The 69,015-nt window shown below is 54.6% G+C and overlaps 3 protein-coding genes and 1 long non-coding RNA gene across 8 annotated transcripts in view; 1 reads left to right on the forward strand and 3 right to left on the reverse strand.

Annotated features, from left to right (window-relative positions):
* IL11RA (interleukin 11 receptor, alpha) overlaps window positions 1-3,880 on the forward strand; it is a 25,412-nt gene extending 21,532 nt beyond the window's left edge. For all 5 annotated transcript variants that reach the window (XM_014952468.1, XM_014952472.1, XM_014952470.1 and 2 more), the window contains exons 6-13: window positions 530-562; window positions 969-1,132; window positions 1,247-1,410; window positions 1,522-1,663; window positions 2,105-2,200; window positions 2,390-2,489; window positions 3,169-3,251; window positions 3,360-3,880. In XM_014952468.1, the coding sequence (XP_014807954.1) occupies window positions 530-562; window positions 969-1,132; window positions 1,247-1,410; window positions 1,522-1,663; window positions 2,105-2,200; window positions 2,390-2,489; window positions 3,169-3,251; window positions 3,360-3,376 (799 nt within the window). In that variant the 3' untranslated portion in view covers window positions 3,377-3,880. The remainder of the gene's footprint in view (window positions 1-529; window positions 563-968; window positions 1,133-1,246; window positions 1,411-1,521; window positions 1,664-2,104; window positions 2,201-2,389; window positions 2,490-3,168; window positions 3,252-3,359) is intronic.
* Window positions 3,881-27,397: 23,517 nt separating this feature from the next.
* CCL19 (chemokine (C-C motif) ligand 19) lies at window positions 27,398-30,200 on the reverse strand. Its single transcript, XM_014952482.1, has 4 exons — window positions 30,068-30,200; window positions 28,977-29,100; window positions 28,533-28,629; window positions 27,398-28,248 (listed from the first exon to the last, which is right to left on the reverse strand). The coding sequence occupies exons 1-4, from the start codon at window positions 30,123-30,125 to the stop codon at window positions 28,228-28,230; spliced, it is 300 nt and encodes a 99-aa protein (XP_014807968.1). The 5' UTR covers window positions 30,126-30,200; the 3' UTR covers window positions 27,398-28,227.
* A 7,859-nt stretch (window positions 30,201-38,059) lies between these two features.
* On the reverse strand, window positions 38,060-39,809 carry CCL21 (chemokine (C-C motif) ligand 21). The gene is made up of 4 exons (XM_014952483.1): window positions 39,662-39,809; window positions 38,940-39,060; window positions 38,633-38,819; window positions 38,060-38,414 (listed from the first exon to the last, which is right to left on the reverse strand). Exons 1-3 carry the CDS (start codon window positions 39,726-39,728, stop codon window positions 38,648-38,650), a joined length of 360 nt encoding a protein of 119 aa, XP_014807969.1. The 5' UTR covers window positions 39,729-39,809; the 3' UTR covers window positions 38,060-38,414; window positions 38,633-38,647.
* Window positions 39,810-48,153: 8,344 nt separating this feature from the next.
* The window catches only part of LOC106894052, a 24,488-nt gene continuing 3,626 nt past the window's right edge, over window positions 48,154-69,015 (reverse strand). The window contains exons 2-3 of the long non-coding RNA XR_001413212.1: window positions 63,227-63,388; window positions 48,154-49,994 (exon numbers count right to left, since the gene is read on the reverse strand). This is a non-coding gene — a long non-coding RNA (uncharacterized LOC106894052). The remainder of the gene's footprint in view (window positions 49,995-63,226; window positions 63,389-69,015) is intronic.

Consider the following 69,015-nt stretch of genomic DNA (forward strand, 5'->3'; position numbering starts at 1 on the left):
TGCAAGCTGCTGAGCGTTTTGACATGCTTCGGGATGAAAGGAGCCCCGGCAGCACCGCTGCTTTTAATTATCGCGGCAGGCCAAATTAGCGGGCTGCTTTGAAGTCAGCCGGAGCTCATAAAGCGCAGCCCTGCTGAAAGCTGCAGGAGCAGGGGGCTGGGGGCTTGGCAGGGAGGGGAGGGGGCTGGGGGAAGCAGGGAGCTTTGGGGGCTGTAGGGTGAATATGAAGCCAGCTGCTGGGGAGCCTTTATCAACATCCCTGCGCCTTTGCTGCTGCTTCAGAGTGTGCAAGGGGGTCTTCTGGTGGAGGCCCTCCTGTGCAGCCTGTCTCGTTTCCCTGAGATCCCCATCTTTGCTGCCACGCTGCTCACCAGTGGGGCTGAGTATGGCATTAACTCCATCCCCTGTGCCACATCACTCCTCTGCGTCCGTGTGGAAGACCCCTGTCCCTCCTCTGGGTCACGGTGGGGTTGGCTTCACATTGTCCCCTCGTTCTCACTGACTGCTTTTCCATCTCTCTCCACGGCAGGAAGAAATCACTGACGGGTGAAGAGAAGCGGAGGTAGGACTGGCTCCCACCCTGGCCCCACTCCCTGGGGACTGGCCACCATCTCAAAGGCTCTGCCACTGTCCTCAGCAGGGTGCCCAAAGCGAAAGCTGGGTGTTGCCATAGGAGAACCAGCTCTCTATGCCGGGGACCCTGGGAGAAGGGATTGCCCCAGGAGAGGGCCCTTCCCAGGAGGAATGTGAGGATGGGATGTGGGTCACCAGTCATTCCCAGAGGGACATACCGGGCTCTGGAGGGGTGAGGGCAGCTGCCAGACCCTGTCTGAGCTGTAATGGGTGCTGCCCCCTCCACCAGACTCTTGGCAGGGGGGTCTCCCCACGTGCCAGCACCTTGGTAGCACCGGGAAACTGTGCATTGTGGGTGTGGGGGACATGTCACCACCCTGCCTCCTTGTCTGCAGGAACAAGAATGGGCACGTGGGGCTGTGCCTGCAGGATCCGTCCCACCCAGGCACCTGCACCGTCCATGGGTCAGAGTTCTGGAGCTCCTACCGCCTGAACATCACCGAGGTGAACCCCCTGGGCTCCAGCTTCCGCCTCCTCGATGTCACCATGCAGGCCATCAGTGAGTCCCTATCTGTCTGTCTGTCCATCCATCCCCTGGACATCCAGCCCTGGGTGGCAGTGGGGAGCCCAACACCCCTGGTGTGACAAGGGCTCCCTGTCCTCTCCCACACAGTTAAGCCAGACCCCCCAGAGGGCTTGGTGGTGGAGCCCGTCCCCTTGGCCCCACGGCGGCTCCACGTGAGCTGGAAGTACCCTTCCTCCTGGCCCAAGGAACCCCACTTCCAGCTCAGGTTTCGGCTCCAGTATCGTCCTGTCATCCACCGCTCCTGGTCGGTGGTAAGTGGTGGGTGAGGGAAGGCGAAGCCCAGAGTGGGGTGGGCACAGGGCCAGGGAGGGCAGTGAGGGCTCACCCCTGCCAGCCCCACAGCTCCTCTCTGCCCGGTGCAGGTGGAGACGGTGAACCTGTCTGAGGTGATCACGGATGCCTTCGCCGGGCTGGAGCACGTGGTCCAAGTCAGCGCCAAGGATTTCCTGGATGCGGGGAACTGGAGCGAGTGGAGCGCCGAGGCCCGGGCGACACCAGTCAGAGGTGTGATGGGGACGGGCTGCAGCCCCCAGCAGCCCTACGGGGTTGCACCATCCCTCCCCAAAGCCCCTCCAGCACCCTGGGCTGACCCTCTGCAGCCCCTTCCCCACAGTACCCATTCCCCTAAACATCACCCAGAGTCAGTCCCAGCTCTTTGGATCCCTTAAAGCTGACCCTGGTCCTGTGCACCATCCAAAAACTGGGCCCATGGTGGGAGGCAGAGCTGCAAGGGGGCAGGGCATCTCCCAGCTCCATGGCAGGCTGCAGCCCTGCTGCTGGGATTGGCCCCCATAGCCTTGGGGTGCAACAGGCCTCCCAGAGCACCATTGGCACCCCAGGGTCATCCTTGGGCTTATGGGACCCCATGGGCAGAAGAGGCTCCTCTCTGTGGAGGTGCTGCCTGTGCTTTTGGGTGAGTGTTTCCTATCCCCTCTGTCCTTCCAGACCTGGCCACCACAACGAGTGAAGAAACCACTACCGATGCCAGCCTGGAGAGCCTGGCTGAGGAGCCCTCCCAGGCTCCCAACCCTGAGCCCATCAGTGAGTAGAGCTGAGGGTGGTGGACAGGAGTGGGGACTGCCTGCAGGGCACACATGTGGCTGAGAGTAATGGGAATGGGCCTCTTCCCCCATGCCCCTGTGTGGCTGGGGTATCCAGGAGCTTGCAATGGGGTCCCCTGGGTGCCTGGGCCCGTGGCATCCCTCGGCCGTGACAGTCTCTCTGTCCCAGACCGCAGTGACCCCCTGGAGAAGATGGCCGTCCTGGTGTCCCTCGGGATCTTTGCCTTCTTCGTCCTGGCTGCTGTTCTTGTCATCACCATCCTCATCTGGTAGGTTGGGTTTTGAGAGGGAGGGGTCTATGTGATTGCTGTCCCCATCCCATTCTGGCCCCTGAACTCTCAGCGTGGGGTGCCCTGTGTCCCCACAGCCCTGCCCTGGGGTCCCTGCCCAAACAGACTTGATGCCAGACCCAGAAGGTGGTCTATGCTCCCGTTGCCCCTCTGCCACGGGAGTGCCTTTTCCCAGCACACCCCACCAGCTGAGAGACTGCCCAGCCTGCCTGGGGTCTTCCTGATAAGCCCACATCTATGGGACCTTTCTCTGTATCCCCCAAAGATGATGCTGCTACTAACATGCCCCCAGAGTCTCCCGCCTTGCTGGGGACTCTCATGCTCCAGTCAGTGCAGCCACCGCTCCATGTACCTTTGTCCCCTGAGTGTCCTGCTCCTGGCAGTGCCTGCTGGTCCTGTCCCTAGGTCCCCTCTCATCCTGGGCTCTCCCTGCCATGCTGTGGCTCTGCTGTCGGTCCCTGTCCCCATCCCAGCCCTGCGCTATCTCAACGGGTTCCTGCTGTAGCCTTGGAGCTGACCCTCTGGAGCAGCCGGGTTCAGCTGGGCACAGCTGGGCACAGCTGGATGAGGATTCAGAGCAGGATCACCTGGGATGAGGGCAGTCCCACTGCCCAAGGGGGCTGCTGGGGGTCCTTAGCTGCTGCTGCTCTCTCCCCAGGCTCCGGGTGAGGAAACACGGCAAGGAGAAGACCAAACCCCACAACTTCTTGGTTGCTGCCACCCACTTGAAGGCACTGCCGAGTGAGTTGGGGTGCAGGAGAGGGTGTTGGGGGGAACGAAGGGGAGGGAGTGGGGTGGCAGGGGACAGGTCAGTGTCTCGCCCTGACCCTCTTCCCTCTCTTTCGACAGAGGCCCAGATCCTGTAGTGGCCGATCCCAGCTCCCTGCACCTGCTTGTCCACACGTGGGACTTGATGCCACTGTTTGGCACCCAAGGACCCCACGCCTCCCGGGTCACCCCACAGCCGTGGACATTGCCGGAGCTCCCAGCACTCTGGGGGTGCAGGATGGACCCTAAGAAGAGAGACTCTGCTCCCAGGAGCTTTGGGCTGCCCGTGCCTGCCAGGAGCCAACTGGAGGCACCTCCGACTCGGCGACGGGCCAGCCCCACCGCCGAGAGCTGCTGAACACATTTGGGGATAAGACACTGAGCCAGACCCACTTCACTGCCTAGTGTTGAGGGGGACCATGGGTGCAGGCTCCCAGGGGTGCCGGGCATCAATGAGCAGTGGATGCTGAGCCCTGCCCGTCACCCCTCACCAGCAGGCAGAAGGGAACCCCCTGTCCCTCTGCCTCTCTCCACCATGCTGTGGCTGGATGGAGCAGTGATGCCAATAAAGGGGGTAGCGTTGGCACTGCCCAGGCAAAACACCCCCTCTTTGCAGATGGTGCTGGGCCAGGGAAGAGGTGACTGGCACCATGTGAGGTGCCAGCTTGGAGACGGTGCTTGCAAGAGGTGGACAGGCAGCAGGGCTGGACCCCAAACAGGTCAGCCCCCTCCCCAGGCACCTAGAGGGGCTGAGAGAGACCCTCGCCCAGGCCAACCCTTGCCGAGTGCCAGAAGAGGACACAAGCAGCTGCCTGGGACATCTCCTCTGCCCTCGCCAGCCCAGCAGCAGGGACAGGACCCTCTGCACAGCCCCACTCGCTCGGCATGTGGCCCCCCCTTCCCCGCGCCTCAACCTGGCCCCTCTAATGGCTTCCATCTGTTGGCACCTCCCGACCCTGGTGTTCAGCGCCAGAACCCGATGAGATCCAGATGGGGCTGGGTGGAAAGTCAGGCAGCAGCAGCGCAGGGAGCAGAGCCAGGATGGGGTGGGCCCCTGCGCCCACCCCCACTGGGGAGATGTGTCACCCCTGGCTGAGCACCGGGGCTGCCCTTGAACCCGGGATGCAGAGGGTGCCTGGAGGATGGGGACAACCTGAAAGGCTCCTCGTGGGGACTGTGTTGGAGGGGACCAGGGCATGAGTGTGCCTTTTCCAATGGCTTGTGTGCCCATGGAGCCCTGTGCCCTTGCTGAGTGCCCCTGCACGCCCACCCTGGGGAGCTGCCCATGCCAGTGCTTGGCTTTGTGGGGTCTCCCAGCCCCTCGCTGCCCCTGCTGAGCATGCTCACCCTGGATGGGGGACATGGGGCTCAGCTCTCCATCTGCGATGTGCTACTGGGTTTGCATCCTCCTTGGACAGGAGCAGGGCTCTCCAATGGAGCAAGCAAGGCAGGTCACCAAAGCTGGGGAGGTGTAAGGGGCCAGATCCTGGCTGGGCTTCTGGGCCCAACAGCCACATCCCCTCTCCCAGGTGCATCCCAGAACTTGGCAGCTACAGCTGTGCCACACTGCCATCACCTGCTGGACTCTAGTCCCCAGCATCTGACCCAGCCAGCACTCTGATTTGTCATGGTCACCCTTGTCTCCCCTCAGTCCCCAGCATGGCATGGGCAGTGCTTTCCACTTGGAAACCCGCTCTTACCACCACCAGATCCCAATCCCCTGCCACCATGGAGGGGATCAGGGCTGTGGTTGTCCACAGGAGGCTGTTGAACACGGGTGATGGCCACCCCGTAGCTGTAGCTCTGGCATTTGCAAATTGAGCTCAGTGGTTTCCCGGCACCTGGTGCTGGTTAGAGGCTGACGCCAGCTCAAGACGCAGGAGCACAAAGGCCAAAAAATGGGAGAGAGTGTGAGACGGCAGCTCTGGCCCCCATATCCTGCCTGCTTATAAACTCCAGGCATACTCCAAATTAGAAGGGGGTTGCTTCTGGCTGGAGGGTGCAGAGGCCACTGGAGCCTCGTACATCCACAAGGGAATGTGTGGCTGCATTGTGGGGACTAGCTTAGGTGGACAAACGAGAAATGGCAGGCAGAGGGGACCCATAGCTGTGCTGTCTCCATGTGCCAAGCCCTGTGTCCCCTTCCTTAGCTGGGGCTTGCCTGACCAGGGTGTGGGGACACCCGGTTCTGGTGACCAGGGCAGCTTGAGGGCAGGTCCTCATCTGGTACCTCATCACGGCATCCTGCTGCCCTTGGATCTGGAGGGTGACTCCTTTCCTCTCTGATGGAATCTTAAGAGATAGGATCTGCCCCCAGTTTGGCAGCTGGAGGTACTAAATGCAGGCGGGACGTATGCACGCCACCACAGAGTCCTGCCTGCCTGCACTGCAGCCCCATGGCTCAGCTCCCTGCCCCAGCAGCCTGTAAACGTGACAAAAGGGGACCCCAAGGAAGCAGTGTGTGGGGAGGTAAAGATGCTTGGTGCTGGGTGCTGCCCTCCCAGCTGCCCAGGGAGAGGATGCCTTGGTGCTGGAAATGGGCAAACAAGGCTTTCCACTGGACCGGTGGAGATGCAAAGGGAGGGCTGGGGTGAGCAGCAATCTGGGATAAAGGACAGGGCTCCAGATGCCAAAGTCAACTTTGCCTTCAAGCCGTGAAGAAGAAAAACAGGAAGGGACCATGAGAGCAGTCCCAGTGCCGGCACCTCCCTGTCCCACCGCGGGGCCAGGGCACTTCCTCCAGGGCTCGGGCTCTTCTCGGGCTCTTTGGTAGCTGGCGCAGCCACTGAGTGAGCAGGAGGCTGCCTGCTGCAGGTTGGAGCCCTGCCTTGACCCACCCTGCCCGGATAGGCAGAAGCATTTCCAAACTTGCCTTGCTGCTGTATCCCACCCTCCCCGGGGCGGATGCTGTGCCAAGATGGCTGGGGAGCTGGTACGGGCCAGGCCTGGGGATGCTGAGGCTGGGCCAGGTCAAAGCAGCCTGTGGGCTGCATCTGCAAGGAGCAGGGATGGGTCCAGCTCCGTGGCGTGAGAAAAGGACCAGCCCAAGCCCAGCAGGACAAAAGTGCAAGAGAACATGGCCAGGGTCCTGCTGGAAGCCCAAAAATTTCTAGCAGGCAATGCTACACGTCCCCAGCACGAAGGTGCAGAAATGTCCATCTCTGTCTCCAGCCAATGCAGGGTGGCCCCATCCAGAGCACCTCTCGGGCAGGGGCTGGGGTCTACCAGCCATCCAGCAGTGCTATTTCTCCTTTGGGAAAGCAATAGCCTGGGCAAAAGCCTCTGCAGGCAGGGCAGTGGCTGTGGATGGTTGCGCAGCGGTGGCTGGGCTGCTTGGCTGCCACCGTCCCTGCCAAAGATCTGGGCTGGCCCTCAGGCCAGCTAGCCTCCTCCTCTCCCTGCCTCTCTGCCAGCATCAGCCCGCGTTCCACAGGGGAGGAGGCGGGTTGCACAGGACTCTGAAGAAAAACAGTCTCAACTTACCTCTCATGGCTGCTCCTGCTTCCTTCTCCGCCTCGTCCTGAGCCAAGAAAAGAAGTTAAAGCAACTCCAGCAGACCATGGTAGCCACAGGGGCGAGAAACATATATGTCATCAGGTGAGGGAGAAAGGAAGGGGTATATATGCAGTGAATGGTTCAACAGGGAGAGAAGGATGGATGGATTGAAGGAAGGAGCTGTGCAGACATATGGATGGATGCCTGGATCAGTTGGCAGAGGGAGAAAGGGATGGATATATGGGTACATGCATGGATGGGTAGGCAGTTTGGACACCCAAATACAGGGTTTGTATGCAGGGGCTGACTTGTGAAGATGTCTGGGAGCCCAAGTGTGTAAGGCTGGTAAAGGGAGACCCATGGGGAGAGCAAGGGCAGTGTTTGGGAAGGTCCCAGGTGTGACCCATGCACCCAGCCCCATGAAAATGGCATCACAGCTGACATGAGGAGACAGAGCCCAAATTGTTATGAGTGCAGGTCCCGAGAGTGTCAGGGGAGCATGTGGGGCATATCCAGAGGAATTGCTTCGTCCTCAGTAGCAGCTTCCACTTCATGCTGTCTGGGCACTGGGAATGGAGGAGCAGCACAGCCCCAGGGACACAGTGAATCCAAACCCAAATACTTTAAAAATTCAGTGCTGACCATTCACTTCGGCCACAACTTTCATCTCACCTGCACATGGGATACCTCTGCCTGAGGTTTTGCTAGAGGGTCCAAGTGCGCAGCCCGCTGGAGACCCTGTGATCATCTGTCCCCCTTCTTCTTCATCTGCCTCCCTTTATAGCTGCAAGCTCACTCCTGATCATCCACTCTCTCCTGAAAAATAGAAAGGGCAACATAACCTGCCAAGACAGATGTGCTGGCACCCAAACAGAGGTGGAGAGGGTAGAGGCCTGAGACATCTGTTCTTGCTGCCCCACTGTAGGCTTCTCCCTGCAGGAATGGGTTGTTTCTGTCTTTGCTTGCTGGGGCTGGCCCCTTCCCTGCCTCCAGGATGCTGTTGGTCTTTCACAGCCAGGAAACACCGAGCACCTGGCCACAGAGGTGCTGGGAGGGTCAAGCCAGCAGCTTCGCTGTACCAAAACACTGCTGCTCTTGATGCTCTCACGACACGGCTGCTCCCTCCTCAGAGCAACAGCAGCTCTCCGAATGAGCTCCTACCAGCTTCTTTTGCACTGAAAACAGTCCTGTTGTCCGAGCAAGAGCTCCCAATGTTTTGTTGCCTGCCATGAAGTGTGGTGACACTGGGGGACGTGCAGCTTTTCACAGCAGGGCCCACTGCCTGTGCACTGTCCCTGTGCACACACCTCCTCTGCTGTGCAGTGTGAGGACCACATCTTCTTGAAGCTGCCATGTTACTTGCTCAGACGAGTTGATGGCAGAAACTCCATCTTCTCCTCCAGCTGCCTCCAGAGCTGCAGGGTCTGAAACAGAGCAGGACACACTTTGGGAGCTGCCCTGGGGAGGGACAGGGAGCCTCCATGACTTCTCTTGCCACTGGCTGCGCCTCGGGGTCCCCTGCTTCCACTGCCACATCAGCTGCTTTGTGTTCAGGGGCAGACCAAGCAAGGAGAGGCTGTGAACAGCATGTCCCAGCCCTTTGCAGGAGGTCCTCAACCAGCTGGGGGACTCCAGTGCTCCCTGGGTTGTGAGGGTTGCACGGAGCAGGTGCTGGTCAGACAGACATCCCTGTACAGCTGGACCTTTCTCTGCATCCTGAAAGTCATGGGCCAGAGTTAAATGTGACTCTGGGAGTCTCACGTGGCTTTGCAGGGTTACAACACATGGGGCCCTCCCAGCACACAAACAGCCCTCAGCCTTTGCTCCACGCTGGGAGATCTGCCCGATGTGGCAGCAGCTGAGCTCCACGTACATACTCGGCGCCGGCACAGTCACCTCTGTACTGATGGATGTGGAGATGGTGAGGTGCTGAAAGTGCCAGGTCTGTGTCTACACCTGAGATTTCCTGGAGGATGCTGACTGATCCCCAGGAGGATCTTCTGACCTGGAAGGCACCAATCCCTAGGGGAATGCTGACCTGGAAATCACCACCACTCGGGAAGAGGCTGACTGGAAGGCACTGATGCTGAGGAGGATGCTGACGTGGAAGGGTGCTGATTGCCAGGAGAATGCCAGGGATGCCAATCTAGAAGGCACTGATCCCCAAGAGGATGGTGATCTGGAATACAGAAATTCCCAGGAGGATGCCAGCCTGAGGGCCACGAGTCCCCAGGGACATTCTGACCTGGAAGATGCTATTTGCTCAGGGCATCGTGCTTTCTCTCCTACTCCAGAGCACTTCTTTCAACTCCCCACATATGGTGGGCAGCAGCTCAGCCAGGGACCACTCCAAGGGCTTGGGCTGGATCCACACTCAGATAGGCATCCCCAGCTGGCTGCAAAGAGCCCAGTGAGGTGCCTGCAGGAAGATGAGCCAGCACCACCTCTCCCAGTTTCCCTCCTCCTCAGAGCTCCCTGCTGCGGCTGGGAGCTACTGCCCACCTATGGGCTGGGAAGAACATGGCCCCCAGCTCCTGCCTAAACATCTTCAAGCCCCATCCTTTGCAGGCAAGAGGGGTGCCCAGACCCTGTTTTCCCACTAGATGGCAAACATTGCCTTCAAAACAGCCTTTCGGGGAATCACTTGTCTTCCCTGTGAGAGGAGGCTAAGAAAACCCTCAGCACAAAACCCTGGAGGCAAAGGCCTAACACTGCCTAGGAAGGGGGCTGGAGGAGGCAGGGACCCCTGGTGTAGTCCTCATCTTATTTTCTATGACATTTCTTAAATTGTTTTCCTTTCTTACCTGCCTGGTTTCTCCCTGGTCCTGGAAGACCCATCCCTCACCCTATGCTGGTAGGGTTGAGCACCCCGGGCATGCAGGAGAGATACCCATACTTGCTATGGGTATCACCTTGAACTTCCACAGCCACAAAGTGAAACCCAGAAGCTTTTGCTGGGAATTAATTAACGCTGTGGTTTGCAAGCCAAATGTGTGCTCATGCCTCCTTGCAAGCCCCCAGGTCCACAGGCAAGCCATTACACTGGATATAAATAAAGGAGGCAGGGATGAAGGCTTGTGCAGGTGGATGCGCACACTTGTCTAAGATCTTCTGCCAGCTCAGATGCATTCCCAGGCTTGTGCACATTTGTTTGAATCCAGGCCCAGATTTTCTCATGGTCTCTGTGTTAACCTTGTGCAGAAGTTTTCTTCTTGCTGCTGGCTCTGGCACTGCGGCAATATCACTGTGTGGTTAAACACGATGTGTCATAGCTGATGAAGGAGCTAACTGTGGATGGTAAATGTTTAATATGGACAAATCAAGCCAATTAGCCAATGCCGAGAGAAAAGTGTGTCATCTCAGCTGTGTCCTGTGTGGAGGAGAGGGTCTGTGGAAGGGTACAGCCTCAGCATCCACAGGATCAGCAGATCCGAGCACCAGTGAAGGGTAAGAACGCTGAATGCAGGTCTTCCTGCAGACCACACATACCACCATGTAGGTACCTTCACCGGAGGGAAGCAGAGGGTGTCTTAAGAGGCAGGTTTTGTTTCTAAAGCAAAGACCTCTGGGTGGCCAGAGGGGATGGCAGCCATCTCCAGTGCAAAGCTGCAGAATAAGAAGTAGTAATGTATGAGTGATGTGCTCTAGACAATCCTGCTTTAGCAGGGGGGTTGGACTAGATGATCTCTAGAGGTCCTTTCCAGCTCTGTCTAACCCGGGAATCCATGAATCCCGCTAAAAGCACTCCCTGGAGTCCCTGACCAGGAATCATGGTCATTCGACAGCATGACACCTTCTTTGGAGGCACACCTGGGTCTCCAGAGCTCAGCAGTGCTTGGACAGGAGCAGCAGGGAACCCCAAAGGCCAGGTTCTTGGTGGCAGACCCCATAAGCTAGCAGCAGCAGCTCTATTTCCTCCCCAAGGTGCTTGGGAGCCCTGTTCCTGGCAGCTTCCTCTGCCCTCGCTGCCTCCATTGTTTCCTGCCTGGGGACTTTGTTTAGTTTCATTTACTCTTGGGTGACAAGGGTCCTTCAGGCATCCTGGCTGCTTCCTTCAGGAAGAGATTATTGCCTCTTCCTCCCTGAGGGCTGGGAAGTCCCTCTCAGGGATCTTTGTAATCAAAGAGAAAGATGTGAAAAATGAAAGGAAGAGGGTGACCGGGGAACAGAAACTGAAGGAGCTGTTGGTTGGAGCTGGGTCTGCAGCATGTGGCTCAGGGCAGCAAGCCACTGACCCATCATGACAACCACTGAACCACGAGGAGAGCAGGTATAAAGCCCTTCTGGCTCCCTCCAGCATAGCTGGGCTCCCTGCCAGCCCTTGTTTTGGCGTGTGCTGATGATGCCTGGGGATGTGGGATCAGGGCAGAAGCAGTGACAACATGGGTGGTGTGGGCTCTGGTGTGTCCCTGTGGCTTGAGGCTTCCCCATCCCATTGCCAAACTCATAGTCTCCGAAAGCAGCAGAGCAGCAGTTCAGCACAGACATGGCTGCATCGCTCTTGAAGGTGGGATGTACAGAACCAGGAGGGTTTTACCCTCACTCCTGACCTGAGGACACCAAGGAATGGACAAATCCCCTTGTCTGATGTCACAGGGGGTGTCACATCTTTGCCTTGATGTGTGCCTGATGCCAGCTTTCCAGTCCAGGTCCTGGGAACACTTCTGGCCCTTCCCTGTAGGCTCAAGTTCCTGGATTTTTCATCCTGGGTGGTTGTCACCAAGCAAATGCTTCCCTCCTCTGCATGGCATCTCTAAACAGTGACAGGCTGCCATGGCAGGCACCCCCTCATTCCCCATCCTTGCTTTTCCCCTATCTCAGACCTCTGGAGACTGGACCCTCCTTTCATGTTGGTGTCACATGGTCCCAAGCTAACCAGCAAGCCAGGGGCTCTGGAGCAAACTGGGAGCCATGTCCCCTCCTGCTTGCACGACACCATCCATGTCCCTCACCTGGTGCTGCCAGGTGAGAATGTCCTTTAAATATGAAGCAGCCAATGCTTCAGAAATTCTGGTGGAGCTGCAAGGACCTACCCTGGGTAAAGACCTGCACCTCCCTCTCTGTGGCCTTTCAGAGCATCTTGGCCATGTGAGTGGTGTGGGGCAGTGGTGGCAGAGGAAAAGGGGCTGTGCTGAGGTCTGTGGGGGCTGTGCATCCCCTTTGTGCTGGTTCAGATCCCTCAGCAGGTGATGGGCAAAAGTCATTAGCCAGCAAGGTGGCTGAGGGGGCTGAGAAAACACATTTCCTGTGTGCAGAGCTGAGGGATGAGCCTTCCCAGATTCAGCTGACCTTGCTCTCCAGAGGGGTGAAGGCAATAGCCCACCATGACACGCAGGGAGCCCCAGCAGAAGCATCAAGCAGAAACCAACACTGCACAGAGAAGAGCAGGGGCCCTCCAGCTACATCTGGGCCAGGAAATCAGCTCTGCTGGGGACTGCTTTCCAGCTATGGGCCAACGAGCAGGTGACAACCAGCCTCCATCCTATTAAATTCTCTTCACCCTCCTTTGCTGCTCCCAAATAGCGTGTTGGGAATGATGCCCACCCTTGGGGTCAACTGTCCAGGCTAGTTAACCTGGAACAAAACCTGCCAGGAGTGATGCCCAGGATGTTCCAGCACAAGGGGACATTTGCTTCAGTTGCTGTCATCCATGCAGCCCTGATGCCCTGCAGTGGGCACCACTATGTCTTCAGGGGGCACTGGGAGAGTTGAGAAGTTCAGATTCCTGCCTGTAGGATGTCTAAAGGTAACTCTGAGTTCAGGGACCCGTTTGGAGAGCAAATGGAAGATAACGCAGTACAATCTGTGCGCCACCATCACCAGGATGGCAGCCTGCTGTGGCCCCACAAGAGGGGAAGAAGCCGAAGCCTCATACTGGAGGGAAGATGAAGAATGGTGGCTCAGACCCTGCGGTGGGTTAGCGGGCTCTGTTTCCTGCAGGATTTTAGCTGTCTGCTTATTCCTCTTTCATAAGTACATTGGCTCCGCTCCAGGGCCAAGTTCTGCAGTCGGTAACCTCTTTCTCTACCCTTTCGCATCATGAGCCCTTAAATGCAGCGGTTCCTCAGCTGTGGCCTGAGGACCCATGCTGAAGACCTGGCAGGTGAGTTGCAGACCTGCTTCACCTCTGTAGAGCTCCCTGCTCTGCAGGGCTGGAAACCCATAAGAAATTTAAGAGCTGGTCAGGGTCTGGAGCCCAGAGGAAGGGTACCGGTGTCTCAAGGGTCATGCTTTCATTTCCTCTTGAAGACAGCCACTTTGAAGAAAATAAAAAAAGAAATAAAAAACAAAAGAAAAAAAAAAAAAAAAAGAAAAAAAAAAAAAAAAAGAAAAAAAAAAAAAAAAAGAAAAAAAAAAAAAAAAAGAAAAAAAAAAAAAAAAAGAAAAAAAAAAAAAAAAAGAAAAAAAAAAAAAAAAAGAAAAAAAAAAAAAAAAAGAAAAAAAAAAAAAAAAGAAAGGATCTGTGGCCTTTGCTGGAACACTGGCTGCAAAGGGAAGTGCAAGTTCCCTTTGCACAGGCACAGCATAGCCCACAGCGACCACTGCTGTGATTCCCCCTGATATAATAATCCCCATACTCTTCCTCAAAGCACAACTAGGATCTAGAAAGTAAGAAAAGCTAAATAAGACAGCTGCACACAAGGAGGATGGGGGTAGGGATGACAGGCAGCAGCAGAAACCCCACAAAGTGCAAGGAGGGGTTGCTGCCCAGCCCAATGTCAGGTTTCGCTCCTGTCACACCAAGGGAAGCTGGGCCTCTTGGTGTCTCTAGGATCTGGACTTCCCATATCACACATCTCTCCTGAGAAGACGTAACCCTCGTTGCCCCTCTGCTGGCTGCTCCTGGATGCAGAGTGTCAAAGAACCTCTCCAGCCACACAACCCACCAGTAGCACAGGACAAATTATCATGGGCAATGCAAGAAGAGAGAGGGCAAGACTAAGATATGGGGGTTGCAAGGTTCCCTTCAAGGATATGAACCTGCATCTTGTCACTGGGAATATTTACGCAAGTGTGCCCCGGTCTGTGTAATCTGCAAACCTGAGAGGATTTTTAAAAAGGGAGATAAAGAGCCAAGCTCTCCTTTAGTCATTTAGATTTACCTTCACTTTTTTTTTCCTTGAAGGCAGTTACCAGGCTGTCTGTGTATCTTGTACCCAATAAAGATATTAAAAGCCCTTTAATCTGCTGCTGCATAATCAGCAGCTTATTTTGCTGCGGAGGTAAACAGCTCTGGTGTGAGGCATTAGCTGTGCATGGCTCGGAGCTCTCTGGAAAACATCCTTGATTAGTTGGGAAGCATTGATTGGCACGCACTTGCCACACTTGCTGCACTTGCCCCATCCCTGGCTGCAAACCAGGTGGCTTTCAGTGTCCTCACACGGGTACAATGGGCCATGCAGCCACCTGGTAACAACCAGCCAGGAACGCGAGGAGGGTGAGGTGTATTTTCAGCGTGTCAGCAGGGATGAACCCAGGGAATGGCACTAGGGAACGTGTTTGGAGCACTGATGTGATGTTAGCTCTGAACTGATGCAGGCTTACATGTACCAGCATGGGAGATTAAAAAAAACAGTAGCAGAAACCCACCAGGATGGAGGTTTTGGCTTTTTCCCATGCTTGCTGTGTGCTGTGCAAGCTCTTTAATCATAAGCAGCAGGCCACAGGTCTCCTATTCTTGGTTCCCCCTGCCCCCCTGCAACCACTACTGGTGCTAATGGAGGTTTGGGAGGTGATTTCTCCTTGCTCTGTGTTTGTGAGAGAAGGGAGCTGTGGGGGCAAGGCTTGTGGACCCATCCCAGCAAGTCACAGAGTCCTTGAGATAATGTCTCCAGCAAAGACAAGTTCTATGTGGCCGATGCAGAGCTCTTCTGGCCTGGAGGAATGTGGTAGTCTTTTCCTGGGATTTCAGGGTAGAAGAGAGGGAAGGAAGAAAGCTCTGAAACATTTGCCATGAGCAGGGCCAACACTCGCACAGTAGCTTGGGTTTCCTGAGCACTGCAAGGAGCACTCAGACAACAGGGCTATGCCAGCCACATGTGCCTGTCCAAGCCATGTAGGAACCATGTCTCTCATGGGAGGTGTCCAGAGACTCAGACCTACATTAGACCCTGAAGATCTTAAAATCTCATCTAAACAGACCAGGCAGGCAATGAATGGAAGAGTTGATCTCACTCCGTTACACAAGGACAGAGGAGAGGGACAGCGAGTGACACACACAGACTGTGGCAGGGCAGCAGCAGGATGATTCCAATGTCACCGAGAAGCAGAGGTCCGAAAGGTCATTCCCCCTCAGCTGAGGTGCTCCCAGAGTTCAGAGCTGCAACTATGTCTGCCTGATCACAGAATCACAGAATCAGAGAACTGTAGGGCCTGGATGGGACCTCTGGAGACCATCTAGTCCAACCCCGCTGCCGAAACAGGGTCACCCAGATCAGGCTGGACAGGAAGGCATCCAGGCAGGTTTTGAACATCTCCAGAGAAGAAGACTCCCCACCTTCTCTGGGCAGCCTGTTCCTGTGCTCTGGCACCCTCAAAGTAAAGAAGTTTTTCCTCAAATTGAGATGGAATTTCCTGTGTTCCAGCTTGAGCCTGTTGACCCTTGTCCTGTCGCTAGGCACCATTGAAAAGAGTCTGGCTCCATCCTCTTGACACCTGCCCTTTAGATATTGATAAGTGTTGATGAGATCCCCTCTCAATCTTCTTTTCTCCAGGATAAACAGACCCAGATCTCTCAGCCTTTCAAGCCTGATAAACTCTCCAACACAGGCCGGTGGCAATCCGCTCTGCTGGGGCTGCTCCTCCACTTGTGGGACAAGCTGGTGACAAGAGATGCCTTTCCACAAGAAGACCATGAATCTGCTTGCTCCAGAAATGGTATTTGGGGTAGAGCAACAACAGCACAAGAGATTTAGATAGAGGGTCCATTACTTTGTGCCCGTCTCTGAAGCTTGCCAGGTTCACCCCAAGCATCCCCATCCCCAGAACTGACTCTTTTTAAATGAAAAAAAAAAAAAAGGCAAAACAACAACCCACAAGTAACAACCAAATCACAAAATACTTCAAAGGGGTTGGAGTGACCCATCAGCAGTTTTTCACTCTGCAGTCAGTGCCAGATGTGGTCCAGGCTGCTCACAAACACCATATGAGTGACCTACTCCCACCAACCTCCCCAGGCAGCCACGACCTCGCTGTTTCTCTACTGTAAGGAGCTGGAGGGCCTCATCACGGTGAGCAGAGAGGCACAGGGAGCACACAAAGACCGGCCAACCTCATGCATCATGTCCTGAGCCCTGGGCTCCCCTGGATACTCTCAGGCAAAGTCCTCTCCAGCTTGTTTTTTTTCTCTGCTGCCAGTTCCTGTGGGTCTCCGGGATGTGCTGGCTCACACCCATGGCCGGGAATGTCTCCGTGTGACAGCTAGCCTTGGACTTTGCCTGCCTGAACAAAGACAAAGAGGAGGCTCGGCGGTGCCTTCCTTCTGCTTCCCGGCGGGTGGCTGCCTTTTTCTGCTGGCTGGGATTTTTCGGGAGGCAGGGACATTGGGTTAAGCATTGCTAGGACAGGGCAGGGAGCCAGGAGAGCTCTTGTTCCCGCAGGACAGGAGGTCAAAGGACCAGCACACTCCCTCCCGGACAGCCATCACGGCTCCTCCATCTGCAGCTGCTTCCTCAGGATGCAAGAAACGCCGGGTAGGTGAAGACTTCCTGGGGATAAAGGAACAGGGAAGAACCTCTGCTGGTACCCCTTGTCCCAGGTTTGCTGAGGGGTGAGAGGTGGCTACAGCAATGAGGGTAAAAGCAAGGGAAGCTACTATGGGTCTCAGTCCACTGGTGAGCTGCCCCAGGACCCCATATGGCTGGTCACGGGTCATCAACATGAAAGGTGGGAGCAGTTTAATGACACTCTCTGATGATTCAGAGCAGCGGCAATATATTTTACACAATAAGTGGATGTTATAGATACTGGGTGAAATTTAGCAGTGCAAAGGGCAGAGGAGACAGTCCAAGAACAGCAGTGCTGGGCCAGGACAGAGGCTGCATCACTCTGTCTCTCTCTCCAGCTGAGGCCACTACTAGATATATAAGAAAAAGCTCAAGAAATAGGGCAAATCAGAGTCGCCCTTCCCCGCCAAGCCCTACCAGCACCCAGGAGTCGTTAACACTGGAGTTTCCCCAGGTGGGGCTTGCGTGGTACCCATGTGCACCCACCTGTGATGGGTTTATCCAGCCCCTGGCTGAGCCCCTCCAGCACCCTGTGCTGCACGTTTCCATGGCTTATCTACAGAGGGTGTGAAAATGGCAGTCCCCTTTACTTTAAACTTGCAACCTTGTCATTTCGGGGATGGACACTTGTCTTGTCAGGCCCAGGGACAACATTAGCACAGGGGCAATTGGGTTGGCCCTGGCAGTGCTGTCATGGGCTGGGAGCAGTGTGTTTCAAACCAAAAGTGAGGAAGGTTCCTGGGTCAGCCTGCCTGAAGTAGAAGGAGGCTTTAATAGACCTTCAGGGTTTCCAGTGGTGGGGACCAGTGCACTTCTAAGGGGACTGTGGTAGCATTAGGAGAAGGGAGGGGAGCTCAGGGACTTAGCAGGCCCCAGTGTTATACTCCCAGACTGCAGATGAGAAGTCCTGGACCTGTTACCCAGGACCTCCCAAAAATTTAGGGGTCAGGCTAACACGGTGGCTGTGCATGGAGCAGCATGAAGGAAGGATCTGGCTGCCTTTCCTTTTCCCATCTCTCTGACTGCTATCCTTCCAACTCTCCCCTCCATTTCCCGTAAACAAGGATCCACAAGCAGGTCCTTCCTTGGCAGGGCATGGAGCCAGTCTGCCTTATCAGACACAGAAGAAACAGCCAGGGACTTTCCACTCTGTGCTGCTCTGCCCTGGTAGGAATACCAACCTGGTATATCTTACTTGCTCCAGAGACTTCCCCAGCTCCCCTGCTCTATGCTGCCCTGCTCTATTGCCCTCTTGGTGGCTCTACCCCCGCAAACTCCAGATTTACTCTCTTTGATGGCTTTTTCCTGGCTGTGGTCATCCTCTCCCTGGAAGTCCTTGGACAGAAGCATCCCGCAGGAAGGCTGGGAAGGAAGATGTTGCCCCTGGGGCAGCACAGACCTGCTCCATGGGGAAGCCCCCAAAGACCCAGCCACTATGGCCTCCTCCAGCTCCCTTTGCAAGCAGCTGAGAAAAGGGATCACCTGGGAATTTCTACATTTGACTCTGCCTGTGTTTTCCCTGGTGGCCCTGTGTCATGGAGCTGCAGACTCCATTCACACCAGAGCTGTACACAGGCTCGATCTCCTGGCTTCCAGAGAAAGCCCTTAGTAGCAGGTCTATATTGAATCATTGAAGAACTACCTGCCCTCCAGCTTCAGACACACTGTCCAGAACAGGAGAGAAGCTTCTGGAAAAGAAGAAGCAATGGTGAGTGGATTGGGACTGTCCAGACTGGAAAGAACTGACCCAGAAGGCTTGTGTGAGTGCAACCAAAAAAGACCTACGGGGGGCGAGATCCGGACAAGGAGGCATTCCTTCCCAGACTCTGCTGAAGGGGTTCTGGGAGAAGAGAGAGCAATGACCCTCCTGAAGCCCAGCCAGAGCCCTTGTAGAAAAGCACCTCAGGGTCACATTTTCAGGGGTTAATGCCCTGCTGAAAGAAATTGTTCTCTTTCTGCATATGCCTGCATGCAGTATGGGAAAGGCTGCAGCCTCAAAACTCAATGCAAACGAGTCAGAGCCCCTCTGGATAGCTGAAAGCTTCTGCTCGTCATGGACTTGTCCCAACTGCCAGCACAGCCCATGATGAATGGCCCCGGCGTGTTCTGGCACACCACAGCCCCCCAGCATTTACTTTAGACAGTTGCAGCACAAGGAAAACAAATGAGATTCAGAGAAACCCAACCTGTTGTTGGCCCCCTCCGTCTCCATTTACATGTCTGTTTTCCCCTCCAAGGCCATGTATCTCCTTTGTTTAGGAGCGCGTCTGGCTTCTGATCTTGTTCCAGATGTTTTCTGCTTGAGCCCTTCCTCCTGTTAAAGCACTGAGCACAGACACTTTAAGGCCCACTTTGGTTAAAATTCCCTTGACTCAGATGCTTCAGACCTTGCACTGACCCAAAACCACAGCCTCCAGTTGGTACTACCCAGGGGGCCCAGCAGAACACATCTCCTGCAGCCAAACTCTCACCGCCGCCTCCCACTCAAAAATCCTTAAAACCCCCACAAGGATGAGGATAAAGCACCAGGTGGAAGGGTCTCCAGCTCTCTGAGCTCTCCAGAGAGAGAAAGGACCCCTCAATATCACCCCGAGCCATGCCCCTGTTCCAAGCCTGGGCTGAGCATCAGGATCCTGGCGACAGACCCAGCCGCTCCACCGGAGCATGGGACACCAGGGCAGCTCCTGGCAGCTCTGCGGGGAACACAGACCTGCAAGGACAGGTGGTCCGGGAAGCATTTGGCAAGATGGGAACAGTGTGTCCTGCCAGCTAGCTCTCCAGCCTCAAACCAGCCTTTATTTATCTCGGAGCAAGGCTCCACAGCTGCTTTCGGAAAGCATTTGATGTTAAACTCTGGCTACACATTCACCCTGAAGAGCTCCTTTCTTTTCTCTCTTTGGGTTGCTTTCATTTTTTCTCAAATCCAAACTCAAAGTATCCTGATAAAACAGAGCCAAGGCCGCCACGGCCGTTGCCAGGAGCACGCTAGCATGTGGCCCAGATGGTGACAGCAAGGATGTTGTTTTTCATCGCTGATGGTTCACACTCTACTATTAGCGACTGCCCAACCTGCTCGGCTTCAAAGAGAGCTCATGAATGCAACACAAGATCTGCTTCCTTCAGCCCAGTTTGCCAATCTCTCCCCATGCTACACAGACACCTTCATCGCATGGGCAGCAGGTCAGATCCTGGATTTGCAACCAAGGACAAAGGTTTTTTGTAGCCATGGGCCGCCTCACATCAAGCACCAGAAAAATGAGTAGGGAAAAGAGAGTGTGATTCCATCCTCCCAATTCCACCTTCTAGAGAGGTTCCAGGGTCATGGTCACTGTGGTTTCATCCAGCCTCAGAGGAACAGCTTAAGGCAGAGGAAGTCCACCTCACCCACTAGAAACCTGGTAGACCAGAATAACAGGGGGAAAAAAGGATTTGGAAGGACTGTCCCAGATCATCTAATCCATCCTGCGCTAAGCCAGGGTCAGTACTACTTACACAGCTTTCTGACAAACACTGCTCTAACCATAAAAATCTCCAGCAGTGGAGATATAGCATTTCTTCAGCTGCTCCTTCCTGCTAAATGGAATTTCCCCCTGAAGTCTGACCCCAAGGAACCTTGTGGTTTCTTGACCTATGAGAAGTAAACTCAGAGAGTACTTTTTTCACTTTCTCTTTGCAGCATCCTTCCATGCACTAGGGGACCATCTCATCCATTCCTGGAATCAGGGTAAACCCAAGTTCTTTCAGCCTGTGCTTGGAAGCCAGGCCATCCAGACCTCTGATTAAACTCACCGTTGCTGCCCACAATGCTCCCAAGTGGGTGTACACCTTTCCAGAGCCCACTTGTCCCATCTGGGATCACCTTTCCTGCCAAGACTGACTTAACTAACTCCTGCATTACAGGGTCACTCATGAGGGATGCCCAAAATCCTCACTGAACAAAGCTCAGAGATAAATTTGGACCACAGTGATAATTATAGGGCTGGAGCACCTCTCCTAGGAAGACAGACCAAGAGAGTTCAGGTTGTTCAGCCTGGAAAAGAGATGGTTCTGAGGAGACCTTATAGCAGCCTTCCAGGGGGCCTAGAGGAGAGATGGGGATGGAATTTTTAGAAGGGCATGTAGTGATGGGACAAGAAGTGGTGGCTTCAGATTGGAAAAGGGTAGATTTAGATTAGATACCAGGAAGAAATTTTTCACTATGAGGGTGGTGAGGCACTGGAACAGGTTGCCCAGGGAAGTTGTGGATGCTCCATCCCTGGAGGTGTTGAAGGCCAGGCTGGATGGGGCTTTGAGCCCCTGAGCCAGTTGGAGGTGTCCCTGCCCATGGCAGGGGGGTTGGAACTCAATGACCTTTAAGGCCTTTTCCAATCTAAACCATTCTACGATTCTATAAATTAAAACAGTAGTCCCTGATGGGACGGAAGGGGACAGAGCCTGGATGCAGTGGCAAGCAAACCCACTTGTCCTCATCCCAACAGCCACAACACAGCCCCTGTTTCTCCCATTCATTACCACTGCACCAGCTGCCAAGTTGGGCTGGAGATCTGAGCACCTCTTGCTATGAGGCTGACTCACAAATGGCTTCTTTGTGGTGATTTTTTGCTTTAGTCTGCACTAACACAGTTTTAAACGCGAGCATGCCAGGAGATGCTAATTTTTGCAACCAGCCACCTGCACTGGATTCGCTAGCAGCAGGGCTAGCGAGTGGTTCGGCTTGAAACCGGGCCAAGGCAGAGGGAGAGCTTTCTTCCTACCATCCCCTCTCACGTTGCAAAATATCTACTGCTCCTGGTGCCTGTGCTGAGGCACCGGGTGATGCCACGCTCGCAGGGCAGAGCCTCCCTGCCCCAGGTGGGAAGTGCAGAGCTGAGGACCAGCGCCTCCAGGACCTACCGCCCTTGCCCAGTCCCACCGAATCCCAAAGGCTCACCCAAAAAAAGCCGTTTCACAGCAGGGATGCAGCCTTCGGGAGCAGCAGGGATCAGCCCAGAGGAGTTCAGCCCTGCTTTCTCTCCAGGCGGGCAATGAAACCCACAGCCCTGCAGGCTCTGACACCGGGAATTCCCTGGGGTAGCTGGCCTTGGCAGGGGCAGAGGAGGATGCTGGAGCATTGCGCAGTAGCTGGGAAATGAAACTAAGCACTGTGAGAAGAGGACAAATCTGTATCTCTAGCGTATCCAGGACACTTCTGCTTTTGTTCTTTGCAATGCAGTGGCTGTCATCCATCACTGTAAATGCTGACTGGTGCCTTTCCAGAAGCCATGTCAACTAAATAAAAGGTGGGAAAGTACAAATTGCAGGGCCTTTCAAGGAAAGCACTTGAATTCTTCACCAAAGACCACCTCAGCAGCCCACAAGGCTCCTGCTAATAAGTGCTGCTTTTCAGTTTTTCTCTCCTCCCAGAGAAAGTCATGGCTTAATAATTTAAACAAAATTAAGGAACATGCATGTAAACACAGTTGTGTCCTTGCAGTTTGGGGACAGTCAGTGCACAGCAGAGAAGGGGTTTTCCCAGCCAAAACATCTGCAAGAAAGAAAATATTGCTTTCTGTGGGAAAGCAGAGAAGAGTGAGATGTGTTTGTGGAGGAGGCATACCAAAGGCTGGAGAGGGTGATTCTCCCAAGCCGAGCAGCCGTACCACACCTGGCACATCTGTGGTGACAGAACAGAGATGCCAAATCCCTCTGGATGGACACAGAATAGCCAACACTCAGGTAAAGCCTGGGGCAGAAAGGTACAAAGAAAATGGGCAGAAAACTAGGCAGCATGGGGTCAAACAGACAGAGGGGCAGGGAGACTCCAAGATTAGAGGTTTTCACGTGATAGAGCTAAACAAGGATGACAGGAAGAGCCTCTGAGTCTGCCTTATGGCTAGAAGTCTTCTGGCTCTCCCTTTCCACCCTAGACAAGGAAAGGTTTTTCATGCTTATGGGTTTAATGCATCCCAGCCAGCCTCAGGCTGCACATCAATTTCCCAAATCCATGAGGTGGTCCAGAATCGTCTCTTCTTTGCTGCTGTCTTTGCCCAGTTCTTGCCCCATGTTTATCCCTACCGTCTGCTCCCAAGCAGAGCTCAGGGAGCTCCCAGGTCTTCATTAGTCCCTTCCAAGCCCCATCCTTGCAGTCTGTGCCGGGTGGTGCCACCTCACCTCAATCTCCAACAGACCCAGCTGTGTTTTGCCATGCAGCCATGGCATTCTGCTGTGGTTGCAGAGCAATGGAGAAAAGGAGGGAGACCCCTCCAGCCTGCTGCCCAGGGGTCACACCACGAGGAGCAGAGAAAACCATCCCTAAATGCACAGCTAAGCGGGAAATCAGGAGGGAAAGGTGGGGAGTGCCACATAAATGGCATTACGCCTTCCATCACTGCCTACCGGTTCATTGAGAGGGATGGGTAATGGGGAAGGTACTTTCCAGAGACTTCTGGCAGCAGGACAAGTCTCGTATTTGCTTGTCCTCCTGGTTTTCTCTTTAATCTCCAGTTTTTACTGCTACTGTGCGTAAAGAGAAGATGAGTGCATCTGAGGACAGAGAGGATGGGTGCCCCCTCCCTTTCCAAAGGGTGCTCTGACCCCTGGGACCTGGGCAAGGGTGCACCTGGCTGGTGGCTGAGCTGACGCTGCAATGACCTGTAGTCCCTGCAGCTTACAAAAGCACTGAGGAGAGCCCTGTGTGGGCACAACAGTCACCAGATCCGACAACTCCTGGACTCAGTTTGACTCCAGGGACCCAGGCCAGGAAAAACAGCCTGGTCCCCTGCTCCAGTCATAGAATCATAGAATCATAGAATGGTTAGAGTTGGAAGGGACCTTAAAGATCATTGAGTTCCAACCCCCCTGCCGTGGGCAGGGAAACTTCTCACTACAGCAGGTTGTTCAAAGCCCCATCCAGCCTGGCCTTCAACACCTCCAGGGATGGGGCAGCCACAGCTTCTCTGGGCAACCCATTCCAGTGCTTCACCACCCTCACAGTAAAGAATTTCTTTCTAGTATCTAATCTAAATCTCTTCTCTTTCAATTTAAAACCATTACCCCTCATCCTGTCGCTACACTTCCTGACAAAGAGACCCTCTCCAGCTCTCTTGTAGGCTCCCCTCAGATACACGAAGGCCGCTATAAGGTGTCCCCGGACCCTTCTCTTCTGCAGGCTGAACAACCCCAGCTCTCTCAGCCTGTCTTCATAGAAGATGTGCTCCAGCCCTGTGATCATTTCAGTGGCCTCCTGCTGGACCTGTTCCAACAGGTCCATGGCCTGGAGATGAGACCCAAGAAGCAAGACTGTGGAGGTGGTGCAGGTTGGACAATACCACCAGGGAGAGTCCAGCTGCAGGAGGAGGGTGGCAGGGATGGCATCAACTCATGCTCAGGGCCCCACAGTCTGGTCAAGGCTGCTGGCATCTTCCCACAGGACAAATCTCATCAGAAAGTGTCTGGACAAGCAGCACTGGTGATGACATACTGGGAATGAAAGGGAAGCAAGCAGGGACCTGGGGAGGAGAGTTGCCAGGCCTGGATCCTCTCTCCCTTACCCGCACATGTTATTGTTTAGGCAAGAGCAAACAACGCATCAGGAGAAGACTGAAGGGGCTTTTCCTCACCTAGGTTCTCACCCTTCCCAATGGTCCACATGTCCCATCTCCTCACAAAAATCTGAGCAGGTCCCTGAGCCCCTGCCAGCCAGGTCCAGAGCTAGTGTCAAGGGAGCTGTGCCCATGGAGAGCAACCCCTTGCCTTGGCATCAAGCAGAGGCAACCACCAGACAGATGGTCCTTGCACTGGTAAACATGCCTATGACATACTCACAGTTCCCATGGACTCCTCTGCACCAGGGAGCAATGTGAAAAGGCCATGTGAGGGCTGAAAAAGGGAGAGTAGCTTTTTACCCCCATGGAGATGCTCATCTTGCCTGTGGGTGGAGGTGCAGCCCTCCCTGGTCCCTTCAGGAGCAACATGTGCAACACAGGGGGAATGTTGGTGACAGAAAAAGCCCCCATACACAACCTCTTTGGAGGCAGGGGACAGAACCAGTTCCAGTAAAGCCCTTGAAAGGGGTATTACAGCACCAAATGAGACCAGCGTAGCATTTTCCTTTTGCTATAGAGAAGCAGACGAGTGTTTTCGTTATGGACCTTCAATCCTACCTCCTGGCTGGGAATGTCCATGCCAGGTCAGGCCCTGAGACTGCAGCAGATTGTGCCTGCTGTGCCTTCTGCCCCTTGAGTGCCTCCTGGGAAGCCTCTAAGACAGCTTTCACCATGCCTGGGAGAGACCAGAATGCTCTCATGATCTGAGAGCTCTCATGATCTGAGAGCTATGAGACCTGACAGCTAGAGAACAACCCAAAGCATGCTCAGTTTCCTTGCACAGATGGAGCCTTGCCTTTCTCTCCTGTTCTTGTGTACAGTCGTGAGGAGAGGGGCTGTTTTCTTAGCCCTCTAGGAAAGCTCTTCAGTTATAACACCTTGTTATTCCATGACGTGTGAAATAGGTGTCCCAAATGTGGGTAAAGGACTGCAGGTGATTCAACCGATGCTCCAGACCTCCTCACACCAAAGTGATCCCTGCACTTAGCCCCCCTGATCTACTGAGGGCACGTCTGCACCATCCATTAGCAGATCCCCATCCTGCCCCGCCAGCCCCTGCGAGTGCAGTGACGGTAAACAAGGAGCAGGAAGGGGACAGCTGGGGACAGAGAAATGGGAGGACACACAACATTTTTCACTGAATCCAGCTCTTTGCCGGGACCCGAGGTTTTTGGCATGGCAACGACGAGCTGCCTTCTCCAAGGAAAGTGGCTGCTTCCCTCTAAAGAGATCGTTGACATTTTGTATCAGAAAAACTCCTTAGTTTACCAAGCACTGAACCCGGCTGTTTTTTGACAGATTTCCAAGAGTTAGGCTCTGGAGTAGGGACAGCTGCCGCAGGGCTGGAGGAGGGACAGCCAGCCAGGACCACATACCTGGCCCAGTACACCATCTCCTCCTGTCCTTCACTGTGGGGTAAGGGCAGCCTGCTGCCAGAGCTGAGGCCTGGCTCACCACATCCTTGAGACCCATAGAAGACAAGGACTTGGCAAGGATCTGTGATGAACGGCAGCATCCGCTCTTTTACAAGCCGTTCCTCAAACCCTGATGGAAACAGATAAGCCGGCTTTCAACATCTAAGAGATCACTGCAAGCCTCTTCTCCCCCAGCTTTCCAAGGAACGGGGCCAGAATACCACAGAGGCTCCTTGTCAGGGTCGCCTGCAGCCAAGAATGAACCTGACCCACCACAGGCTGAGCCTCTCCTGCAGCCCCTGTCCCTCTCAGGGACCTGAATCAGCTGCAGCAGTTCAACCCAGGTGCAGTTCCACGCTGAGCATCCCCCTCCTCCCCAGCCATGGCCCCCCCGTGGGTCACCAAGCGAGCAGCAGGAAGGCTTCTGCCCAAGCAAGCACCATTTATCCTTTCCCACTCCCGCTGTTTGTCTTGGCCTCTCTTCCCATACCTCCCTTCCTCCTCTGCCTCCTCCACCTCGGGATTGTATTGCTGGGGCTGTCACTATAGTTAATGAGCTGGGACATGAGCTAGCGCTCTGGGAAAGTCACACCAAGAAACAGCCAAACCCAGGACCACTGTCAGTGCACAGGTACCAGGGAGGAGAGGACCCCCAGAGGGGGGAACACCTGAAACAGAAACCCCAGCCGCCAACCAAGGGAGCCACCAGACTAGGGGTACAAAAAGGCCAGGGTTAAGCTCGTGTTCAACATGTCTCAGCAAAAGCCATCAGGTGCCTGCACATCCCCTGGCTTGCACAATCCAGCCGCTGCACCACCAGGGATGCCATCTCTTGCCTTCAGGAACAGTCCCTGAGCCATCTCACTCCCAGCCTGTGCCCAGGCTTGCTGGCTGGCACAAGAACCTAGCCAGAGACAGTGCAAATAACTTAACCGTGTGGACAGTCATGTTTAAGACAGTGGTCTTTAGAAGGAGAACATGGCGCCTGGCTGTTGACCATGCAAACCCCACCTATGTATGTTCAACCCATGTTTCACCCAAACGGGAAGGTTTTGTATAGATATTGCATGGTGTGGGCAAAAGAGCAGTTCCCAAGGGAATGCATCAAGGTACTTTCACTGAATTTCACTGAATTTTAGAGTTGGAAGGGACCATAGAGATCATCTAGTCCAACTCCCCTGCTGAAGCAGGATTGCCTAGAGCTAGAGCATGTTAACTGAATTTCACTGAATTTTAGAGTTGGAAGGGACCAACTGCTGCTTTGGGGCAGCAAGACCAGTGCACAGTCCCAGGAGACCCAAGGCTTGAGAGGAAACTGGCCAGGGATTCCCAGCTCATTGGTGATGAGGGGCAGGAGATGGTGGACTGCCCACAGACATGTCCAGGAGCAGTTGTCTTCACCTGCCTCCATTTCCCCAAAAGCTCTTTCTCTTCCCCTGCAGCCCAGCTGCAAGCAAGCACCCCGGTGCCAACTACCAGTCCTGACTGGCCACGCTGTGTCCCGTTTTCCCTTCATTGCAAGGACAAAGCTCCTGTTACCACAGCTCTTCATCCACATCCTACGCTCTTGTGGGAGCTGAGAACTGTGGAGCTCCAGCCTGGCGGCCTCACCAGTGGGGCTGAGAGTGGTTTGAGCTGGGTGGTGCAACACTGGCATGGTCTCTCCCACCCCATCTCTGCCATACAACCCCCTGAGGACATGCTCTGGCAGCCTAGCCAAGCAGCGCAGAGCAGGGTGTCCACCTCACCACAGTCCTGAGACCCCCCAGAAGACACCTGCAGCCCAGCTGCTGTAGAATGTGTCCTTCACCCCCATGAAAACCACTTTATGCCCCTCCTTGGCTGTGTGCCCCATGCTCCAGGCTGCCCATTGGGTTCAAACACAAGACAGGTCAACCACCCACTGCTTTTTTCTTTTTATTTAACAAAATCACAGCATGATAAAAAAAAAAAGAAAGAAAAGAAGCAGCTGACACACATAATTGTTTCATCAAACAGATCTAGCAGCAAATACCTGAGAGTGAAACAAACACTGCTCATGCATCCCAAAGCCCAGGCTGTGAGCACAGTGGCAGTCCGGGGGGACCAAGAACAGGGGCAATGTCCCTGAGGAGTGCAACATCACTGCCCACTCTGCCACCGCCACATTTCTACCCAGGTAAGGAAAGGCAGGAGGAGAAACAGTGCAGGGAAGTCAGGGCAAGAGAGAGGCCATGCTCTGCCTGGGAACATCTATGTTGGGCTCAGTGGGGGAGCAGCAGAGTACATGGCCAGCAAGGAACATCCCCATTCCTCCACTCCATCCCCACACTGTTCTGTCCTGGCAGCCAAGGATGCAGAAGGACTGCAGAAGTTTGGGGGCTGATGCTGGAAACCAAAGGGACCAGACTGGTGCTGGAGATCACAGCTGTTGCAAGGGAAGGCTGAGATAACCCCCCGCCCCCCCCAAACTTGTCTCCCAGGACAGTCCATCAACTGGCTTCCAGGCTGCAAAGGTTCTGGTCCAGCAGCCCTGGCTCAGCCTGATGCAGGTTGCTGGATCCCACCAGAGAGAGAGGGAAGAAGAGAGAACAGACAGGACTTTGCCCAGCTCTGTGCACTGGCACAAGTCCCAAGGAGGGTTGGCCTTGTGGCTGAAGGTGGAAGCAGGTCAGCTCCATTTGGTTCAGATTCACAGCTGGGAGCCAGCCCCGCTCCAGGCTCTGGGGCCAGCTATGGGTTTCTTTGGAGACTACTTGCCTTGGGCTTTGGCCTGAGAAAGTGAAAAACCAAGCTGTGATGAGTGTGATCTTTGGAGCAGGAGCCTCCCCAGCGTCTCTTCCACATGGTCGAGGTGGTCACCAAGGGGTCACCTCTCTTGGCCAAGCCATGATGGTGAAGTGGGGACCTAGCTAGGCTTGCAAAGCACCCATCAAACTCACTACAAGCCCTCCCCATGAAGATGTGCAAGTTGCAAGCTCCAAGCTTGCAGGGCAGAACTGGAGCAGAGGGATTTTGCTGCCCCCATTCCCAGCTAAGAACAGGAATGGCTCTTACCTTCCTGGCAGAGATGGCATCCAGCTTCTCTCGGAGGTGAATCACCCATGGGGCTTGGAGCGGGGCACAGAGACGTTTGCCCTTTGTGGTGATGAACCTGCCAGGTCCATGGGACAAAAAAAAATAAATGAACAGGACACTCCAGGGATCTTCAAGCACAGCTCAGCTCTCAACCACTGCACTCCTCCAACTCTACCTTGGGATGACTTTCTTCCCTGACTTTTGTCCCAGGTTTTCCCCTCCTGGCAAGTCCTGCTCTGATTGATCCTCTGATCTCCAGGGTCTCCTCCACAACCCTCTCTATTCCCTCCGCCCCAAATGCGGCTCAACATCCCTCCTCCACCCTGCTCTGCCTCCGCCCCTGCCCTCCCGTGGGGTCCATCCCTTGGCCATCACCAGCCAGGGGCTCTTGTCCCTCAGCCATCACCACCCTGGGGCTCTTACACAGCAGCCGGGATGTTGCAGCCATCCTGCACCAGCTGGAGCCGGTAGTCCTGCACTATCCGCCGCGGGATGGGCGTCTCGCTCGTCCGCAGGCAGCAGTCAAGGACGTTGTTCCCGCCGTGCACTGGAGGAGGAACACACCATGTAGGCTGAGGATGCTCTCCAGGGGTCAGCTGTGCCTTCACCCAGCCTCCCCTGAGGGAGAAGGGGCTGCGAGGCCACCCCGGAGGAGCAGGGCAGGATGGTGCCACCAGCGACGTTCTCGCACACTGGCCCGGCTGCACATGCAGCCAGCAGCTTTATTGCTCCCACACCCTGGTGCCAGGAGCCCTTTGCCTCCTTCTGACAGAAATCAAAGGAGATGAGAAACAGCAGATTGGCAGAAGGCCACCCTTCTGCATGCCTGGGTCCCTCCTGCACCCCCAGGGCCAGCGCCAGCAGCAAGCAAAGCAGGACAGGATGCTTTACTTCAGGATGCTGCAGTAGGAGAGGGGACCTCGGTCACCCTCCAGGCAAATGCTGTGTTCACTGTTAATGCCCATCCAGTCTGGCAGTGCCCAGGGGTGCCTGTAACCCCAGGTAGCACAGTGTGGTACAACACCTCAAGGCATCTGTGACCCCCAGCTCTCCACAGAGGGCCTGGTGTCACCCACCCAGACAGCTGTGACCTGTGCAAAGCCCGTGTCCAACACCTGCAGCCCCTCAAACACAAACTCTTCCCTAACACCCACCTTCCATCCCACTCCCAGCTCTGCCACTTTCCCCTCAGGTTGCCCCACACCAAAGGGTGCCAGGGATGGTGTGCTGGGACGAATGGGTGTGCACAGGCTGGGCTAGGGCACTGGGAGGCAGGATTGCTCCACGGCCTTTACCAAGCACAACTTTCCAGCCTCAATGCTCTGCAGGCTCCTGCCTGGACTTTGGGCAGGTCAGAGTCCCTCTGGGATAAGTTACAAGCAGAGGACACAGGAGGGCCGTGACGGAGCCCCAGCCATGAATCCCTCTAAATGTCTATTAGAAACAGAAAAGAGAGTAAGAAACTGGATCCTCTCCCTTCCACAAGAAAGGCAGCCTGAAGGGTTCCCTCTTACCATTCAGGATACATCCCAGGACCAGGAGGCTGAGGCAGAGGAGGTGCAGCCGCTGCATTTTGCTTCTGAGTCTGGCAGAGGATGGGGCTGGAGGTGACGTTGCTCCGGGCAGGAGAGGTGAGCTCTGCACGGCTTCCCTGCGCTCTGCTGCTGGTGCTCCACGCTGCCTATTTATCTTTCTAGCCCGTGGCTTTCACTTTCTCTTGGGAAGAGGGGTGGGAAGTTGCAACAAGTCTTGCTACAGGCTGGATTTTAATCTTTGAGCAGTTCCCGAATATCTGGGCGGCTTTCCCTGCAGACAGCTGCTCCACGGACCCAGAGCCAAACACCCTCCTGCCCTCTCCGGCACCCAGGCCGCCAGGGCTGCTGCTCAGGGGCAGAGCAGCTCCAGGGTCCCTTTACCCTGCCAAAGTACACGGGCAAGCACGTGGGGAGTCCCACCCCATACATTTCCCAGTCCCTTCTCCAAGACATCTCTGGGATGTTCCCATTAGATACCACATGGCCTCAACCCACTGATGCTGGAGGTAGAACTTGCCTCAACCCCATCTTTTGGGGTATATATCAGTACTGGGGTGATGCCTGGCTCACCCTGAGCACCTCCCTATCTGGTCACAGGTCCCTGGTTGGCTCTCCTTGCCCTTCCCACTGCCTGCACAGGGGGACACATCCGAAGCTGATGGATGGAGGAGAGCCCAGCCAGCATACTCCACTCCAGGGCTGCGATGGCACATGCCGAAAGACAACCTGGTTTCCAGGTGTCCCAGAAAATGGGCTCACAGCCAAAGGCAGCTGCAGAGCTTCCTGGAAATGGGTTTTCTCGGCACAAGAGGAGAAATCCCCCCCAGAGGCTGTGTGCATGGCACGGGGTGCCAGCAGCTCACCGGCTGCTTGGGCGCTGCAAGGAGCGAAGACCAGCGCTTCCTTTGCAAACCTTTTGCGGGGGCACAGGGATGGAGGCTGTTTTTCCTTGGGATGGTGACTCAGCACCATGCCAGTGGCACCTGGGATGATACCCCTTCACCAGAGGCTTCAGCCCTGATAGATACCATGTGGGATGCTGAGAGCAGCTGGGTTGTAGGGGCTTGGAGAGATACCAGAGACAGGCTCTTCTTGGAGGGACTCAGGGACAGGATGAGAGTCAATGGCATTAGTTGGACTCAGGGAAATTCCCACAGATAATAGGAAAAATATTTTCCCAGAGAGGTGAACAAATCCTGGAGAGGGACCTCCATCCTTCCACCCTCTCCCTTGCTCCAGCTTTGACCTATTCTGGCACCTCTCCACCTCTCCTGGTGAAGAGCACTGCACAGCCCTTCCACAGGAACAAATATCTACCTGGGGACTGGACACAGGGCTGGGACCCTAAGGACCTCTGCTCCTCTCAGCAGTAGGAGATAGTGGGCTCTGTCCTCTCCCCACCCCCGGTAAGAAGCAAGAGAGGACTCCATCCACTGGTCAACGTGCTCCATCCCTGGACTGGCACCAACCTCGCGCATGGGGTGATTTCCTCCATCGGGAGAACATCGCCTCCGGCCACCGCTGTGCCCTGGCAAGCCGGTGCCTTGCTGAAGGGATTAGGCAGGTGCTGGTGGGCAGGATGAGCAGCACAAATAGGAAGTGTCAGCTTAACTTCAGTGAGCACCTGCATTCTTCTAGCACTCACAAGCTATCGGAGAGAAGTCTTGGCTAGCAGAAGGGGAATTTAGGTGGCGGAGGATTAGCATCAGTCATCAGCCCCAGCCTCCCTGCAGGTCTGGGGATGCAGGCTGGCTCGGGGACCTGATCTCTGCTTGTTCTCCCCTGGGATGCTGCCAAAGAGATGCCAAAGCAGGGAGGATGACAGCTCCTGGGTGCTGGTGACCAGACCTCTAGAAGCAACAGCTCCCAATCCAGAGCCAGCTCCTCCCTGGAGGCAGGCCTGATGGGACAGACCCCCCTGCAAAGGGGGGACCCCAAGAGCAGAGCCTGACCCACTGGAAAAGGGTGCTGGAGATGCTGCCTGACAGCAAACCCTTTCCTCCTTGTATGTTGGGCGGGTTTGGGAGCTACCCGAGGGCTGGCAAGGAGTGCTGGAAGTCCCATCCTATGGGACTCCCCTCCCAGTCTTGGTGCCCACAGCAAGTGATGGGGGTCCCCAGCCCCTTCCCTGGCACAAGGAGCTCCCACCAGCTGCTGGCTCCACACTGAAAGCAGCATGTTCAGTCTTGGGAATACATCCTTCTGGGGGTACCTTAACTACCTCTGGCTGCAGGGTACCCCCTGCCCTTGAGCTGCCCACAGTCTCTGCTGACACATGGTCAGGAAAGAGAGTCTGTCACCTCCCCGGCAGCTGTCTGCGTGCCAAGTGGGTGAAAGCGCGGCTGCTCCAGCCACCTCTGCTCCCCAGGAGGGGCTTGGGAGAGTGAGGAAAGGGGCTTTCCACTCGTGTTGTGAAAGGGGAATGTGATGGGTTTCCCCCCCTCCAGCAGAGTCAGTGAGATTTCTAAGAAGAGAGTGGTCATCTCTGGAGTGCATCCCTGTGGCATCCAGGGAGGTCACCCCATCCCCCTCGTAGAGCCTTGGGGACCAGTAGAGACAGCACAAATGAGAAAGAGGAGATGCTTTGGGGGTCCAGGCTCTCCAGAGGCACACACAGGCAGGGAACAGGCAGGGGATTTGGTGTGAATTGAGAAGAGAGGAGAGCATCGTGTGTGCTGACCCATTTAAGCCTCAATCAGAGCAATTTAGGAGCGTTGGAGCTCCAGCCCTGAGGACACTACAGGCAATGCAAAGCATCCCTGAACACTCATCCCTGCAAAAGCCTCAATAATGCCATTGTTAATTAAAGTTGAAATTGTGCATGGGGGAGGATCCCCATGGGAAATTCAACCCGTCAAAATGTAAATGGACCATATGAGTATCACCTCCATCCCCAGGCTCTCCTCGTGGAGCACCAGCCATGCTGCCACCCTCCCGGAAGCTGTGGGAGCCCCCGGGGTGACTGCTCCCTGCCAGGCTCGTGGGCTCCAGCGTGCTCTCTGGGGTGCCTTGCGGTGCTCCACTTCCCACCTCCAAGCCATGGAGCTGGAAAGGGCAAAGGGGGAATTTCAGCAAATTCCAGGCACAGTCAGTCCCTGGGGCAGGATCTGGCCTGGCTGCATTTACCTTATTGGGAAATACTGGGCAGACATTGCAGCTATTTCAATTTCCCTTGCGTCTCCCGGCATGGGGAAAACTCCCGCATGGTTCCCACTGCTGTCCCTGTCCTGGTGTGACATGGGGACTCCAGCAACCACCAACCTCTGGGGCTCAGGGACCCACTGGATCTCCTCTAGCTGAGGGAACCTGGTCAATCTGATTTAAATGGAGTTAAGGCCAAATAAAGATCAATCCATGACCTTGCCCAGGGGGAGCAAAGATGATCCTGAGGATCTGGCTAAGAGGGATGCAGAAGGTGCCAATTTATAGTCTGTTAGAGCCCATCTGTGCCTACCACTCATTGCCTTCAGCACCATTGATGTTGAGGTCACTGTAGGTGACGGGCAGCAGAGCCAAGACCCTTCAGCTGGGTCCCGCTCAACCTCCTCAGGTGAGACCCATCTCCTGGGGTACCTGGAATGCTCAAGTCCCTCACCATCATCTTCATGCTGTGCAGTTTCCCAGTCAGATGTTTCCTGCTAATGTCCTTACACATGCTGTGATGGCATTGAGATGGCAGTGGCCAGGTGGGATGCCCACAGTCCTGGCTCCCTGTCATCAGGCCACTTGTCCTCCTTGCTGCAACCCTTCAGGGGCTTCAGGAGAGGATGACTGGGGAGCAGCGAGGAGACCTGTGCAAAAAGAAGCCTGTCAGCAATCACCTTGTAATCTCCCATGTGCCTTGGCAGGAAGGATGCCCGATGAGGCTGCACCCCAACATCACTTTTGGACAGATCTAAAAGCGCATAGGATGGACCAAAAGCCCTGAAGGCTGCTGTCTTTCACTGCTCTCTTGGCTCTTAGGCTGACACCAGGCAAAGGAGGCCGTGGGGTTCTCATTCTGCTTCAGGTTTGGGATGCAGCTGATGTTTGCCCTGCTGGAGGACATCCTCAGAGGAATGCACATGCTCCTCTATCACCCCTCGGAGAGCTGCAGCCCAGGAGCTAGTCTGCAATCCCCAGCAGGATGGGAGGCATACAGAGGGATGTGGGGGTCTGGCAAGTGGAAGGAGGACACACCAAAGCCAAGGGGCTCCAGCCAGCAAAACAGAGGATGGGGGAAGGAGGGCACATGGGAACTACATGTAGGTGAAGAAAGGGTTGAGAAGAGGCTCTGAGCCGCAGACCTCTAGGACAGGATAGATGCCAAGGGTTGGCTGGGATTGGAAATACCTTGGAATGGGAAAGATGGAGTCCCTACTGCCCACCAGCTGCTTCTCGACCTCCTCTCGTCTGACAACACCATGGGCAGAGCCCAGGAGAGCAGTGGTGGTGGAGGGAACACCAAAAAACACCTTGAAGCTTCAGCTGGAAAACACAGGCCCCTTCAGCAGCCACGTGGCCCCAGAAACAGCTCTTGGCACCCAGGGAGCTGCTGCAGGGTAGTCAGCTCCTGCTCCTTGGGACAGCACGGGGCAGAGGGACGGACCCAACACCCGTGTCTCCAGGTGAGTCCTGCTGGACCTCAGCCCAGCATCGCAGCCCAGCACGCTCTGCCACTGGCACAAGCCTAGACCGTCGTCTGTGCTGGCTAATGACTTGAGCTAATCATTTGGCCTGGGCTCAAGCCTTCTCTTTTCTTGGCTGCACTCTCTGGTTTCTGTCTTGCCTGGCTACTTTCTGCTGTCGCTGGAGCCTCTCTGCTCCAGGGTGGCCCAGCTCTCCCAACTTGTCGCTCTGCTTGACAGGGTTGCAGCTTTCTTGCCCTACCTGCAGAATGTCTAAGGGGCACATCTACCCCTCTCGCACACCCCAGTGCACACCGCATCAACGCTGCCTTGCCTTCGCATGTGGGGCAAAGTGGTGGGTTTGCTCTGCTGTGGGTACAACAGGGCAAATCCTCCTCTGCTGTGGGTACAACAGGGTGAATCCTCCTCTGCTGCATCGTCTTGGGGCATCTTCCGTACATCACTGGTCTCAGCTGGGCTCTGTGGGTTCAGCTCCTCCGTGGGGAAGGGGTTTTGGCCCCTCATGTGTGCTCCACATCCCAGCCTCTAGCAGGGAATCTCCTCAGAGGTGTTTTCCCCCACGGCCACCTGCCTCGCCAGCAAGAGGCTCCCGCTGACCCCGACACCTTATTTTTCTTAAAAGCAGCGTTCTGCAGGAAAGCTGGAAGCAGTGTGGAAGCGCCGTGCGTGCGCAGGCACGGGCACACGTGGGGCTGCATTTGTGCATCTGTGTCTCCCTGCTCACACACACACAGGGGTCAGTGCCCGAGCGTGGGACAAACTCCGACGCTCTTCTTCCACAAGCACTGCCGTTAGGGTAAAATTTATGGTAAATTAGAGCACCCTGGCGTGCATGTTTCATACCCTGTCTTAGCCTAAAACTCACCAAACATTTGACGGGGGAAAACCCACCCCTGTGGCGTTTACCTCTGCAGCCAGAGAGACACCAGGAGGCATTTCACGTGTGGGTGGCTCCAGCCTCTGCTCAGGCTTTGCTGTTTGTGGTTGCAGACGTACTCAGCTGGGCCTCATTTCCAGGGGGTTTTTGCAACCATTTCACAATCCCCCTGGCTCTGTGACCGGCCCAAGAAGGAGTCCCGCAGAAAGCAGGGATGCAGCGCGTCCCCAGCAAAGGCAGGGCTGCCTCCGGCCCTCCCACGGCAGCTCCGGATGGTGTCTGTTCCCAGGGTCCCAGAAAAGCCCAGGCCAGAGCACTGCCTCATTAATAACTCGCTTTAAAGCTGTTTTCCCAAAGCAGCCCACAGCACAGAGCCTCTGCTTTGAGCACGTGGTGCTTGTTCAGGGTCAGAGCCGGAGGGATGGGCTCAGCCGTGAGCAAAAAACACCCTGGAAAAACACCCTGGACAAAACCACGTCGTGCCCCCCGAGTTTGCTGGCATCTCAGGACCTCTTGAGGGAGGTCCCAGCCCCTGCACCCCAGGGACACAGTACCCAGGGGGAGGGTGCTGCAAAAACCAGGACTTGGGGGATGAAAGTGTGTGGGGCAGTAGAACAGCTCCTGACCCCCCCCCAAATCCCGTGCAAACCTTCCCACCCCACCGCAGCCCATCACAGCAGCCAGGAGGAGTGAGTTTGGTTGTAAAGAATATATTTTATTGCCTCGCATCGCATCCAAAAGCCAGGTGGCAGTCGGCCGCGTGCTCCCACGTGGCGGGGAAGGCAGCACGGAACCAGCTCAACGACCGTTCCCTACTCAGGGCCGGTATCTTGGACTTCACAGTTTCTTTACACAGCCTTAAAATAATAAACCTAAATGCCCGTCTAATAAAGCAATCAAGGCAAACCTTACCACCCCACTGCAGCCCATCACAGCAGCCAGGAGGAGTGAGTTTGGTTGTAAATATATTTTATTGCCTCGCATCGCATCCAAAAGCCAGGTGGCAGTCGGCCGCGTGCTCCCACGTGGCGGGGAAGGCAGCACGGAACCAGCTCAACGACCATTCCCTACTCAGGGCCGGTATCTTGGACTTCACAGTTTCTTTACACAGCCTTAAAATAATAAACCTAAATGCCCGTCTAATAAAGCAATCAAGGCAGATAAATGTGCTTGATAGAATCACTCAGCTGCAAGCTTTACTCTAGCCAACACACAGCCTTTGCTGATACTGTTAAGCCCCGCAAATCCTATTATTGCAATTATATGACTTAATAGACCTTTACTGACCAAAGTCCACGTCTTAAGTCTCTGCAAGCAGATAGCACTGCGACTGCGGCACAGCCTTTCAACTTGCTCCTGCTCAACAGTATTGGAAGGGGTTTGCAAGCACAGGGAGATGCCGTTTCCCCGCCAACCCTTTCCATGGGATCTGTGTCCATGGGATTTGTCCCCTTCTACTTCCCATCTCACCTTATGGTGTCCCCAGGTTAATGACTTCTCATTTTGCTACAGGTTTGGGACAGGGCTGCTCTCAAGTGACTGCAGCGTGTCTGCGATGAATTTTGCAAAGTCTTCTGTTTTCCGACATGAACAGCCTCACATGCAGTTTTCAGTATGTAGGCTTTTTAGACTTGGGAAGAAAGTATATGAGAGCTTCTTTTTTCTTTTTTTTCCTTTTTTTTCTTTTTTTTTGTTTTTAAGAAAATTAAGCATTTGGCTTAATAATGTCTGAATCTCTGACAACAGCAAAACCAAAGGAGATAAAAGGGTATAATTGCATTAAAATGAACAATTTGTTCTGACTTCATCTCATTTTTGTACCTAAAAAAAAAATTTAAAAATCAAAGGTACAAAATCCTGTCTGTCTTCCTCCAAACTACACTGCAAGAGTGCACTATAGAAGCCAAAGGGAAAGCCTAGAGGAGCCCAGACATACAGCTACACTGTCCCCCCAGCTGTCCCCAAACTCTGCGTCTCAGCCGCTGTTAATTGCCCAGTGAGGAAGAACCCAGCAAGCAGCCCGGGCAGGACCACGGGGACATGGGACCTGCCTGGCACCCCACAGCCCTGCAAGCCAAAAGGAGCAAACGGGTGAGCAAAGGGAAATGAAACGCAGCCATCGTTTATTTGGTAGAAAAATAAAAGCAATTTTCCAGAAAAGCCAGCCTGCAGCATAAAGGGTACTCTGTGAAGCACAAGGAGCCAGAAGTAGAACCCTCCAGGAAGATTGAATGAAAGCACAGTCTTTAAACATAAATACAAATGTATAAATCCCTCCCCACCCCCCCAAAAAAAAAAAAAAAAAAAATAAAGACAACATTGGGATCCTCTCACCTAACACAGCCCACGTGACTTCCTCAGATCCATTTTGCTTTGAACCAGGACAAATCTTATAAAGGAAGATAATTAACTGCTCTCAGTTAAAGCTTTGCTCCCTTTTCCTCCTCCAGACAACTGCTCTTCACAGGAAAAGCTGCCATCCTGCCAAGCTACAGAAATCCCCTCTGGCAGGAAGGCTGCCCACTTTCCCCTCGGGGCCACGGCTCAGCTCCCACATGGGTCCAGGTCCCCGCTGGGGTGGCCAAGGGGCAAGTGGGGACCTGGGGGTGCCCCCCGCCACCGAGAGCACCCAGCCGGTGCAAGGGTCCCGGCTGGGGGGATCTCTGCGGCACACGTGGCAGTGCAGAGGGGGCTGCAGAGTGGAGGGCAGCCCCCCTACCTCCCCCCCGGCCAGCCCTGTCCTTGCCCCGGGGCTGGTGGGTGGTGTGTGGATGTCCATTGCCAGGCGTTGGGTCGGTCGTCGGTGGGGAAGGCATCCGTCCTAGGGGAGAGGGCGACAAGGAGGGGGCGGTGAGGTGGGGAGGGTCTCAGCAGGAACACCCACCCCAGCCAGGTGGCCCTTGCCTTGCATGACGGGCTTTGCCCGTCCCCAAGCATTGTCTTGTCCCAGCAGCTCCAGCTTCCCATGGAGAAGGATCTGGCATGGGGGGCAGCACCATCACGCCATCACCCTGCTCTGCAACCCCCGCTCCCCCGTACCTCTTCAGGCCTGACTTAGACCCGCTGCCTCTTCTGCCTCCTGGGTCTGCCCCCAGAACGTGGGTACTGTCCCTTCTTCCTGTCCTTCTTGTCATTCTTCACCCTCTTGTCCAAGTTCTGCATCAGCATCTGAATAGCAGGATCAGTGGGAGAAGCGCAGATTTTCTTATTCTTCTTGGTGATAAACCTGGGGGTGCAGGCAGAAAGGTTTAAACCTGGAGGGCAGGCAAACAGGGGGACACAAGAAGGAAGGTCTTGGCTGGAGCCAAACTGCTCCAGGTGGTTGCAACCACAGTGGAGTACTCACACAACAGAACGCAGCAAACATCCCGACTCGGGTCCCTGGAGGATGTAGGACTTCACCAAGCCCCTGGGGATGGCAGCCTGGCTGTTCTTCAGGCAACAGTCCGAAGCCGAGCTGCCAATGCCTTGGGGAAAGGGGAAAAATCAGATTGGGATTTCGGACCCTCACTGAGCCAGGACACCTTCCCAGCTCCAGGGGAGCACAGCATGGCTGGTTGAAAACACGGCGCTTGCTTGGTGTCTTTCATGGAAGAGATGTTGGGGCAGGATGTGAGGGTGGGAGCTCCCAACCCCGGTTGCAGGTCAGACCCTGCCCTGGGCATATTGTGACACCAATTCCACTGCCAACGGAGGCAGAAATGGGCTCCTTGCAAAGGGACTGAACCTCGTTTTCCTGCCTGCGCCATTCAGCTTGGAGTTCTGCTGCCCCACCACCCACGTGTGCACACACACGTGTGCTGCCAAGCCAAGCAACCATGGGAAGCCACCAGGTGTGCACACACACACACACACAAACGTGCACCCCAGAACCCTGCAGAGACCCCACTGAGCAACGTGTGCACACACACGTGTGCTGCCAAGCCAAGCAACCATGGGAAGCCACCAGGTGTGCACACACACACACACACAAACGTGCACCCCAGAACCCTGCAGAGACCCCACTGAGCACTCATCCCCTTCCCCCAGTCCCACCACGGGCAGGCAGGAGGTCTCGGTGCCCCTCACCTTGAGTCTGGACGATGAGGATGGTAGCGGCCAGCAGCAGCAGGGGCAGGAGGAGGCGCAGAGCCATGGTGGGTGCTGAGCTGGGCAAGAGGCAAGGGAGCAGGAGACGCACTGCAGCCTGGTGCCGAGGCTGCTCCTATTTATCTCCGGACGTTTTGCTTTCATTTTCGGCCAGCCTGGCAGGCAGCCCACCAGCCGGCCGAGGGCTGGGTGATGGAGAAGTGGGAGGGTGGGGGATTCCTGTAAGCTGTGAGCCCCCCCCTCTCCTTTACGGATGTGTCCTGTCCTGTTCCCGGCTGCCCATCACGGCACGGGGTGCCAGGTGGGGGGCACTCTGGGGACAGGGCCCCCATCACGGCCAGATGAGTTTGTAGGCTCCTGTTTCCTATCCGGTCCCGTAACCTGCCGCTACCTGCTCACTGCTTGCCTGTTTGTTCTCCAGACAGGGACCCTGGCAGGTGGCCAAGCCATTAGGGAAACCAAGGAGCCAATCTGTTCTGCTTCCCCCACCTCATGCTCTCCTCCCGAAGCCAAGCCACCCACCCCAGAAAGGTTGAGAAGGGGCTCAGTGTGACCCCACATCCCCATCCCCTGAGCCCCCGTCCTTGTCCAGCTGCCTCAAGGGGCCTCCCCAAAGAGATGAACACATCTGTAGGGCTGGGATGTGCATGCGCTGGGCTGCAAGTGGGGCTGGGGGTGGCAGCACAGCCCACCATTAACATTGCTGCTAATGTTAAATTGTGGAGAGCTGAGGATGAGTGGCCACCTCAACCCACTTGAGGAACAGACTGATGGGAGCCTCTTGAGATTCAACACAAAATGTGAAGTCCAACAGGTGGGACAGTGTGACCCCATGCAGGGGCATGGCTGGCAAGATGGGGTCTAGGCAGAAGTGGAGCCAGAGGAGCTGAATAGGAACCCTTGGGGCACCTCAGTGGTGGCAAAGGCTATCCAAAGAGATGGTTACATGGCTGGACCAAGCCCTAAACAACTTCATGAAATACCAGTCCTGTTCTGAACAGGGCATAGCCAAAGACCTCCACACTCCCATGTGATTGCCAGGACATTGTCTGAAAGAGAACAAGGATGTGGGTTTCACAACCACTTTTGGGCAACCTGTTCCAGTGCTTGAAGTGGTCTCATGTTGAAAACATTTTCCCCGCTACTTAGTTGGAATTTCCCTCAATCCGTCCATTGCTACTGCTTCTCTCCCTGCCCCAGCACCCCTCTGAGAAGACCCAGGCACCAGTGTCTCTCCAGCTGTTCCAGGCAACCAGTAAGGAGCTCCCTTTGCCACCCCATCCCCAGCTTCACCACCCCACCACTCACAGCTCCTCTTTGCCTGCCCTGGACTCCAGCTCTTTGGCCAGCCCTGCTCCCACTGCTTGGTCACCCATATCCCAGGAACCCCAATGGGACACAGAGCTGTGATGGGGTTTCCTCAATACTGGTGGGGGCCGTGCCCCTCCCCCGGCCCCACTGCCTGGAACCCTGAGGTGCAGCCCCAGGACTTTTCAACGGATCCTGATAAGGACCCTCATAAACAGTTATCAAGGGCAATGAGTAACCCAGGGGGAGACCAAAGTCCCGGCTGCTGTAGAAAGCAGAGATGCAATAAGATGACCAGGCTCTTGCCCCCCTCAGCATGGAGGGGGCAGTCAATGCTGATGTGATGACGGGGGGATCACCAACATCTGCCCTGCAGCCCTCTCTTGGGCAAAGAGACCAGCAAGATGCTGTGGCTTGTTGTCTTACTTGGGGACAAGTTGGGTGCCTGGGGCAGTGTGGGATCCAGGGCTGCAGTTCTGTGACTTCGCCCATCACCTGTGCAGAAGAGAAAAGGAGATTCCACGCCGGGGGTACTCATGTGCCCTGTGGGGCAGCAGCCCATGCACCCATGCAACACTGAGGTCGATGTGGTCACAGGCAGCAGCCCTTGGAACATGGGGCCAGCACGGGCCATGGACTGCAGTGCGTTGCATGTGGGGGCATCTCCCCAGGGTGCCTGGCAGCATGGAGAACTGGGGCCTGGAGGCATCTTATGTGCTGTTACCCATCCCTCCAACACCAAAGCACCAGTGTCATCAGCACAGGGCAGGGAAAGGAGAGCCACACTGTCTCTTACTGCCTTTCCAGCCTTTATTTGTGCAACCTATCCAGGCAGCAATGTCCACCTGAGCCCCTGGATGAACCCTTGCCCATGGCACATCTGGCTCACTGTCCCGCTACAAATCCATGTGCTGGAGAAGCCTGGGAAGCACTGATCCCACAGATCCGTAGCTGTGCATCCTGGTGAAGTGTCTCCTAGATCCTATGTGGTATGAGGACAAGGGATGTGGAGGAAAGGAACACAGGTCACAGGTTGCCCCCAGCATGGACTGGTCCAGCACAGGGCTCTCTCCACTCCTGAAAGAGCCCAGGAGAGCTCTGCAGTTCCAGCGTGGAGCCCACCTCCCTTCCTTGCCCAGTCCCAGGCCATCCATAGCGCCTGGAAAGTCCCTGGCTCTCTGCATGTTTTCAAGACACTGCAGCAGCATCCTCTGGCCAGATGCCAGCCCCAAATATGGTCTGAGCTGCTGACGAGGGTCAGGGCACACGTTCCCTTCACAAGCATCAATCTTTGGCAAGTCTGTAGTTGCTGCAATTTGCACCCTGAAAATGGTAGCCGGCTGAGCAGACCCTCACTCCCATCCTGCCACCCAGGGAAGGTGGACTGGAGAAGACCCAGAAGGGAACAAACAAAGGGCAGGGGTTCTTGGCCGTTGCTCTGGCTGAGCAAAGGAGATGTAACTGCATGTCCGACCAGAAGGGCCCCATGGAAACTGGCATGGAGGTCCATGACCCATCGCTCCTCCTGCCTCCTTTCCCTCAGAGTCCCCCAGTTCACTCCTTCCTCCCCAGGTGCCTTCCTCTGTCACCTGCGCCCCCAGCCCAGGGAGAAATTAGGGACCCTCTAGCAATGAGACAAGGGTGAGCATCCCTCTTTGCCAGGGGAGTCGCAAGGCAGATTGAACTTTTGGGATAGAGAGGAGATGCTGGGGGTGGGGGGTGTGGGCAAGGCTTTTTGGGACTCTCCAACACCAGTAGCCTCCCTGACCAGGCACAGTTTCTTGCAGACACCCACAAAAACACATTTCTCACCACCTTGGGCTCCTGCAGCCACCAGCCTTTTCCCAGAGCTCAGAGGTGCAAGATGGAGACAGACACAGGGCAGGGGCTTATTATGAAGCAATGTCTCCCTTTGTGGTGTCTCAGCCACAAAGAATCTCTTTCTGGCCCTAGGATCTGTGTCAGACACCGTACAGAAGTCTTCACAACAGGGCTTCATGTAAAGGTCCTCCTGGTTCCCCCCATGCTTGGGCAGCCCAGTTCCAGCCCTCTGTACATCTCAGTGATGGAGGCACCTCCAGGCTGCAGGAAGAAGGGAGGGTGTCCCAGGCAGAGACTACGGTGTCCCTGCACACCAAGTGTGCAAAAACTGTAAGACCACAGCAAAGGTCACCAAACTGCCTTGCTTGTGAGTCTTTCCCAGGCAGTGAAACCACGGTGGCAGCTTGCAGGGACTCACTCAAGCCTCCATCCCGAGTGCTTCCCATGTTTGCAGCCAGCACAGGACCCTGGAGTTTGCCTTGTGAATTACTTCCCTGGCTTCCAGCATCTCAGTTTCCTGGCATCTCACCCCGTAATGCCAGGAGAGCATTATGCTCTGCTGACCCCTCAGCCCTCTGCTCACACAGCCCTGGGCAAAAGCCCCCAGCCCGGTCCCGTTTAACCCAACATGCAGGGTCTGCTCCCCGAGTACTGGGAGCAGAGGCTCCTCGGGTACACGGGTGGACTGAAGACATCGAGGGGAGCCAACCAGGGGGGGACTGGGAATTTCCAAATCCTTCTGGATGCTGCCTCCAAGCTAAAGTCACTGCTAACAGGAACAGGGTCGCGCAGCTCAGCTCAACCCACTGACCGGCAAATTCCTTCCTGCAGAGGCCCCAATTCCCAGGACCCGGCGCTGAGGTAGTTTGCAGAGCCCAGCGTGGAAAGCCCCCGTGGCTGGGAAGGGGGTGGTGGGCTGCCTGCCAGGCACACCGTATAGAAACGCCGTATAGCCAAAGGGCCCTGGGGAAGCGGAGAAGAATTGCTGGAAGCGGGCGGCACAGGGGTCCGGCAGGCTCCCTCTCTGGCTTGCCACGCCGTACCCCGGCATTCAGCAGGGCTGATGGGAAGAGCGGGGTGAGCACAAGATGCTGGGAAAGGCAGGGAAGCAGCTCCTCGAGAGTCCCTTCCCCACCCGCAGCTGCTGGAGCCAGCTGGGCTTGGAGATGGTCTCCGACCAGGAGGACTTTGCCCGCCCCAACCCTCCACAAACTGGTGGAAATTTGGTTTTCCAGCTGGCTGTGGGTGCAAGGAGTTAACCCTTTGGTTGCTGGCATGCCTGCAGAGCTGCTCAGCTACTTTGGGGCAGGAGAGGCTCGCTCTTGGGACATATACAGGGAGGATGGGGAAGGGGCTGAGAGGGACCAGAGTGGGTCCTGTGCTGTGGCAAGGTGCCCTCTGCCTGCAGCATCCTGTGTGGTGTGCAGTGCTGCCCATAGTGCTCCCTCGGACTGAAATGGAAGGAGACAGGCAGAATCTGTGTTGTCTCCCTGTGGAAAGCACGTGGTCAGAGTTGCTCGGCTCTCACCCCTCCTGATCCAGGCATTACCCAACACACACGGTCCTTTTGGGGCTCTTGTGAATGTGCACATTTGTCACTGCATCACCACGAAATACATTCGGTGCTGAAAGGGGTGGTGGCGCAGAGCCTGTCCCTCTGTGACACAGCAGAGACCTCCAAGGGATGGCTGAGGTTCCTGGTGGAAAGGGGACACGGGGAGAGACTCCTGCTTTTGGCAGGGATGCTAAGCCAGAGAGTAGAGGACACTGCATGGAAGAGGGAGTGAACGGGTGTTTGCATAACCCTCCAAAAATTGGGCCTCTCTCAAGCCCCGTCACCAACCACAGGCATCAACCCTCCATCCAGAAATCCCACGGTTCGCCGTTTCACGGCGTAAAACTTGGTGGAAACTGCTGGCGCCAACCCAGCCTTCGCTGAAAGTGGAGATGTAACAAGTCATAAATCCTCGCACGGCAAAGTGAGCAGCAGCCCCCAAAGCAAGGCTCGGGGTGCGTGCCAGCCGAGCCAGGAGCTTGGAAGGGGTGGGCTGGCTGGGCTCTGCCCGGGCTGGGAATCCACACACACGTACGCCTCGTGCAAAGGCATCGTCCCTGAGTGTGAATTCAAAGAGACTCAAGAAGCTGCCGGGGAAGGGGGGGGGGGGGGGAAGAAGTAAAAAAAAAAAAAAAGATCTGGCGAAGTGTTGTTGGAGAGGGAGCTGCTCCTTCTCCATCTCGCTGCAGAGAGATGTCAGGCTTTGTTCTTGACATCAGGCAGAGCCGTGGTGCAGACGCCCGGCATCCTCCCGGCAGCCCGCTCTGCCCCACGCTTCTGGCAGGAGCTCAGCTTCCCCAGGCTGGAGAGCCTGGCAAGTTCGTCAGGAGCAGGGGAAACAGAGACAGAGAAATTAAAGACGGCCGAAGGGAAATGAAGCAAAACACGGAGAAGGCTCTGGAGAGTTTGCAGAGGACATTAGAGCAATATGTAAACTAAGAACTGGGCACGCTTCAGCCAAGGCTGGAAAACACCAGGGAAGGACTCTGCTCCTGGTGATGGCTCAGCTGCTCGAGCCAGGGACGCAGCCACCCAACACCCAGGCAGCCGTGGAAAATGCAAAAAGCTGAGAGAAAGCAAAGAGAAAGGAGATGAAGCCCCCACGGGGCTGCCAGCTGCCGGGCAATGACACCAAGCAGAGACCTGCCACATTGCCTGCCAGCATCATGGGCCATGAACACCTGGACCTGGCACCAGAGGGTGCACCGGTGGCCAGGAGGACACTCGAGCAGTATCCGGCTGAGTTCTTCCCAGCAGCCTGCATGGAAAGGAAACAGCTGCTGGAAGGGAAGGGAAGGAAGGGGCCGGGGTATCTCCAGGAGCCCCGCTCCACACCGAACAGGTCTCATCCTGCCCGGATATAATTAAGAAATAGGAAGAAGTTATATACTCCACACATAAATATAGCTGGTTATAACAGTAATTCAGGGCAACAGGCAGAGCTGTCAAACCCCTGCAGTAGCCAACTCCACCATAGGGGCAACACTTGAAGACGCGAGTAGTGACCTGAGGGTCGTTTTGGCACCCAGGCAGACAGGAGATGTTTCTGCACCACCAAGGAGACCCATACAATGCTGAGCCACCTCCTCCCAGGCACACACAGAGCAGGGAACTAACCCAGCTGCACCAAAGACCTGGGGAGTCAAGACTGGCCATTTGACTTGGCCGTCAAAGAATCATAGAATCGTCTAGGTTGGAAGGGACCTTTAAGATCATCTAGTCCAACAATCAACTGATAAAACTTTGATAAAAAAAATAAAAAGAAAACCATGCAAAAAAATCCCCCACATTACCGAACTATGTCTCTAAGCACTGTGTCAACCCCTCTCTTGAAAACCTCCAGGGATGGTGCCCCACGCACTTCCCTGGGCAGCCCATTCCAATGCTTAATAAACCTTTCAGTGTAAAATTTTTTCCTAATATCCAATCTGAACCTCCCCTGGTGCAACTTGAGGCCATTTCCTCTTGTCCTATCACCTATGACTTGGGAGAAGAGACCAACCCCCACCTCTCTACAGCCTCCTTTCAGGTAATTGTAGAGAGTGATTAGGCTAAACAATCCCAGACTAGGATAAGGATGGGCTAGACAATAAGTCTCTCCTTGCTCTCCAGACCCTTCACCAGCTTCATTGCCCTTCTCTGGACGGTCTCCAGCACCTCAATGTCTTTTTTGTGGTAAGGGCCCCAAAACTGGACACAGCACTCGAGGTGGGACCTCACCAGTGCCAAGTAGAGGGGAACAATCACCTCCTGAGTCCTACTCACCACACTGTTCCTGTTCATCAAATCGGTGTCTCCAAGAGGAGGCACAGGGCACACTCCTGAACATGGGGAAAACCAGTGTTTGGAGCTGGCGCTCTGCTTGAGATGCCGCAGCCGGCCGGCCGGCAAGTGCCTGAGCTCTTTGGTTGGGCAGGTGGCCACAGGCAGTGTGAGATGGGCTGGGAGCAGCGCGAGGGGCTGGAAATTCCCTCTGGGGCTGGGGGTCAGGAGAGACGGCTGTTTACAGGCATGGAAGAGCTGCAGGGCCAGAAGCCGGGAGACCTCCCGGCAGCATCTGCCTGCCAAAGCCCTGCAAAACTTGCAATGACAGCTCTGGGAAAGTCAGCCCAAAGTTTACAAGGCTCCCCTGGAGGTCTCCTGGCTCAGGCATCAGGTGAAAAGGGAGACACACCGCCCTACCCACCAATGGGTCCCATCCCAATGCCTGGATAGCAGAGCAGACTCTGCATGTTGCAGAGGTCTGGAGGAGCTCAGGGCTGCCAAGACGAGACTGGGACCAGGACCTGTCCTGTGTCCCCTAGAAGTGACTCACTGTGGTTGCAGACACAAAGGGGAGTTGGCCCTCACCCCCAAGAATACCACGAATTCCCATCTGTACATAGCTCCATTCCAGGCCCAAAGTTGAGAGTCGCCAACATTGCAAAACCCCCTAAGGCTGCACCAAGGTAAGTCAAGAAAGAGGTTTATGAGACCAGTTGATGTGGTTGGCATCAGTTGATAGGGGGAGCATCCTCAAGACATGGTGCTGTCTCCATTGCCTACAGCTACCTCCCACTGGAGACCAGATCACTTAGACAAATACTATAGACACTGAAGACCCTCAGGACATAGCTCTGGCAGATGTGATCTGTTCCTTGACCCTTGGGTTTCTCTCTCCACTCAACAGGAAGATGAGGCCAGATCCAAATCTTCCCACAGGTTTCCACATACAAATCTTTCTCTGCCTGTTCCCATCTCTTCCCACTCTCTTCAGAGCCTTATTAGACTGAGGCTTGATGCTGAGCTGGGCAGGACTTGTCCGACCGAAAACTCACAGCAGTGGTTTCACCCTCCCTTCATATCCCAGGGGCAGCACAGCTTTAACCTACAAATAGGCTGCTCTGCTGTTGTGGGTTCACCCCAGTAAGGACTTAAACCTGTAGCTTGCTCACTCCCCTCACCAACTGGAATGGGGGTGAGAATCAGAAGGGTAAAAGTGAGAAAACTTGTGGCTTGAGAAAAAAGACAATTTTAATAGGTAAAACAAAAGCTGCATGCACAAGCAGAGCAAAATAAGGAATTAATTCACTACTACCTATTGGCAGGCAGATGTTTAGCCACTTCCAGAAAAGCCTTCATCATGCTGATGAAGTGAACACCTTCATCATGCGTTGTGGTTACTTGGGAAGACAAATGTGATAACTCCAAACTTGCTCCCTTCCTCCTTCTTTCCCCGAGCTTTTACTGCTGAGCTTGACACCATATAGTAGGGTTTATCCCTTTGGTCAGCTGGGGTCAGCTGTCCCACCTGGGTTCCCCTCTCAACTTCTCGTGCATTTCCAACTTACAGAAAAGGTCCTGAGACTGTGCAAACATTGTTCAGCAATACTTAAAACATCCTTGTGTTATTAACACTGTTTTTGTCACAAATCCAAATGTGACCAAATAGGAGCTACCAGTGAAGAAAATTAACTCTACCCCAGATAAAACCAGTGCAATCCTCACCCCTTATTCAATGCCATTTATGTCATGCTCAGGCGCCACACCATCCAATACATCCTCATCAACCACCACTCTCCTTCCCATCCTTTGATTTATACACAGGTATAGTTCCCTTAGTCCATGGGCCACCCCTGTAAAACGCCCATAAAATGTCCATTGAGTTCATTCAGTCCATGACTTTGTGCTCCATCTAATAGGGTGGTCACTCAGAACAGGAGAGGCGGTGTGTTGTGTGGAGTTACTGGACACCAAAGCCAGCTCAGGTAGGGTTACTGCTGCGCTTGCACTGCTTCTTGTGAAGCTCATCCTCCCTTGGTTCAGGTGGTTCCTGTTGTAGTAATTCCTATAACATGCAGCTCAAATTATGGGTTCTAACCTCGTAAAGGATTCATTACAATCTCCACCCCTGGTCCCTATGGACCAGGCTATGGGATTTAACACTGTGATTAACTCCTCCCCTTGCCCCTACTCTGCTGTAAATTTATCCATAGGCCACAATCCCTTCAGGGGAGAATCTGCTCTGGCATGGCCTTATCTGTGGGCTGCAATCTCCTTGGGGTGTTCTTGCTCCAGTGTGACCTTATCCATGGGCCATGGTCTCTTCAGGGACATACCTGCTGTGGTGTGGACTTATCCACAGCCACAGATGCATTGAGGTGTTCCAGCATGGCTATATCCATGTCCACAGAGGCTTCGGCGTATATCTGCTGCAAGATGGGCATATCCACGGCCTCGGACACCTTGGGGTATACCTGCTTCCATGTAGACTCCTCCACAGGTCACAGTCCCTTCAATTCCGGTTCACACCAGAGTTCCAGCCTGCCCAGTTCAGCAGCACAGGAACAGCAGTGATGGCCATCTGCCAGCCCAGGCACATCGCCATTGCTCTTATCAAGATGTTCCCAGGCCCAGCAGAGAAAGACGATAAGCGGTATGGCAAGCAACAAAAGCAAAAAGCAGCCACTAACAATCACTAGACTCCAATAAAGGCCATCAAGCCTTGTGGCAAGCACAGGTGTTTGCCAATTTAGTAGCTAAACAACTATAACTGCTATAAATTTGGTCTAGCATGCTCCAATCAAATCTTTCATTGTCTCAAACCCTTCAAGCACCACACTGGGTGCCAAAAAGGACTCTGTCCCAGCTGAAATCAGTATATCTGCATATCCCAGATGAACACCTTTCTATTCCCTGTTTAGAGTTTCATCAGCCCCCTCTGACTGCCCATGATACTGTGGAAGCCCCAAGTGGGATCCACTGCAAGCACAGACTGTAAGAGCCAACCTTCTTCTGCCACTGAGGCCAAAATACAATAGTCAAGGATCTTTACTTTCATAGACATGAAAGACAGAAGCAATGGTTATGTTCATCCCGTCTGACCACAAGCCAGGAGCTATCATCGACTGAGCCCACTGTCATGATCAATCAGGTCAATTCCTTTTCTGTAAGCACAACCAAGATATCTCTGCTGTCCATCAGTGTGTCCAGTTTCAGTAGTTTCAGCAGCCAAAATAACCTCTACTTACAAAATATGTTGCTGGCACAAACACCAGGGAATCACAAGCAGGGCATTGGAGTTGATGTACCCTTGTGCACATGTATGTCAGCAGACCACTGCTGATACCATCCAGTTCTGGAGTCAACCTTTTAGACAAAAAAAAATAAAAATGGATAAGGCTTTGAAAAAAGGATAAGGAAGGATACAGCTCATATACAAGCCAGAACTTCCCTTATGGTACTTGGGAATTTTTAACAGATGTCTCTAATGAGGCAGGAAAACTGTGTGCAGCCTTCACAGGCACCCAAACACGTAATGTCCCACCAGATTTGCCCCACAGCAGTACACATCAGGCACATTTACTGACTCAAAGCTGCAGGGCCAGACCACAGACCAGCAAGCAGCTCTCCATCACTCTAGCTGGCAATGGCCAACAGTTTGTTCCCCACAGTAATTGTGATGTTATGCTCTCTCATGTTTACAACATCCAGTTTCCATGAGGAACACTCCACAAAACAAGAAATAACAGATACAACCTCCACACAATATATCACAAAGAAATCCTACAGTGTGCAGGAGGCACCCCTGGCCTTCCAAGGGATGGAGAACTGATGGCATTTGTGGAGACTGAGGATCATTTCCAAAGCCCTAGACAACCCCAGGTTGCTCCAGGGATGCCATTGGATGAGACCTCAGAATGAACCTGGCCCAAATATCCATGGTCCCTCTGCAGTCCCAAATCATAAGCTGTTTCTCACTCCACAAGACTGAGTTGCCTTGGAAAAGGATGTTGGCCGAAAAACAGTGAGGAAGCTGGCATCTCTACTGGAGAAGAGCCCAAACTCTTCCTCTCTGACCTGGGGAGGAGATAAACGAGAAATCTGCCTTGACCCATCTGGTACTTCCCACAACCCAGAGCTGCTCTGTCCTGATGGGCTGGTGTATCTTGTCTCCATCCTCATGACATGTCTTCAGAGCCTTGGCAGGCAGATGCTGCCGGGAGGTCTCCCGGCTTCTGGCCCTGCAGCTCTTCCATGCCTGTAAACAGCCGTCTCTCCTGACCCCCAGCCCCAGAGGGAATTTCCAGCCCCTCGCGCTGCTCCCAGCCCATCGCACACCGCCTGTGGCCACCCGCCCGACCAAAGAGCTCAGGCGCTCACCGGCCGGCCGGCTGCGGCATCTCAAGCAGAGCACCAGCTCCAAACACTGGTTTTCCTTGTACTCTGGGGCTGCCTCTTGTCTTCTGCCTCCCTTTAGAGACCAGTTCAATGTGACACATGAGGCCTTTCGCCCTTTGCGGGGGGCGATGGAGACAACAAGATGGTCCTGACATAGCCAGGGTTGTTGTGGCCTGTAGACACTGGACAGAGGAACATCTCTGTGCCCTCGAAGCAGATCTAACTCTGGTGGCCCAGCTGTTGGGTGGCTCTCCACACAACCGTGGAGCCCTGCACTGTGTGCCCTCTGAAGGTCCAGCTCCCCATCGGAGGATGCTGGGGCTCAGGGGTCCCATCCCTGCCTCCCCTAAAGGGTCCTATCCCAACACCTGGGACAGGTCAGCAGAGCAGACCCTGTGTGTTGCAGAGGTCTGGAGGACATCAAGGCTGCCAAGAGGAGATTCAGACCAGATTGTGCCCCCATGTACCCCAACAGTAATTGACTGTGGTTGCAATCGCAAAGGGGATTTTACACCCCCGGGAAGACCACAAGGGCCGTGGCCCTAATTCCCATCTGCGCAGGGCTCTGCTCCAGTACCGAAGGTCTCTGTGAGAGCTGCCAGCATTGCAAAATATCGGCCCTGCTGGAGGGAGAGGAGGAAGATGCACAAACCACCAGCAGAGGACTGTGTGCCATTTCAGTCCTGAAAGCTCTGGGGACATTCCTGCTCTCTTTGTATTCGCCTTGTGCTCCCACCTCTGGGAGCAGGACCACCAGGGGTCTGCAAACCCACAGCCCACCTCCCCGCATGAGCTGCATGCCAGCTGCCCAGTGATAGGACCTTTACACTAAGCCTGGAAAAGCAGAGGCTAAAGCATCTCCCATCCTCACCACACAATGGTGCATCCCTTCGTGATCCAACAGCCGAAGCTTTGTGGCCAGAGGTGAAAACTGATGTCCATGCTAGATGTCCATGCTAGAATCCAGGGCAGGAAAAGCAGGGAGCAGAGTTCCAAGAATCAGAGCATTTTAGGGAGTGGAAGGGACCCTTGGAGATCACCTAGTCCAACCCCCCTCCCAAAACAGGTTTAACAGTGTCTTCTGCTGATTCCCAGGTGGGGATGGGCAGAGGGTATGGTTACCTGTGATGCTGGCAGTGCTGTGGGGTTCAGACCTGTAGATAAGGGGCTTCTGATCTCACACGACACCCCCTCTATTTGTCTGATGCTTTCAGCATCATGGAAGGGGGCACCATGTCCTTTATTAACAAAGCAGGATTTCCTATAAAGCACTGCCTGTATTTTTTGTTCAAAATGGTAAAACCCCACCAACCCCACAGCTCCCCTTGCCAGAGGGGTGACGACACCCAGGAGCAAGGGATGAGTGCACAAACCACAGACTGGCAGGATGCCCTGAAACCCTCTGGGGTGCAGGACTCCCCGTCTTCCTCTGCTCCCATCTGCAGTGGCCCTGGTGCTGCCAGGGAGGTTGTGTGTCCCCGTCCCACTGTCTCCCCCTGTGCCAGGACAGCACCAGCACACGTGGAGATAGTTCTAAGCAAGTTTGGGGAGAGGGTTTGGAACATCAACATGTAAGCTGGGTAGTAAGTTTACAACGAAAAGCACTTAAAACACTCTGCTCTCCAAAAGGGGAGGCTGGAACAGCCAGGGTGGACAGCCGACCTTGCACCTCTGCGTGGCTCCAGTTACTTGTGCAAGTAACCTCAGGTCGGGACCCCCCCCACTTCCCACCATTAGGCCCATCACACTGACCCCACCTCCTCCCTGCCACTCGTTGAGTGACTTTTAATCTCCCGTTTTTGTGATACCGGGATTGCCCAGGATAATAGGTCTTCCCGAAACCTGTTGAAATTTGCAGTTGCTCATGTATCACAGGGAATTAAAGGATTAAACATCTGTCCAGGCTGCCGAGCACGCAGCCGAGATCGCACACAGCCGCTTTGGCTTGGAGCGCTGCAAAGATAAGGACAACTCTCCAAACATCCAAGCAGCTCTTGGAGGTCAAGTCGTTCTCCCTTCCCACTTAACGTTATCTGCCTTACGATCTCCTGGGTCACACATGGATTTCAAGAAAAAATCCCATCTTATTTAAAAACTTTCGACTGCCAGAGACGTCCTCCAGCTTGGGCCTGTGCTAGGACCTAAGTCTCTCCCCAGAAACATGCACCATCTTTTTGGTCACCCTTGTACCTCTGTCAAATATTGGCATAACATTTTCTCCTAAATCTTCTGGAAATCCCCGCTGTGCTGAGACTTGGCCAGTGCCTGTGCTCGGCACGCTTTGTTGGAATAGGCATTTTATATATGCTAAAGCTAGTGACGCAGGACGTTAGAAGAGCTCTTCTGGGGTGGGCGCAGACCATCTGACACTGTACTCCCAAATATCCCTTTGAGGACCTCCCTGAAACAACATGCTGGGTCCATCCACCTCCGCCACAGTCCCTTGACCGCGAAAGACCTCGGCGTGCTGGCCCCAAGCTGCCTAAGAAAAGCTGAGAGCAGAGAGCTGCAGCTGGTGGACCTGCAGCCCCGGCCCCCCACCCAGCCCACCAGGGGACTGGCAGCATCCTTTGAAGGTTCCCATGCAGGCAGCAATCTTGTGGTCAAGTCCTATGCAGGACTAAGACTGGGCAGCCTCATGGTCTTCTCCAGAAGGCTGTCCACCAAACCATGTAAACACAAGCCCAGAGGAACAAGAAAAAAGGGAGATGTGACACCCACACCTTCCTCTGTCCTCACAGTCCAGCCAGGGCTCTCCTGCTGCCTGACCACCTGCTGGCCAAAGCTGCCCACTCCCTTCTCCCACTCTAAGGATGCCCCCATAGAAAGCTGTCTTTCCAGTCCCTCATCACTAAAGTCAACATGGTGCAATTTCTGGGAAGCTTTGGATCTCACATGTGTTTGTCCTACTTCCCAGGCTCCCCAGCTGCCCAGCTGTTCCTTTCCATTAGAGCTAATCACGAAGATTAGGACAAAGACCCAGCCTGGAAGGTTTGCAAACAGCTCCAGCCTGTTTCTGCAAACAGCTTTTGCAGTCGCGCTCTTGCACAAAAGCAGACGGGCTAATAAACCCCTGGCATCTGCGCAGGGAGTCCCCAAGAAGGGCTTAGTGCTAAGCTGGCCCAGCCAGCAGACAGCCAATGCCACTCCCAGCCACCAGCTTAGAGACACTGCAAACCACAGCTTGAAGGACCGGCTCCAGGTCCTTCAAAAGTGAAGCTAAGGGAGGCAGCAAGGCTGGAGAAAAGGTGCCCAGAGCTGTCAGAGGGGAGACTCAAGTCCATAACACATGTCACAACTGAGCTTGAGTCCCAGTGTCCTTTGTCTCCCCAAGAAGTCTGCCCAGGTGTCACCTCCACCCTCCCAAACACACTAACACACTTAAACCCTCAAGGGAGGTGGGACCCCACCATAATAGCAGGGCATGGGGGAGCCCACCATCCCATCAAGGCATGGTGGAGCTGAGCAGCAGGGGGAACCCTCTATCCCAGTTCTCCCACCCAGAGCCCCCCGTCATCATATTGCCCCACAGCTGCAGGCAGTAGCTGCTGGCTGGAGCCATTCATCACTAGATTGACTCCAGATTTTGCAGACTTTGAACTCTTGTGTCCAGGAGACTACAAGCCAACGTGACAGAGAAGCCATCCTGCATATGTCCAGCTGTGTGCTGAGGTTTCTGCAGCCACCCACCAAGCAAGCTGCTGTCCCTGTCAAAGTAAACAGGTTGTCCTCCCTCTACTAACAAGCTGGAGGGATTGCTTTGAACCCTCAGCCCATCTGTAGCCCCATGTTTGCCATCATATGAAGCAAGCAGCTTGCAGCTGGCCTCGCCATGACTGCACGGGGAAAGAAGGGGGTGCAGCCACCTGGAGATCCTGGTGGACTGCAGTATATGATGGACAGTTGACAAACACGAGCCTTCCCAGCCGTTCATCACTGAGTCCCAAGGGATGGACTTGAGGGTGAGCTGGGGAGGAGAGAAAAGCCAGATGGTCCCATAAGAGGGGCTTGTGTTTGAAGTGCGCTGTTTTCCCCCAGCATGGTGGAGAAGCTCCCCCAGTATTGCTGCGTTTGAGGTAAGGAAGATATTTGCTTCAGCAGTTTGCCTGCGAGAATGTGACAATGGGCTGAAATGCACTGCTGGGATGCCCGTGTGCTTTGGGGACACCAGGAGGCTGATGTGCCAACGCCGGGGCAGGGGGCAAAAGCACACAGACCATTTCCTTGGCAATGCAGGAACCCAAGCCAGCCTGTCCAACATGCTCGGGGCATGTCAGGCAGGGAGATTTGCTCTTCTCCTTCCCCTCCCTGCCACCAGCTCCCTCATCCTCCTCAGGGCCAGGACAAGATGGGTAGACACAGTGCTCAGATACATGGTTTAGTGGTGGTTTTCGTCAGTGTTGTTTTGTCAGGTTGTTTTGCCAGTGTTTTGTCAGGTTGATGGTCAGACTAGATGAACTGAAAGGTCCCTTACAACCAAGACAATTCTATGATTCTGTGATTATATAACACAAGGCTGGAGGGATTTTCAGCAGGCTCAAATGGTGGCAGACATGCCTCCTTTGCAGCTACACCAGGACCTCCTCTGCCTGCCGGTGAGCAGCTCTGAAGGCAAGCAACAGGCAGTGCTTGCGATGCTGCAAAGCACAAAGATCAGGCTAATCCCAGCTGGATATTGGCAGGGCACAAGGTGAGCAGGGATCTGGATGGCCCGAGCTTGGGGAGCCAACCATGTGTCCCATCCACAACATCTCAGATAGAGAAGATCCTGGCCCCTTCCCAGCACAGCCGGCCCTTCCCAGGGTGATGTCTTCCAGGCATGACAGCCCAAAGCTCTTGCCAATAATACAAACAGGACAACTTGGACCCCAAACATGGTCAGTTAAACCAGAAACATTGCTCAGATTTACAGAGGGGAGATTTTGAGACAAACAGTTTAATTAATTTAACTGAGGAGCACAATTGGAGGAAGAAACAGGAAAAGTACTTTCTATTTTCCTCTGGGTTTTGTTTGTTTTTTTTTAAAAAAAGACATGTTCCTGAAAGGCATGTGGTTGAAAGGCATGGGTTTTCCAGCCAGAGGAACTGCCAGAGGAGCATGGGGGACCCAACGCTGACCAGGGGACCCTGGGAACCCTCAGCACTGGTGAATGTCCTCACCGTGAACCATGGTGAGAGAGGCGACTGTTTCTCATCAGTCAGGAGGACAAAAGCGGCCCAGAAAATCACAAGGACAAAACTAGATAGAGAAGCTTTTTTGGGTGACTTACTGTCCATGGATAAGGGGCAAGGGAGGACAAAAGGAGCAAAAAGAGCGCACATAGACCTGATTTCTCAACTTCGTGACGTAGTGGCAGTGGCTCTTGGGCAGAGATAAACTGCAGTGGTCGTACAGTTTGTCCCTTTTCCTGCTGGTTTCGCCATAGCTGCAGCCCCCGGACTCTCAGCACCTCAACCACGAAACCAGGGGTCGCCTATAGTTTCAGAAAAGTCCCTTGCACCAATATCTGCTGATTTATTACTGCAGCTGCCCCGGAGCAAGAGTGTCCTACTGAAGCGATGCTCGAGCTGCAGTGGCACCACTGGGACATCACTGTGTGTGCTGATGAACTGCATGGACGCTCCCTCGCATGCTTTTCAGCCAGGCCAGACAGTGTCAAGCTGAGCTTTATGGGGGTGGGCAGGGTCAGGGACCATCCTCGAGGGACGGGGGATGCGGCCGTTCCATCTGGGGACAAGAGAGCCTGGCCCCTGGGCTGCTCCCTGCCAGCTGGCTGAGGTGCCTGGTGGCCTTCCCGCTTACACTTAATCAGCTCGTCCAGACCCAGCAGTTTCCCTCATGAATCACCGACGGACGTGGGTCCCACCAGGAGCTGAGACAGCCCCGTCAGCTTCCTTCCCCTGTGCTCCCCACACATTCCCTCATTTACACCCTGAAACCGCCTCTGAAACGCAGGTGTGACCTCGTGCCTCGCTCCATTCCCGACACAGGCATCAGCATCCCATTGCTTTTTTCCCTGGAAGGCACGTCTGGCCCCCCATCACCCAAGGAGGTCTGCCCCCAGCCCCAGGGCATGCCCTGCCTGGGAACCTCCTGCCCCACACTGCTCTCGGCCCCTTGTCCTGCAGCCTCTTGGTGTGAGGCCAAAGCGCTTACACTTTCCAAGAAACTCCATTAATTTCCCCTTTCTCGTCTCCTTCAGAGCTGGCAGAAGAGCATATTGGGATAAGTTTGAATCCAGAAGCAAGGATTAGAAATTGGCTTCGTTTCTTCTCTGAGTTTGTCCCACTTCTCAGGCTGTTTGGTCCCATTCTTCTTCACAAGCTCCAAGGAACCCTGTGCCCCAGGCAGGTCCTTGTCAAGACCAATTTGTCTCCAGGCTCGGACTGGCCATGAGAGATTGCCTGGGGCAGAGCAGGCTTTCCTTCCACTAAGCATCAGGAAGTCACTTTCTGCAACCTTCTCCCATCCCTCCTTCAGGGTCTCTTTGGCCCAGACCATAGAGAGGTGATTCTACCGCTTTACTCTGCTCTGGTGAGACCTCACCTGGAGCACTGTGTGCAGGTCTGGAGCCCTCAATATAGGAAAGACATGGACCTGATGGAGCAGGTCCAGAGGAGGGCCACGAGGATGATTAGGGGGCGGGAGCACCTCTGCTACGAGGACAGGCTGAGGGAGCTGGGGTTGTTCAGCCTGAAGAAGAGGAGGCTCCAGGGAGACCTAATAGCGGCCTTCCAGTACCTGAGGGGGTGCTACAGGAAGGCTGGGGAGAGCCTGTTTACAAAGGCCTGTAGTGACAGGACGAGGGACAATGGCTTTAAGCTGGAGGGGAACAGATTTAGATTGGAGATTAGGAGAGGGTTCTTTACTGTGAGGGTGGTGGAGCACCGAAGACTCACCAGGTTGCCCAGGGAGGTGGTTGAGGCCCCATCCCTGGAGATATTCAAGGTGAGGCTTGACGAGGCCCTGGGCAACCTGGTCTAGTTGGTGGTGTCCCTGCTGACTGTGGGGAGGTCGGACTAGATGACCTTTGGAGGTCCCTTCCAGCCTTGACAATTCTATGATTCTATGATTCTATGATTTTCAGTTCCTGATCTCCCCAGTCTCCTCCCACTGACTTCTTGACCTCATAAATCCATCTCATGGACTCACAAACCAAACTAGCTTTCAAGCCCATCCAAAGCAGACACAGCGGTGGGACCAGGGTAGGTCACACAGGACTTTACCCAACTGCATCTTGACGACCTCCAAGGCTGGAGATCCTACCACCTCCCAGGCTGTCCCCACAGGCAAAAACTTCCCCATGTGACAAGCTAGATCACTCCCTGTCATCCTCCCACACACCTCCATTAAAAACCTAGCTCTGTCTTGTCTGTTATCTCCCCAAAGATTCTGGGGGATTGTCTACCCCAAAGCCATCTCTTCTCAGGACTGGGCAAGTCCAGTTCCTTCAGCCTCTCCTCACTGGACAGGAACTTTCAGTCCCTGCCATTTCAGTGGCTCTGTCTGCACTCCGTTTGTCAATATCTCTCTTGTACTGGGGAGCCCAAACCTGGGCGCAGCACCCAGATGTGGTGTAATGAGTGATGAGAGGAGGATAACAATTTCCTGAGGTTAGAAGGAAAGAACTGAGCCCTCATGCCTTTCAGCAACCCAAGAGCACTACCAAAATTATTGCTCTGTCTGCCTTGAAATGATGAACCGTTCCTATGTGCACTAAGAAACTGTGGGTGATGCCCAGTCCAGCAGCAGCACCGTGGTCCTGCATTGTCCAAAACCTCCCAGGACAAGGCAGTGGAGGAGGCCTTCAGAAAAGAAAAAGGTTCCCCATGTCTTTGGATGTCTATGGGAATGGAGCAGCTGCAGGAAGCGTTTTCCACAGACTCGCAAAGCCTATGGCCAGAGGGAGCCATCAGATCAGCTTCTCACAGCCCTCAGCCTCACTGGTGGCTGCGGGGCTGCCCAGTCCTTGCAATGTTTTGGCTCCTTGCTTCTCTCCTCATGCCTGCAGATTCCAACTACACCCATTTAATATTCATTTTCCATCATGCTGAATGCTCTCAAGTCCAGAACTGGTCCCAGAGGAACAGGCTGGCAGATGCTATTTCCCTGCAGATGGCTACTAGTGCCTGGAGCCACACAGGCTGTCCTGAATCACCTCCTGACCCTCCTCAGCTCAGGGCAACCTGGAGTCCTCAAACCACCACGGGGACTCCCACCCCTGCTGGACTTCCCGGGGTACCCATAGTATCCTTCACAGGACAGGGAAGGACAAGAAATGGCAGCACAGCCGGCAAACAGGGTTACGAGAGATCTCCACGTTTAAATTGTGCAAATGTGACAGAATCTGCAAAAAGCTGGGGAATGGACAAAGTAAATTGGGAGCTATTCTGGAGACTTTATTTTGCGAGACAAGTAGGCAAGGAGCAGTGACTAAGCAGTGTTAGGATGTTTTCTTTGTGGAGGGCAATTTGGCAGTCTGGTGGTCGTAGCTCCGAAGGGCTGCGGAGAAGAGGAGAACCCTTAACATTGAGTCCACATGCACCCCACAAAGAAAAGCTCTTTTCCAGCAACAAACTCACAGGCTGCCCCCATGTCTGGGAAGAAGTGACCTCCCTCCACAAGCTGCTCACGTTTCTTCACCGTCCCAGGGATGGAGGAGGAGACAGAGATAGAGGGATGGGGGCTCCTTCCCATGGGTGTGCTCCCATTCCCCTTTTAAACCTCACATGGGTTTGCTTTACTCTGCCCTAGCTTTTCCCAGGAAAAGCAAGCAGTCATTCCTCCTCCAAGATACTTGCAGTGGCAGCCGTGCTGTCCCTGTGCACCTCACTCACATGGAAAATGATCCATGCTCCAGGGAGTGCGGACGCCTGAGCAGGGAGACACACAGCAGATGATGCCTGCCTGCCCCAGCATCTCCTGGGAACACCAGGGAACTTCCATAAGAAATAAATACCATCGCAGCTAAGATTCCTCAGCCCATTCTTTAAGGGCTCTTGGGTACAATTCATCTGGGCAACTACTTGAAATATTTGCCCTTTTCTAACATCCCCTCTAGTGCCCGGTAAATGGGAAAGTATTTCACAGCCTTCCTTGCTTCTTCCCGAACACTGAATACACATTGCCCTCCTTTCTGCATCTTGCGTAACACCATTTTCATTGTTTTTGGAAACAGATTTAAAAGTTGAGGATGTGTTGTTTTGGTAGTAAAAGCTGTTCTCCTCCTCCTCATCGCTCTGGTCAGCCATGCATATTTCCCGGGAGCGTTCACAGTTTTATACACTTCCTAACTTCCCGTTTGCCTCTGTTTGTGCCGACCCAGGTCACTTCAGACAGCTATTTCCCCTTTCTCTGCTGAGCTCACCACTGAAATCCCCTTCCTCACTGCACATTTCAGGCTTCAGCCCCTGATAATGACTTTCTAAAGCACATCCATTTTCACTTTTTTTTGTTTGTTTGTTTTCAGCTCCCACTGCTTTTCATGCTGCAAAACTTGCTTAGGGTACACTCAATCCCACTGTCTGTGTCATTGCTGAAGATGTTGAATAGTACCAGTCCCAGTATGCACCCTTGAGGGACACCACTCGTTACTGGTTTCCATGTGGACATTGAGACTCTTTGGATGCAGCCATTCAGCCAATTCCTTATCCACCACTTTTCCCAGACCAAGCAGGATTTAGGGCTGCTCAGCACCACCCTGGGCAGTGCCCTGGGCACTGTTGGTTTGGCACAGGTAGCAGGAGCACATGTGTCTGGTGGCAGGGGCACTGCAGTTTGCTCCTCCAGTTTGCTTGCATTGCTTCTGCAAAGGTGAGCCGTACTGGCTGGGGGTCTCTTCTGGGCTGGTAATCCAGGAGGTGGCACAGCCATCTGGTGTGGCATTCCCTGTGGGGGACCACCACGTGCCCATCTCCCTTGCAAGTCTCTGTTCCTGGGGGTGTTCCTGGGGTTGGTTCTCCAAAGCATCCACGCTGCACTCATCACATGTGCACCTTGTCGTGGCTCCAGTCTTGGATTCATGGCAGGGATCCCATGGACAAGGGCCAGGGAGACCATGGTGGATGCAACAAAGGGCATAGCTCGCACCATGCCTAGGGCTGGGTGTTCCCTGGCTGGATGAGCTTCGGCAGCATGGAGCAGCCTTGACACAACACCAGTCACTGCTGGGACACTGCAGCAGCACAGGAATGGTCCCCAGCCACAGTCCCAGCCCCTCTGTGCCATATACATCATCGGGTCTCATGGGGCTTCACAGCCATGCAGAGGTCCAAGGGAGCAGGCAGACCCCTACTTTTGGAGGTGCTTCTCTCTCTGAGTCAGGTCCATGTTTCTCAGGTTCTCAGAGGGACTGAGGTTCAGTTCTGCCCCACAGGGGTGGCCAGGCTTGGGGGAGGAGAGGGACAAGGTGTGGAGCAGTAGGGGCAGAAGTGCCCAGTCCCCTGGGCTGAGGCTGGAGCTGGAGGAATCATTGCTGTGACAGTGGACAGGCACTGGCTGGGCAAGGGCTGCAGCGCCGGGCAGGGCACGTGTCGGCCCCACAGGGATGTATTGAGCTGCTGACGTGTGAGCTGCTCTGGCTTAATGAGGCACTTTGGCTTCAGCAAGAGGACACAGGCAGCATGGCCACAGGAGGCCAGCCACCACCTGCAGGAATCTGGGCAGCAGCCAATGCAGCCTTTCCATGGACCACTGCACTGCCACGGGAAGCTTCACAGCTCCATCTCCAGCCGTTTTCTTGCTGTGTGCAAGCAGAGCTTGCTGCCCACCTCGTGCCTCAAGCCCAGATTTGAGATGACAAGCAGCACTGCCGCACAAGGCTGGCTCCTGTCCTCAACCACGGATGAGCATTGGGTAGCAAAGCCGGTCTGACAGCCATCATCTTCCTTTGGCAGGATCAAAGCTGGTCCTGCTGCACGTCCTGTGGCCTTGCAGGCTGCATTGGGAAGAGCTCTGGGGACCATGGACAAACCAGAACCATAGCAACTCCTCCTCAGCACAGGAGGAGTATCTTGCACACAATGTTCCCCTGTGCCACCAGCGCCACAGTGCTGGTGGCTGGATGGAGGAGCAGACCCCAGTGGGCAGCAATTCAGCTCTGCTGTCTGGCTTGCAGCCCCAAATCTCTCAGCCCTGCAGAATCTGGGGGCAGTCAGGACCTGCAGGCGCTGGCTGTGCCAGGAGAGCCCAACCAGTGTCCCTGTGGTGCTGTCAACAGGTTGGAAAGGAAGTGTCCAGGTAGCAGCCATCATCTTCCTTTGGCAGGATCAAAGCTCATCCTCCTGCCAGTTCCGCTACCAGTTCTACTGCCTTGTTGGCCAGGCTGGAGAGGGCTGGGAAGAGTCCATGGACAAAATAAGAGACTCCTCCTCCCTCCAAGGCAGCCCCCCATCCAGGCAAAGGAGGCTCTCGTGCAGGATGCTCCCCAGCTCTGGCTCCTGGCTGTCACAGGCAAAGCAGCACGGGCCACTCTCCTGGGCAGTGGTCTTGTCTCCCCACATCCCCACAGAAGCAGCCCTCCCCCCCTAAAAACGACGGCAGGGAACCTGCCAGCCATGGCAGATGGCACCTCTTCCCATGCTAATGAGCCAGCAGGATTTAATTCCTGCCTCCCATTAACACTCATTAGAGTGTCACTTGGCCATTCTTCTGTGTCTATCAAATCTCTGCCGCTTCTGCTTCAAGATGTTAATTCAAGGGCTGCCTCTGGGGTAGCCAACATCCCTCCTCCCACAGCAGGCTGCTGCCTCGCTAGTCTCCCAAACCCAATGTTAAATAGGTTTTTAGTGGAGGCAGGCACAGAGCAGGGTGAGCAGCATCCATGGGATGGATGGATGGATGGATGGATGGATGGATGGATGGATGGATGGATGGATGGATGGATGGATGGATGGATGGATGGATGGATGGATGGATGGATGGATGGATGGATGGATGGATGGATGGATGGATGGATGGATGGATGGATGGATGGATGGATGGATGGATGGATGGATGGATGGATGGATGGATGGATGGATGGATGGATGGATGGATGGATGGATGGATGGATGGATGGATGGATGGATGGATGGATGGATGGAAGTGATCTGAAGGCACAGATTGGGTTTGGAATCAGGGTTTTCACATGGCATCCCCACCTTGCCCAAAATCCCACATCCCCACTGCAGGTACTGCAGGAAGGTGCAGCCAGACCTACCGCAGTTTGCTGGGGGCCAGAAGTAGGTTACTTTCTGCTGTGCATAGAAATGATATGATGCATATTCATCAGTTACAGTTGTGCGGAGATTACACCAGTCGCATAAATTGCAGGTTTAGGGATCGTCAGCTGCACTCCATGACTTTTCCGTGGCTTCCTCCTCTGAAAAAGAGATGGATATTAGAGCCACATCATGAAAAATAAAGGTCAGTGCTCTAAGTGATGTCTTAGAAAAATGCTGTTTTCTTAACTGTACGTTTTTGCACCCTCAGGTGAACAATTCAGTGATCACAAGCCTCATCTTATTATTTAAAATGATATTTATCAGACGCAATCACTCTCAATACATTTTTGTTCTTAAAAATCAATCTACCAAACTGTTCACGGGTTAGATGGAAACAAATTGAATTTGAAGCCCAGCCTCACATAATCAATGCTAAGCGGGTCGCTGCGTCCGTTTACAAAGGGAAAATACTCTTTCATGCAGCTGCATAATAGAGCCCAGGGAGCCTAAAAGCTTTGAGCAGTGGAGAGGGTTTGGGGATCGATGCCCTGCAATCACCCGTGAAGGCAGGAGCTGGGGGGCAGAGGTGCCCCAGGGCATGCAGTCCTGCCCCAGTTCTCCCCAGCCACTTGTCACCAGCCCAGCCATGCCACTGGCTTGAACATCTTGCCCCAGACACTTGTCACCAGCCTGGCTGTGCCACCAGGTCTCCGATGTGTGCCTCCTTGCCAGCCTCACCACCATGAGATGCCAGGTCCCTCTGAAGAGACAATGGTATGATAGTCCCTTCACCTGGCAGTGAGACCACTCCCAGGTGTCACCAGCCTTGGAGACCTTTCGAAATGCAGCTCTGTGGTTTTCACCCCATTTTCTCACAGCTATCTATGCTCACAGCGTAGATAATTGTTGACAGCCCCCAGCATGGTCCGTGTTCCTCTCAGCCACAGGGTATGACATTAACCCTGGGGGGAAAACGTGCTACAGTGCTTCTATCCATCACTGGCCGATGCATCTCATCTGAAACTCTGAACTGGCCATAATCAGAAAGAAAAAAAAAAAAGGACTGAAAACACACTGCTGTGAGCAGGTTCTGTGCCACACAGGGGCTGGGCACTCAGCCCTGGGCAAATACTCCTTTCTGCTGCCCGCTCCCTTGCAGACGCCGTGAGACCTCGCAGAGTTACCCCCAGCACTGTCACCTGCATGTAAATATGATCGGCCAAGCTGCTGGCCATTTGCTTTTTCACACTTCCAACTACTGCCAAGGGGGTTTGCCAGCCTGCAAACAGTCCGGCAGAACGAGGATTATCGCCTTTCAGCCAGGGAGCGGCTGCGCAGCAGCACAGAGCCACGGGAAGCATTTCCATATTCTCATATTTTGGGGGTATCTGTGAGCACAAAAAAACAGGATCTTTTCAGCCAAGCCTTTCATTAATTTTTCATCTGGAAGAGAAGCTAATATCCAAGTGTAAAGCTCCTTTCTTCCCCAAATGTCTCATTCCAACTGTACGGGACTCATCTATTTCCCAAGCAAGGGCTCTGAGTGCCTTGGGATAACACTACCGTTCCCTTTTATTACTCCTGCAGCAACCCCTGTATCATCGTCTGTGCTTTCACCTCTCTTCATCAACAGAGGAAGCTGGGGGAGAGCTGCTGTTAGGAGCTATTCGAGAATTGCTTCCGTGATCTGTGCATCCTCACCAGCGCCAAGGAGAGGGGATAATAACTTCACTCAATCTGCTGGCCACGCTCCTCCTAATGTAGCCCAGGATGTGGTTTGCCTTTTTCGCAACGAGAGTGCTCTCTTGGCTCATATTCAGGCCGGTGACCACGATAACCCCCGGGTCCTTCCCATCAGCGCTGCTGCTCGCTGCTCGGCTCCCAGCCTGGGCTTACTGCACTTTGCATGCCCCGGGCTGAATTTCAGGGGTTCAGTGATCACCTTTAATTAATCCCTCCCAAGAATGAGGCTGTGTCAGGCATCAGCCGCCCTTGTCTAGTGCCACCTGAGGCTTTTCTGAAGGTTCCTCCTGCGTCAGCTCCCCTGTTGCTGTTGGCAAGCCCCATGTCAGCCCCCCTGGGTGCTCCAATCCATTAGTAGCCACCCACCAGCCTTCGAGCTGTTGGTGGCCACCCTTGGAGTCCAGCAGTTTTCCCTTGGGAAATCCCTGCTTGCCCTTTACGTGCTCAGAAATGGCTTCCGAGATGCTGTGCTCCATAATGGGTCTAACAGCAATTACTGCTCCCTTCGCTCATCCTCGCCAAGTCACGTCTCCCCTTCCTGAGAGAGAGTGCAGAGCTCTGACTCCTGGATGGATAATCCCCACCAGCAGTCAGTCCTCCTCCTGCGACCAGGAACACCGAAAGCAGGGGTCAGAGACCACAAGATGTCTCCATGCCCCCTTTGCTCTGGCTCCCCAGCCCCCAGGCAGCAGGTCCCAGCCAGACAGCAACGCCCAAAATTCTCCTGCAGGATGAACTATCTCCAGCACAATGGAAAGCTTTGGGTGATCCCAGCTGCCACATTTCCGCACAGGCTGGAGCTTTGCATCCCAGCAGCAGCCTCAGCTAGTTTTATACAAAGACGTTAACGAAATTCAGGATATCTTGGTTTTGAAAGCGCTGCATAATTGCAAGCTGTTATTGTCTGAAACCACATTTGCAAGATGCAGTCTCAACAGCCAGGCAATTTGGAGAAAAGAAACACTTGCTCAGTGTGGGAGAAGCTCCTGCAGAGGATTCAGCCTCGCCATGCCCCTGCCAGGCATTCACAGGTCTTATTCTCAGCTGCCCAAGCACCACAATTTTCAAGCAGAAACCTAAGGGCAACATCCTACCTGAACTCTCTTCTGCCCTTGCTGTAAACTCAGGGTTTTCCTGTCCTCCCCTTCCTCTGTACGTCATTTAGGATCCTTCATCACATCATCAGCATCAGGTAACAAAGCCAACAGTGGCTTCCAAAGGAGCAGGTCTACAAGCTCCCAACCCTGAACTGCAACATCCAGAGAGTTCTGGCGAAGCCTCGGCTTAGACTTTTCTACCCAGTTCACAGCACTACTGAGACTGCAGCCGAGAAGACTGTGCCCATGCGAGCACTTATGATCCCTTCTAGACTCCTCTTCTTCATCTGCCTTGGAAAGCAGAAGCCTGGGAAACGCTGGGTTTGATCAGGTGTTGGCACAGCCACAGGTACGAGTGATATTTCAGGCGTGTGATTCAGTGCGGGACTAGAGCACCCCAGGAGGAGAAAGGCTGGATTTTGCCTTGAGCTTTGTGGTTATATTTCATCCAAGAAACCTCAGCGACTTTGGGCAGGATCCCACAGGTCTGATCAATAGCCCAGTGCTGCTCAGCAAGGGTTTGAGTAACAAGTTCAGCCTTTCCCTGCAGGACGCCCCTCAGCCGAGAGAAGTGACCACGTGCACTTCCCATCACTGTCTTGCCACAAATAGAAAAACCACACATATCACATCCCTCATTCGTGTCCTCTCTCATCCAAACTTGGCCCTGGGACCTGGATTTTGCAGTGCATTGGTTTTTTTTGTGATGCATGGGACAGTCCTGTATAAAGTCTGACCACAGATTGGCCACCAAGTCCTTGAGGACAAAAAGCAGGGAGCATCCACAGCCTGACTGCAATTTAGGACATACCTCCATTTGGCTTGTACATGAGGGCAGGTAGGACTTTCTGAGGTGGGTATCCCAGGTCTTCCAGGGTGTCTGGTGGATGAGGGTGGCTCAGAGACAGAAAACATCTCTGCCAAAAGATGTAGTGGATGCTGATCAGGTTCAACAGGAGACCATCTCATGGGAGAGAGGCCCTCTGAGGACAGCTAAATATTCGTATGGTGGCCAGCACCCCCTGCCCTTGGCCACCACTAACCCCGGGAGAGGGTGGCAGGCCTGGTGACCACAAACAGCTCTGCATGGCCGGCAGCATCAGTGTTAACTGGGCTCTGCCCCAGCCCTGCCAGGAGCGAACACTTGCCTGCAGAGCTGTGCTTCCAGAACACTCCTTGCAATTACATGCCCTGCCACCATGCAGGTGAGTTATTAATATTTATTAGGCTCAATTATTCATGGCCTCTTTAGGATCCTGTTGTTTAAGTCCAGCTTGAGATCTCCAGGCTAGCAATCACAGAAGTTGCTTTCCAGAGGAATTACAGTAAATCAATCCTTTGGAGATGTTCCAGGCAGCTGTAAAACTCACAGACGGAGCTGCCTGGAAAGGAGGCTCATGCCCAGCCCTTGTTGCTCCAGAAACCCTGCACAGGAGCTCGAGCCCTCCTGGTCTGGAGTGCAGGGTCCTGGGACACCACATCCCCCCACTCTTTCCACCACCTGCGTGGTGGTCACAGTGTCCATCTCCTTCTGAAGCTGCAAGGGAGAAGCAGCCTAGGGACAATGGCTTGGAGGTTTCTCCCTGTCAAAAGGACACCCGGTGAGGATGGAGACCACACCGTGATGTTCATAGTAGAGGAAGGCAGAGTGGGCAACAGCCAGTGGGACACAGCTTGTCCTGCTGGCTGCAAGAGGGGATAGCATTTCTTACCCCAGCTCCTGGCTGGTGCTTGGTCCTTTGCTAGGAAGCTACAGGGAGGGTGAGGGATCCAGGAGGGACACTCCAGGGTGTTCCCACCGCTTGCCACAGGGGATCCCACTGCCAAATCACTCCATCAGAGCAGGGCTGGCTGCAGCTAGCAGCATGCATACAGCCCGGAGGGAGGTGGATTTACCTTCCAACCCTGTTGATGCCCTGATTTGCTCTGTGGCAAGGTCTGGGGGAGCCCCAGTACCAGAGACTGAGCACACCAGCCCCCTGGGGTGTGCGGGAAGAGGCATGGGGTCTGCCTGCACCGCCTGCAGCAGACGCGAGCTGCCAGGGCCACGCTCTGCCAGCAGAAAGCCATCTGGACCACTCAGAGATGCTTAGCAAGGCTGATAAGCTGAGGGCTGGCACCAGGCTAACTGCGCCTGCCGAGCTGTCTCATGGCTGCTTGTGGAGCCCCGGGCAGAACAGGCCATCCCAGAGCTTCCCCAGCAAAGCCTGAGCCACCTCTGCTCCTGCTCCCAGCCCGAGGCTCGGAGCAGCCACCCCACAGCCCACGGCCACTTCCAGAAGCTCAGAGCACCGTAGAAATAAGGGGTGGGACAGGGGGCTCCCCGGGAGCCCACATGCCGCTGGAAGGAGGTGTGGGCTGGGCAGGGTTCCCCAGGGTAGGTAGGGTCCCCCTGCAGTATCAGGCACATGTCCCTGCAACCCTCCATAGCAAAGGTGAGCAGGCAGCCTGTCTGGTGGTGCTGGTTGATGCTTGTTGACCACAATGGGAATGAGGACATGCATGTCCTCAGGCACCCGGGAGGGGAAGGAGAGAGTCTCATGCAAGAGAGAAAGCCCCCTGCCTTGCTCCAGCCCCTTCCCTTGGCAAGGGTTGATCTCTGGAGAAGTGGGGGCTTTGAGGAGCAGAGCGTGGCCATGAGGGAGCACAGCCGGGAGGGAGCATGGTGCACAGGCTCTTCTCAGGAGGCACAGAAGCACCTGAGGAGCAGCCTTGCCCACAGTGATTCATGGCTGAGCCGCATTACCAGCATGCAAGGGATGGAGCCGTTCGCTCAGCGCAGAGGAGGAGGAGAGGGAGGAGAAGGGAAGCAGTCTTACATCTTGAAGCCTCAGGGATGGGCAGGCAGAAGCCACTGGCTGCATCTCCTCCAAAGCCAGGGCGATGGCCCTGTGCCACCACTTGAGTGGGTGTCAGAGCCCAGACAGGGGATCCTGGGACAGCAA

Source organism: Calidris pugnax, unplaced genomic scaffold (genome assembly GCF_001431845.1).
Source record: "Calidris pugnax isolate Ruff unplaced genomic scaffold, ASM143184v1 scaffold220, whole genome shotgun sequence".
Taxonomy (NCBI): domain Eukaryota; kingdom Metazoa; phylum Chordata; class Aves; order Charadriiformes; family Scolopacidae; genus Calidris; species Calidris pugnax.

Coding starts and splice junctions, on each gene's coding strand:
- CCL19 (XM_014952482.1), bottom strand. CDS start 30,125: ATGCAGCGGCTGCACCTCCTCTGCCTCAGCCTCCTGGTCCTGGGATGT. Junction 28,630..28,976: donor TGCAACATCCCGGCTGCTGT/GTAAGAGCCCCA, acceptor TGGACCTGGCAG/GTTCATCACCACAAAGGGCA. Junction 28,249..28,532: donor ATGCCATCTCTGCCAGGAAG/GTAAGAGCCATT, acceptor TCACTTTCTCAG/GCCAAAGCCCAAGGCAAGTA.
- CCL21 (XM_014952483.1), bottom strand. CDS start 39,728: ATGGCTCTGCGCCTCCTCCTGCCCCTGCTGCTGCTGGCCGCTACCATC. Junction 39,061..39,661: donor CCTCATCGTCCAGACTCAAG/GTGAGGGGCACC, acceptor CCTTTCCCCAAG/GCATTGGCAGCTCGGCTTCG. Junction 38,820..38,939: donor TGTTTGCTGCGTTCTGTTGT/GTGAGTACTCCA, acceptor CTGCACCCCCAG/GTTTATCACCAAGAAGAATA.